This window comes from Phocoena phocoena, chromosome 20 (assembly GCF_963924675.1).
Source record: "Phocoena phocoena chromosome 20, mPhoPho1.1, whole genome shotgun sequence".
NCBI lineage: Eukaryota > Metazoa > Chordata > Mammalia > Artiodactyla > Phocoenidae > Phocoena > Phocoena phocoena.
The window spans coordinates 32,093,284-32,158,574 of record NC_089238.1 but is presented as its reverse complement, the minus strand read 5'-3'; the positions used below and the strand labels follow the sequence as shown (position 1 = coordinate 32,158,574).

General features: G+C 50.3%; 4 protein-coding genes across 6 annotated transcripts; 2 read left to right on the top strand and 2 right to left on the bottom strand.

Annotated features, from left to right (window-relative positions):
* The first annotated feature begins 19,978 nt into the window (after positions 1 to 19,978).
* On the top strand, positions 19,979 to 26,983 carry DOK4 (docking protein 4). The gene is made up of 8 exons (XM_065898847.1): positions 19,979 to 20,044; positions 23,617 to 23,724; positions 23,883 to 23,997; positions 24,261 to 24,380; positions 24,474 to 24,663; positions 25,358 to 25,496; positions 25,658 to 25,781; positions 25,898 to 26,983. The coding sequence occupies exons 1-8, from the start codon at positions 19,979 to 19,981 to the stop codon at positions 26,014 to 26,016; spliced, it is 981 nt and encodes a 326-aa protein (XP_065754919.1). The 3' UTR covers positions 26,017 to 26,983.
* A 356-nt stretch (positions 26,984 to 27,339) lies between these two features.
* On the bottom strand, positions 27,340 to 35,233 carry POLR2C (RNA polymerase II subunit C). Its single transcript, XM_065898835.1, has 9 exons — positions 35,129 to 35,233; positions 34,909 to 34,958; positions 32,716 to 32,784; positions 32,521 to 32,573; positions 29,954 to 30,082; positions 29,459 to 29,510; positions 29,163 to 29,331; positions 28,945 to 29,019; positions 27,340 to 28,350 (listed from the first exon to the last, which is right to left on the bottom strand). The coding sequence occupies exons 1-9, from the start codon at positions 35,212 to 35,214 to the stop codon at positions 28,206 to 28,208; spliced, it is 828 nt and encodes a 275-aa protein (XP_065754907.1). The 5' UTR covers positions 35,215 to 35,233; the 3' UTR covers positions 27,340 to 28,205.
* A 2,224-nt stretch (positions 35,234 to 37,457) lies between these two features.
* Positions 37,458 to 51,241, bottom strand: COQ9 (coenzyme Q9). Its single transcript, XM_065898945.1, has 9 exons — positions 51,148 to 51,241; positions 48,714 to 48,882; positions 47,420 to 47,555; positions 41,747 to 41,889; positions 41,402 to 41,486; positions 40,261 to 40,365; positions 38,826 to 38,981; positions 38,472 to 38,525; positions 37,458 to 38,163 (listed from the first exon to the last, which is right to left on the bottom strand). The coding sequence occupies exons 1-9, from the start codon at positions 51,215 to 51,217 to the stop codon at positions 38,128 to 38,130; spliced, it is 954 nt and encodes a 317-aa protein (XP_065755017.1). The 5' UTR covers positions 51,218 to 51,241; the 3' UTR covers positions 37,458 to 38,127.
* Positions 51,242 to 51,318: 77 nt separating this feature from the next.
* On the top strand, positions 51,319 to 64,496 carry CIAPIN1 (cytokine induced apoptosis inhibitor 1). 3 transcript variants are annotated; one of them, XM_065898920.1, is made up of 9 exons: positions 51,319 to 51,382; positions 56,039 to 56,220; positions 57,034 to 57,186; positions 59,101 to 59,177; positions 60,615 to 60,777; positions 62,205 to 62,278; positions 63,163 to 63,278; positions 63,782 to 63,863; positions 64,386 to 64,496. In XM_065898920.1, the coding sequence occupies exons 2-9, from the start codon at positions 56,064 to 56,066 to the stop codon at positions 64,494 to 64,496; spliced, it is 933 nt and encodes a 310-aa protein (XP_065754992.1). In that variant the 5' UTR covers positions 51,319 to 51,382; positions 56,039 to 56,063. The 3 variants fall into 3 exon arrangements, with proteins under 3 accessions (XP_065754992.1, XP_065754993.1, XP_065754994.1); XM_065898921.1 differs by lacking the exon at positions 51,319 to 51,382 and having other exon boundaries at positions 56,064 to 56,224; positions 57,053 to 57,186; XM_065898922.1 differs by lacking the exons at positions 51,319 to 51,382; positions 63,163 to 63,278 and having other exon boundaries at positions 56,064 to 56,220; positions 64,386 to 64,399.
* Positions 64,497 to 65,291: the final 795 nt, after the last annotated feature.

The window sequence follows — 65,291 nt, the reverse complement described above, 5'->3', positions numbered from 1 at the left end:
GCATCCTGGGTCCCCCTCCCCCGCTCAAGAACTAGCCATGGCTCCCCACTGCTGGACCAATAAAGTCTCGCTCCACATGCTGGCCCATGGTGAGTTTCAGACTTGCCCTTAAGCACGTTCCCCAGTGGCCTTGGTCTCAGGTCCCTGTTGCTCTAGGATGAAGTCCAGACAGGCCCCTCTCTCCCACCCCCACTGGCTACCCCAGCATCCTCTCCATGCCTGCCCCACGGCTGGAGTACCAGTGGCGTGGTCAGACAGGATGGCAGCGCCACAGTGACTGGGGCGTTCCTCATCTGCTTGCACCGGGACCTCAAGCTCTGAAGGCAGGGGCCCCGCCTATGGGATCCTGAATCCCCTCCCCAGCCCCACCACCAGGAAAGGAGGGGAAGTAGCATTCAAAGCACATGCACTGCCACCGGAGGTGGACCATGGCAGGATGAGGAAACCGAGGCCCAGAGAGGGAAGGAACCAGCCAGTAAATCACAGAACCAGGGTTCGAATTCGGGCAACTCCTAAGACCAGGTGTTCTCAGCTACAGCCCTCAGCCCAGGTCTGAGCCTGGTTCAAAGCAGATGCTCTGTGACTGTTCAGGGAAAGGAGAGGGGGAGGGGAGAGTAAGGAAATAATGGTGTGAACCGCTGTCACCAAGCCCTCTTCTCTTGAGATCACTCAGGTTTCTTTCTCACCCAGCACCTGACTTGAGGCTGTAACTTAGGCAGGTCTGAGATGGGACGCTCATTACCTAGATGAGTTAAACTGAGGTACAGAGAGCCAAGTGGCTTATGCAGGGGCACCCAGCAACTATGTGTGAGGAATCTCCAGCTTATTTTTATAGGGTCATAATCGTTCACTCCTTTGATCTCCATTCTAATAAGTGGAGAGCAGTCAGAGAGCTGTGGATTCTGACCCCTAACTAAGCATCACCTACCTGGGCCTCAGTTTCCACGTATGTAACACGGGGCGCTGTGGGGATTAGAAAGGACATTTGCCAAGCCCCTAGCATGGGCTTCAGCTCCCAGCGCTACTGTTGTTTGTCCACCTTTGTCCAAGGACACCCATCATATCTGTGTGGAAGACCAGCTGTCCAGGTGGGAAACGTGCCCTTGTCCACACTGGGGTGGGGTTCTCTGTCCGGGATCTGCTGCTGCCTGTCTGCCCTGCCACACTCAGCTGTCCCTGCTCTCCGTCCCATCTCAGAAACCACCTGATCACCTTCCCAGTCGTCCAGGTATCTTAATTCCAGGACAGAATGGGGTTTAGGCGGTAACACTGGGAGAACAAAGGCATCTTTGTCTGTTCTTGGACCACCACCCCCTTCCGACCAACCCGCCCCATTGGCTGATAAACTGGAGTTAGGTGTGTAACAAAATCTCTTGGGAATTTGTCTGGTGGGAGTCCCTTACCAGATAAAATTTATCTGATTGCCCAGTCCCCAAAGGGTAAACTGAGGAAGCCGCCAAACTAAGGGGGAAGGGGTAGGGTCAGAAAAAAGAGGAGCCCCGCCAGGCAGTCCGCCTCTGTTATCTCTCTGGATGCTCATGACACCCCAGTGAGGTGATCCCAGGTATCATCCCACCTTATAAGTGAGAAAACCAAAGTTGAGACCCTCAGGAGCTCCGTGAATCCGGGCCGTTGTTCTCTAGCAAGGATGCTGGTAACCACAGCCCAGCAGCTCCTGGTGTACTTGACCTGTAACTCACGCCCCTGCTCTGGCCTCCAGGGCCCTTGCGGGTCTGGATGGTGTCTGTGCACAGCTTCATCTACCACTCTCTCCCCGTCGCTTACCATCCAGACCACTGGCCTGCTTTCTACTCTAAAACCCCAAGTCCGTTTCTGCCTCTGGGCCTCCAGGCACGCTCTTTCTTCTGCCTGCGTATCCTCCCCTAGCTTCACGAGCTACATAGATGTTCCCTCTCCTGTGTCCATTAACCTCCTTCTCAGTCCCTGGACGTCGATTTTTCCTGATGGTGTCTCCTGTAATTACCGATTTACTCACCTGGCTGGTGCTGACTTGCTAGCCCGTGAGTTCCCTAAGGCCTAGGATTTGGTTCTTATTAGTCACATTCGTACCCCCGACACCAATGCCTGCCACATAGCAGGAGCTCACTAAACTTCGATGAATGAATGAATGAGTGAATGGGTGAATAAATGAATGAATGACTGCCCATGCTCCCTCCCAGGCCCCTGCTCTGGGCTCCCCAAGGCCAGTCCCAGAGGCTCAGGTCAGTCAAAGACAGTAAAGAGATGAAGTTATAAACCAGGGCGGGCAAATGGACCGTGCAAAGTTTTTTGAGAGGAAACTCAAAGATACAGTGCTATTAAAAATTGATATTTCAATGAGATAATCCCTCTCCTAGGCTTTTAATTGATTGTCTAAAAAGCCTTCCTCTGTTGTTGTGCTTCTTTGTTTGCAGGGACCATTAATTTTTTTATGGACGATCAAACCCGGATAGACTGGAAGGGCCACCACACAGCTGATTCAAAAACAGTCACCAAGGCGCCAGGGACACGAATCTGGGGGTCAACCAGGAGAGGTGATGTGGCCATGGAGTTGGCTCTGGATTTGGGGAAGAGGAGAAGCCCCTGCGCGTCCCGGGCATGCACGCGCGCGCGCGCGCACACACACACACACACACACACACACACACACACACACACACACGCCCCTGCCCCCAGACCCAATAGACAGGCTCAGTGAAGGGAGGAGAAACAGGAGATGAGGGCCCCAAGGGTGGGGGCAATGGCTGTGGGGGGAAGCCCTGCTCTGCGAGTTGGGACCCCTGGGTTCCCTCCCCCACCCCCGTGCCACTAGTGGCCGGTTCCCCACCATTCCAGGCCTCTGTTCCCCCATCTGTTCCTTGCAGGGTGGGGCTAGAAGCAGACAGGGAAGAGAGGGTGGGTGAATAGTTGGGACCTCCAGCTTCTGCTGTCTCACCTCTCTGAGCCTCTGTTTCCTCGTCTGTCCAGTGGAGTGTCACTGGCACCAGGTTCAAGGTGGGGACTCTGAGGGCCGTACAGAGAGCCAGGAAGGGCTGCCGGTGCTCACACTGTTGTTAATCTCAGCATTCTTCTCCTGGCCCTCAGGTCCGCGCCCCTCTCCCCTGAGGGTGACTTTGACCACCTCCTTCCTTCTCCCTCCGGGATGGCTCTGAATCAGCCTCCATGCTCTGCTGCAAGGATTGTGGCTGTAGAGGTGTTCTGTGAGCACCTGTCTGCCTGGCCTCTGGCCAGATCTGCTTCTCTCCCGACCCCAGCCATCCACTCCATCAGCCTGACAGGCAGCCTCAGTGAGACCCCAGAGGGTCCCCCCAGCTGTAGAGCACCAAGCTGAGGCCGGGCTGGGCTGGCCGGGGCCCTGGCCCTTTCTTAAGTGCCTTGCCCATGAGCCGGCCTCCCTCACTCCCTCTCTGCTGCTCCATGCTCCTGACACCTCTTTTCTGGAAGGGAGAGACTGGCCAAGTAGGGCCATGTTCCTGGGTGCGTGGCTTGTGCAGTCACACAGGGCCTCGTACTTTGAGGGACCTTGTGTTTGGTTTAATGCTCTGTTGTCAGTGTCTTGAAATTACTAATAATTTTACAAGGAGTCCCACATTTTCATTTTGCACCAGGCCCGGTAAATTTTGTAGCTGGTGTTGCTGTCAAGGGACAGACCCGCTTCAGGAAATGGCCAGAGGGTGGGTCCCCAGAGCAGAGCCCCTGCCTTTAGCCATCACTCGTCCCATCCAGAGGACTGGACTTATCCCTCATTTTCCCTTCCTCACGTTCCCCAGATCCCCCAGCTCAGAAGCCCTGTGGCTCCCATCTCCTCCCTATGGGGGCTCTGAGCGGGGAATGACTTCTCCAGGCATCTCTGCGGGAGGGGATTCTAGGGAGGGTGTCTTTTCTATGGGGAAAGCAAAGGGGTTCTCAAATCCATATGTTCCCTCCAGACTGGTACCACTTTCGTCAAGTGGGAGCATGGAAGCCACAGAACAGATGAGACATGAATTCATTTAAACGATCTGTAGAATTCATAATAGCCCTCAGTCACCATGTTTTTGTTTTTTTTTTCTCCAGGCAACAGATATTAAAGGTACAACGGCTTTGACCTTTTATAGGTGTTGGAACATTTTCCTCCATCAATGTGCATCCTTAGATGGTAAAAGGGTAGAAATCCCTGCAGAGCAAACTGGCAAAATGCAGCTAAAACAAAGACGGGTCACTTTTAGAAACCTGTCCTAAGGAAGGCTGTAAGCCTGTGTAATATAGAAGCGTGGGTACAAGTATTTAGCCACACAGCGCTCATTGTGGCATTGTTTACAAAAGCAAAAATAGAGACAGCTAAACAGCCGGTGGTCAGGGCTGGTGAAATACATGACAGCACATTTCTCCAGGGGATGCCGGACAGTCAGCAAGATGAAGCTTGTTAAAGAAAAGGGAGTGAGTAAAAAATCAGATTTGAATATAGCATACAATGCCGGGTTGGTTTTCTCTCTGTGTGGAAGAATCGACACCACAATGTTTGTGTCGGGGTCGTTATTTTTCTTCCTTTTTATCCCTGACTCTCCTGGCGGCCAATCACCAAGGAGTCAGGGACACTTGACTTTCTGAGGATCTCTTTTATCTGTCCCTTGCCATCACCCCTTCTCACTACCTAAGTCAGACCACCTCTCTCCTGTAAGACTTGCCTTCGCTTCCTGTCTTGCTCCCCACAATTCCATTGAGACCCCTCCATGTATTCTCTAAGGGCAGCCAGAAGGATTTTTGCAAAATGCAAATTGGATCCTATCCCCTTCCCCGTTTAAAACCCTTGACTAGCTCCCTATTACTCTTAAGATGGAGACCAAACCCTTGAACTGGCCGTCAAGACTCTGCATAGCCAGCCTCACTGAGCACCGTGCGTCCCCATCTCCCTCTGCATTCTAGCCACTCGGGCCTCCTCCCATGCTCTTATACAGGGCAGGCTCTCTTCGGCCACAGGACCTTTGCACATGGCAGTTCCCCCAACTCAGAACACTCTGCCATCCCTCTCCACCACATTAACACACCCTTTTGCTTTCACCTGAAGAATCACTTCCTCAGTAAAAGCCTTCCCAGGCAGGTCAGGTGCTCCCCATACCTCTTCCAGCACCCTGTAGCCCCTTTCCCTCTCTGCCCTCATGAGTTGCACCTGCAACTGTGGAGTTCTTAGATCCACGCCTATCGCTTTTACTAGACTAAGAACTCCTGAGAGGCAGGCTGTTCTTGTCGACCACCGTGTCCCCAGTGCCCAGCACCTGGCACAGAGTTAAGTGCTCAGATGTTTGTTGAATGAATCAGCGAATCAGTGAGGGAGGGAAGGCTGGCCTGACCATGCGGCCTCCCTTTACTGCTGGCTGCCATGCCTGTCCAGGGAACAGCTTGTCAGTCCTGCTAGTAGCATATGACACATGTGCTCAGGACGGCAGCCCAGAGAGAACTGCCTAGAGAGAGCCATGTGCTGGGAGATGGGGCTGGAATGTCACCTCCTTCCTGAGAGCTGCTCTCTGCATCCATCGGAAATTGCCCCTTGCCCAGCCTCCTTGGAAGGAAGCAGAGGGAGCGAGGGGGCCCCATCTCCTTCTTCTCTACCCCCCTCCTAGATAGTCCCCTTTGATGTGAAGGTTCCTGGGGAGGCTGGTTTGTGTCACTGTCCAGCTGGGGGAGGGAGACAGATCAGGGCCTCATCTTGACTGGCGAACTGGCCCAGATCTCAGTGCTCCTGTACAGCAAGTGGAGGGGCGCCAGCCTGTCACCGACAACATTTGAAAAGAACTCACCAATCTGACGGCTACGGTAAGGTTGCCTGGGATTCTGGGGATTCCTCCCAGCTCCAGATTTCATCTCCTCTGGCTGTGGCTCTGTCAAACCTGCCCTTTTCCCAAGAGCAGACCTGGGGGTATGGGAGGAGTGAGGACTTTGCTGGAGGCCCCCCTGGGAGACCAGCATGGACAAGGATCCCCATCCTTCTAGGTTATGTCAAGGCCCCAAAAAACAGAGACTTCATGGTCTCCAGTTCAAGTCCGGGCATGGCTACATCATCCTGGACAAATTCTTTTTTTTTTTTGCGGTACGCGGGCCTCTCACCGTTGTGGCCTCTCCCGTTGCGGAGCACAGGCTCCGGATGTGCAGGCTCAGCGGCCATGGCTCACGGGCCCAGCCGCTCCGCGGCTTGTGGGATCTTCCCGGACTGGGGCACAAACCCGTGTCCCCTGCATCGTCAGGTGGACTCTCAACCACTGCGCCACCAGGGAAGCCCCTGGACAAATTCTTCTACTTACTGGGCTTCAGTTTTTCTACCTGTGCAATGAGGATTGTGACAGCTACTCGAGGTTGCTGCAATGAGGTTCAGTAAGCACGGATGGCATTTCCCCAGGTGTGGACTCACCACCATGGCAAGTAGAATGATGGGAGTCACACTCCACACACTCCACCATGGGATCGTGCTACGCATAAACGATTCTGTGTTCATTTTTCTTTTCATCCTCTGACAGTTTCAGGAAGGTCTCAGACAGGTGGAAGTGTAGGTTCAGCATTTCTCTAACACTTGCTAAACTCCTTTTTAACAAAAGCCTTGGAGCTAGCTTTCTAGGCAGCAGTGTTAGCCAGCACACACTTAATGCATTTGTTTTATTTTTCAAGGTATTTTATTTATGTAGTTTGCTCTTGAAGCAAATAGAAAAATGTGAGGTGATTTAAAGAAAGGCACTGAGCAAATAATAGCACAGGAGACGCTTGAATCTGGGAAAAATCACAAAGTGGCTGGAGTGGCTAGGGCTTGGGAAATATTGTTCCAGCACAGGCGAAAGTACTTTGGGTGAAAATACTTTGAAAACTGTCAAGTGATGTACAAACAGGAGTATGGGCGAGGGACCAGAAGGGTCAACACCAGAGAAGGGCTTTGGGTTTCCTGGGGGTAAATCTTGGGCCTGAGTATATTATTAATGATTCAAAACCCAGTAACATGTGATAATAGCTCTCTCTCCATTCTATACACCAGGCACTGGGGAGATGCTTCCACCAATGCTATTTTATCTAACTCTCATTGTTCCCATTTTAGAGGGAGGAAATTGAGGCTCCAAATGGTGAGGGGTCTTGCAGACAGCCAGGGATCGACCCCCACGTGCTTTCCTGCCTCTGTCCTGAGTGAGGATTTTCAAGTACCCCCTCCCAGCAGGACGCCTGGGACAGGCCCTGAGGCCTGGGCTGTGCTCAGCATGGGAGGGGTAATATATCGGGGTGTAACTCCTCACAGAGCACTGTCCCCACACCCTCCCCGCCGAAAGAGTCCCATTGGAGGGTGGAAGTTATGGGAGGAGTAATCACTTGCTTTAACTTAAAGTAACAGATTTACTTTAACAGATTGTTTTAATTGAAAAATTTACAGGTGGCCGTTGTAGAAAATTTAGGGAACAGGCAGAAAGAAGGAAATACTGTGTGGATAACTAACCCGTTTTGGGTACAGCCCACATGCAGGGTCCTGTTCCACGGGGTCTGAATGTATTTCCTCACAACTCATCACCCCTACTTTACAGATGTCAAAACTGAGGCACAGAGAGGCTAGATAAATTGTCCAACTGGTGGAACCAGGGCTTGAACCAGGTGGTTTGATTCCAGAGCCTACGTACTTAAGCGACTGCCCTTGTCTGCCTGGAGCCCCCCCCTCTTCTTAGGAGAACAGCCTCTCAGGTGGGCCAGAGGGAAATAGAGGCTCAGAGCTGAATTCATACAGCCGACTCCTCGTCCCTTATTCATTGCCTCAGTTTCCCCAGGCAGCACATCCTGACTAGAGGTACCGACCACCAGGGAGGGCTTCATTGTTCCCTCTCAGCTGAGGAGGGCCAGGGGAACCAGAGCAGGAGGAAAGGCAACAGGAATGCTGCACGTGCAGTGTTGGTGCCCGTCCTTGGGTCCTGCGCTGCATAGGTGCTGCCATCACAATTCCTAGGCTTAACCATTTGTTGCCCAGACAATGCCCAGCGTCTACTCCATCACTCTCCATTGCGGCTGCTCAGTCATGCCCCCTACACCCAACAAATCAGCCATGAGCCAAGGCCCAGAGCGCCCAAAAGCCCGGAGCGTGCTCAGGTGAGAAGCAAAGCCAGTCTCCCGACCTAGAAAGTGTGTTGGCTACCGAAAGAAGATGTAAGAAAATGAAATCAGCCTGCCTAGTAGGGCTGAGCGGCCCCACTGCTCAACAGACTTGAGCCTCAAGGACCTGATAGAGCAAATGCAGCCGCAGACCAGGAAACTACCCCAACCTCGTCCCGAGCCTCAGGCCCAGCATCAATGCTGGACTAAAACTGGGGCTGGGAACCCCGGCCATGAGCTGGAGAGCCAAGCCCAGTTGGCACCATCCTCATTTAACCTCCCCTAATCTATGCTGGAAGATGGATGGGCCATTCACCTGTAAATTTGGGGACATCCCTCGTCCCACCCGAGATTTTAAAAGGAGGGCGCTGAGGTTCTGGGAGGGAAAGTGGTTTGCCAATGGCCTCACAGCCAGAGGTCGCCAGTCTCCACTGAAGGCTTTCCTGGTAACCCACAGCACCCCAACCTTCCCTACCCCCAACTACACCCAGGGGTTGAATGAGCACCTACTGTGTGCAACTTGAGTTCAGATTTGGAAACTGGATCTTAGGAAGATTTTTCAGAGTAGTATTTTGCACATACTTGATTTTAGGTAGCACATGAATGAAACAGTTCCATACTTCAAGACGCGATGTATATGTACGTATAAAATATGTTATATTGTGTGTGTGTGTGTGTGTGTGTATGGAATCACACAATATGTCAATGTGTACTCTTTTTTTTTTTCTGATTTCATTCACTGTCAGTATAATTATCTTGAGATTCATCCACGTTGTTGCATGTATAATATTTCTTTGCTTTAATTGCTGTCGTATTTTACTGTAGGTACATATCTGTACAATTAGCAAAAAATGCAAACTAATAGTATATAGTGAGAGAAATCAAAGCAACAATTGCCTGGGGACTGATGAGGGTGGGGGAGGGGTAGAGGAGGAATAAGAGGGAGGGGAGAAACTGGAATGATGGATATGTTTACTATCTGAGTTGTGCTGTATCTGTCAAAACTCATCACACATTTTAAATATGTGCAGTTCATTGTATGTCAATCACACTTCAATAAAGCTTTACTATATACATTATATATATATAAGTCAACTACATTCCATAAAGCTTTTATATATACTGTATTATACTTAGTGCACATAGTAATATACATAATACATGATATATATTATATATATACTGGCACAATCCAGCCTGTGATTTGAACAATACTATTGTTTAGTTCAAGGGCGGAGCAGGGAAGGTGTTTATGTTTATTTTAATTGAGTTGGCTCTTCTGCTTCTGGTAAGATGGAGTAGTCCTACTTTTCTCTGTACCTCCCACTAAGTGCAACTGAAAACTCTGGAATTTATATGTAAAACAAATACAAGAACACTCTGAAACACTAGACCCCCTCTGACAGCACCCCAGAGGGGAGGGAGAGGGGCACCTTATTACTCCCAGGTCAAGTGCAAGTCCAGGTTCCCCATGACACTGCAGCAGGAGAGCCTCCCTACTGGCTGGGGAGGTGGGTGTCATTATAGCCTAGGCTCCCCATTCAGCCTTTGCTGGTGTCAGGGAGGGTGGGATCACAGTTTTCTTCTGTGGTTTTTGGCTGGAGTAGATAGTTATTTTCTAAAAGTTTTCTGTCTTGCCAGATTACCACTTTCCTGGTCCTGTGGCTAGAGAGAGCAGGCTTTTTGGGGGGCTTTTCTGTCTGTGCCCATTGGTATTTCCAGGTTGCTGGTGTTCTTCAGCTCCGGGTGTGCAATATATGAGGCAAAATGAAAACCCAGGGAACTCATCACCGTGTTTATGCACCAAACAACAGAACTACAAAATATGTGAAACAAAAACTGATAGAACTAAAAAGAGAAAAGGAAAAATCCACAATAATCGTTGAAGACATCAACACCCCTCTCTCCACGATTGATAGAACAACTAGATAAAAAATCAGGAAAGATATAGAACTCAACAACACCATCAGTCAACAGGATCTGATATTTCTAGAACACCCCACTGAAGAAATTGAATGCTTTCCTCCTAAGATCAAGAACAAGGCAAGGATGTCAGCTTTCACTACTCTTATTCAACATAGTACTGAAGGTTCTAGCCAGTGCAATAAGGCAAGAAAAGCAAATAAAAGACATACAGATGGGAAAGGAAGAAATAAAATTGTCTCTATATGCAAACGACATGATCATTTATGTAGAAAATTTCAAGGAATCAACCCCAAAAGCCTCAAACTCCTAGAATTAATAATTGAATGCAGCAAGATTACAAAATACAAGATAAACGTACAAAAATTTTATTTCTATATACTAGCAATGAACACATGGGTAGAAAAATTTTAAATACGATACCGTTTAAAATCACCAAAAATAATTAAATAAAATGCTTAGGTGTAAATCTAACAAAATGTGTATAGGACTTGTATACTGAAAACAAAATAATGCTGATGAAATAAATCAAAGACCTAAATAAATGGAGAGACATACTGTGTTCTTGGATTGGAAGACTTAACATATTAAAAATGTCAGTTCTCCCCAAACTGATAAACAAGTTGAATGCCATTTCTATCAGAATCCTAGCAAGATTTTCTGTAGCTATAGATAAGATTAGTCTAAAATTTATATGTAAAGGCAAAGGAGATAAAATAGATAAAACAATTTTGGAAAAGAATAAAATGAGAGGACTCAGTTTACCTGATTTCAAAACTTATTACATAGCTACAGTAATCAAGCCTATGTGCTATTAGCCGAGGAATAGACACATAGATCAATGGAACAGAACAGAAAACCCACAATGGATCCAGCTAATTTTTGATAAAGTTGCAAAAGCAATTCAATGGAAGAAAGAGAGGAAGACTTTTCAAAACACGGTGCTGGAACAATTGGACATCCATAGGCCAAAGTGTGGGGGAAAACACCACATCAACCGAAGTCTCATACATTCTACAAAATTTAACTCAAAATGGTCCACAGACTTAAATGTAAAACATAAAATGATCTAACTTTTAGAGTAAAACATAGGAAAGAGTCTTTATGATCAAGGTCTAAGCAAAGAGTTCTTAGACTTGGCACTGAAAGCACAATCCATAAAAAGAAAAATAATAATTTGGACTTCATTGAACTTAAATTTTACTTTGTGAAAGACCCTGTTAAGTGGATGAAAAGACAAGCTACAGACTGGGAGAAAATATTTGTAAACCACATATCCACAAAAGGACTAGTAACCAGAATATATAAAGAACTCTCAAAACTCAACAATAAAATGGCAAATTATCAATTATCAAATTAGAACATGGGCAAAAGACATGAGCAGACATTTCACTGAAGAAGATACACAGATGGCAAATAAGCACATGAAAAGATGTTCAACATTAGCCAGCAGGGAAATGCGAATTAAAGCCACAATGAGATATCCCTACACACTTATCAGAATGGCTTGAAAAGAAAAAAAGGAAAGTGATAACAACAGCAAATGCTGGCAAGGATGTGAAGAAATGAGGTCATCATACATTGCTGGTGGGAATGTAAAACGATACAGCCACTCTGGAAAACAGAGTGGCAGTTTTTAAACTAAACATACAATTACCATATGACCCAGTAGTTGCACTCCTAGGCATTTATCCCAGAGCACTAAAGATTTATGTTCACACAAAAACCTATACGTGAATGATTATAGCAGCTTTATTCATCACAGTCAAAAACTGGAAACAACCCAGACATCCTTCAGTGAGTGTGCAAAATAAACTGTGGCACATACATTCCATGGAATACTATTTGGCAGTGAAAAGGACAAAGTATTGATACTTGCAACAGCTTGGATGGATCTCCAAAGAATTATGCTGAGTAAGAAAAAAAGCCAGTCCCCAAAGATTATGTACTTATGATTCTAATTTTAAAACGTTCTGGAAATGACCAAACTATAGAAATAGAGAACAGATTAGTGGTTGCCAGGGGTTAAGGAGGGGTGAGAGGGGGAGGGAAGTGAGTTTGGCTATAAAAGGGCAACAGGAGGGATCTTATGTGATGGAAATGTTCTATATCTTGACCGTTTCAATGTCAATGTGCTCGTTGTGATATTGTACTCAGTTTTGCAAGATGTCACATTGGGGAAACTGGGTAAAGGCTCATGGATTCTCTCCGTATTATAACTTACAACTGCATGTGAATCTTCAAATATCTCAAAATAAAAAGTTTAATTTAAAAAAATCTGGGTGACAATACTGCAGACAGAGAGTGGATTGGGCAAAAATTAGGAGAATGAGAGAATGAAGAAGTTTCAGAAACCCCACTCTAGACAAGATGATTTTTTATTATGAACACTCTTTTGGTGCTTGCTGTTGGCCAAAACTCCTCCAAAGGTTACTGGTGGTGAAAAGACTTTGCTGCGATGGATCAAGTGCTGGGGGCTTTATGAGCTGTGGTTTGAAGCAAAGCAGGTGGGCTCAAATTTGGAAGATGCATGGGGGAGGTCAGGAGGTCAAGACCCAGGCCAGCTTGGCTGGCAGGGACAGGTCGAGCACGGCCACCTCCTCCCCTGGCCGCGTAAGACTGGTTAGCTCAGGCCCACGGCAGAGGCTGCTGGGAGTCCCTGGGGCTCCCTTGGTGGCCACCGGCATGACAGTGACCTCTCTGGGAAATATTCAGGGGAAGAGAAACAGCTGCCTAAGAAGTTCCGTGGGCAAGACTAGGCCAGGCTGAGGCCCAGCGTCTAGGAGGCAGGGGCATGGACTCCACGGGTGAGTGCTGTGGTCCTTGGGCCCTAGATAGCTTGGAGGAAGCTTCTCTAGAGTGGGGTTTCCTTTGAGGAAACCTGGACAAGGGTTGGACTGGGAGGCATTTTCATTTTTTAGGATTTCAGTTGTTTAGGTGTGACCTTTTGTTTAGTTTTGTATATTTGGTGTAAAGGAGTGGTTAGGGTGCATTAGAATCACGTAGGGGCTTGTTAAAACGCAGATTTCTGGGCACCACTAGAGATTCTGATTTTGCAGGTCTGGGCTGGGGCAGGGAATTTGCATTTCTAACAAGTTTCAAAGTGATGCTGATGCTGACCCTTCACTTTGCAAACCACTGATGTAGAAGGGTGCAGACAAGAAAACCAGTAGGGTGACACAGTCCCTCCTGTGGGGAGGCCCTAGGCAAAGTCCTCATCCCTGCCTGGCACAGCTGGGGAGGCCTGTGGTTTGTGATTCCAGCAGGGCCATGACAGGACACCTGCGCAGGACTGAGGGGCAGTGAGGAGAGTGTGTGTGCTGGGAGGTGATGGAGGGCAACGGGGCTGGCACTTGAGGGCAAAGTCTCGGGGGCGGGGAGGGGGGGCAGGTAGGATGGGAGTACTGGGTGTTTTGAGGGCGGTGAGGAGGCCGGGGAGGAAGGAGAGGCTGGCAGACTGCTAGGGGAGCTGACAGGCTAGGAGAGAGGCGCGCACGAAGCTTCAGGATTGTGCGGGGGTGGGTGGGGCGATAAGGAGGTCACTGCGGGTCCTGGCTAGGCTGTGGACGGCCCCGGAAGTCCTGTAGGGGATAGGGGGGCAGTGGATGAGTGTATGATTCCTGTAGAAGTTGTCGGGGTGGTGGTTGAGATCTGGAGGCTGGGAGCTGATGTCGTGTTCAGCTTTCAGGGGCTGAGAGGCGAAGTGAGATTGGAATCTGGGGCCCAGGCAGGGGCGGTGAGGCTGAGCCGGGGTACCGAGGGCTACCTGAAGGGGCCGCGGAGGCGAGCTGGGGTGGGGACGGGGGTTGGTTGGGGGACGGGGAGGGAAAGGAAGCCGGGACGGAAGTGATTGTCCCTCGGCTCGGAGGAATACGGCGGGGGCGGGCCGCCCGGGGTGGGAGTGCCGCGCCGTAGGGGCGGGGCGGGGCGGGGCGGAGTGGCTGTAGCCGGGCTGCTGGGCAGCGCCGCCGAGTCCCAGCCCGAACCGAGCTGGGCGGCTGCACCTCCCTCGCAGTCCCCACCCGGCGCCGGGCGCCGGGTTCCGCCGCCGCCGCCGCCGCCGCCCCGCCGCCCCGCCGCCCCCGCCGGCCCCGCCGTGACGCGGGCATGAGTCTGGCCCGCCGCCCGCCGAGCCAGCGCCCCCAGCAGGGGCCGCGGCGCCCAGGTAACTAGGGGGGCGCGAGGCGGGGAGGGGACCTTAGGCCCCGCCGGAACTCTCGAGACCCTCGGCTACTCCAGCCTGAGAACTCTCCAAGCCCGTGGGACCTTCCTACCCTGTGGGGGGCCACAGGGGTCCACCTCCAAAAGCCAGCCCCGGCCCCTGAAAACTAACCCCTGAGCTCCACCTATCCCCAGCTCTCCTCTCCAGGGGAGCCCAGGTCGGGGCCTGACCTCACGCCTACCCCACACTCACTCATCGGAGGAGCCCAGGTCCCTGTACTCCCCGGCCCTGGGCCTGCCATCCCGAAGGGGCATAACCCAGCGCATCACAGCCCCCATCCTCCTCCCACCCTTCCTGCTCCCATGGCCTCTTGCTCTCTCAAACCCCACCCCCAAATTCCAACACTTTCTCCATCTGTCCCCCTACTGCCCACCTTATCTGCAAATGGTTCCTACCCTACAACTTAAAGGAGGAGCCAGCTGCCTCCTTTCTTTGATTCTTCTTCCCTGGTCCTGGGGTCCTGTCCACTTTCTCTCCCAGGACACCCAAAGCCCTGCTTCCAGTTAAATGCTTTCTGTCACTGCAGAGGGGCACGAGCGGAGCCTGGGCACCTGGGTGATGTGGGCAGAGCAGGGCCTCTGTGCAGTCTCCCTGTCCCCAGCCGTGGGTGCGTGGCAGTTGCCAGGAGACTTGGATGGAGCGTTTCAGGTGTAGGGGGCTGAGAGTCAAGGGCAGTGACAAGCCTGGCAGGATTCACAGCAGCAGTTCGAGGCCGGGCTTATTTATTTAGTGCAGATTCCTTTCTTGCCCCTTTTAGGGGATGTGGCTCCCGTGCAGGCCATTCCTGTCCCCCACCTGGGATGGGTCTCAGGAGCTGTGCCCCCTCCCGCCCAATTGCCTGCCCCTCTGAGCCTGGGCACTGGCTACTTCTAGCTCTTCCCTCTCAGGCAGGGCAGCAGAGCTGGGCATGACCTCATCCAACAACCGAGGCCAAGGTGGGGCCACCTGGCCGGGCCTGGACACAGTGTCAGCAGTGCTGTCTCCTCCCCGGATCAGCTTTGAACGAAACTGCGGGTCTGGGGCCCAGGGAGATGGGAGCCCACTGCCGCTCACACATCTCTGGAAGTTGAGCTGGGTCTGACCAGGTGGATATTGATGGTGGTGGGAGAAAGGATGAGGAGAGCAAGTCCTGGAAATAATTATGGTTTCAGTCCCCGAATACCAAGCACCTACGCCACACTAGGCACCATTCTAGGTGCTGGGATGGAGCCATTAACTAGACAGACACGGCCTAGCCATCAGGAAGCTGACATTCTAGGGCGGTGTAGGAGACAGGGAGTGGCCGAGTAGCAAATCAGCAGATGAAGAGGCAAACCCTATAGTGATATAGGGGGACAGTGAAACTGGGTGTTGCGATAGAGGCTAATTGGGGAGCTCCTTTGGCCAGCATGGTCTGTGAAGACCTCTCTGAAGTGACGGTCTTTGACCTGAATGATGCAGTAGAATGAACCTTGGACCATCTGAGGGAATAGAGTTTTAGGCAGGGAACAGCAAGTGCAGTGATCCTGCGTGGGTAGGAGTTAGGCATGTTGAAGAACAGAAAGAAGGCCAACCCCGGGGGAGATGAGGCTGGACGGGTGGGCAGGCAACCTGGAGAGAGCGGAGTGGCAGTGGTGTGGAGACACAGCACCACTTTCCTAACTGGAGGGCTGTTCAGATGTCCTCTCCTCCCGCCAGTCTTCTCTGCCCAGTTCGTTTTTTTTTAAATAATTAATTCTTTATTTATTTTTGGGTGCATTGGGTCTTCGTTGCCGTGTGCGGCTTTCTCTAGTTGCGGTGAGCGGGGGCTACTCTTCGTTGCGGTGCGCGGGCTTCTCATTGCGGTGGCTTCTCTTGTTGTGGAGCACGGGCTCTAGGCGCGTGGGCTTCAGCAGTTGTGGCTCGTGGGCTCTAGAGCGCAGGCTCAGTAATTGTGGCTCATGGGCTTATTTGCTCCACAGCATGTGTGATCTTCCTGGACCAGGGCTTGAACCCGTGTCCCCAGCATTGGCAGGTGGATTCTTAACCACTGCGCCACCAGTGAACCCCCACCCCGACCCCGCTGGTTTTTGATCTGTCTTTGCCACCCATCTTGGGACCTGCAGTGTTTCAGGTGGTGGTTGCTTGTGGGGATTTGCATAGGTGGAGGTCAGGGGTGGGGCCGTCTGGGGAGGGGATGACCTCCTCCTGGCCCCGATAATAATCACACAGGGGTAGAGAGGACCAGGCAGGTGATGGGAAATGACCCTCACGCCAGAGAGAATCCCGCCAATGGGATCTTTGCGGGGGGTGGAGACAGCGAGCCGTCAGTGAGACGGTGTCCAAGTGTCCAGGTAGGGCTGTCCCTGAAGCCCTGATAAGATCTGATCTGTCATGGGGTGGGGAGACCCAGCCAGGCAGGCAGCCGCTCCCGCTCAGTCATCGGTTGCCAACAGCAGTGGGTAGCGTTTGTTCTGGAGCCAAAGCCTCCAGGCAGAATCGAGGTGCAGGGAGGGGTGCTTAGACGGCTGCCACATGGGGCAGGTGAGCAGGGGGCCGCTCCCCACCCCTCTGCTGGGCACCAGGGAGTCTCATGCCCCCTCCGCACAGGACACCTGACCTTCCTGGGAGAGGGGGGCTCCTCCTCTTTCTGGAGGAGCCAGCGGTGGCCTGGTCCAGGGCGGGGACGATCTCTGGTTGAGCAGCTGCTTCGATGCCAGGTTGGGAGGAGGAACGGGGGTCCCTGCTCCCTATTGCAGTGCTGAGGGGGCTGCTGGGCGTCCTGCGTAGCCCCTCTGGGTGCTCAGAGCTAACCTTGCACACCTGAGACCACAGGCCCTCTCCAGTTAGCGGGGCCTTTTCCCCTGCTCTAGGCTCCTGAGAAGCAGAGCTGGTGGTTGTTCAGGAGTGATGGCGAAAGTGGCCCCAGGTGCAGCAGGGCGGGGGCTGCCTTCCCAGTTCCTGGCCTGCTGAGCTCAGCTGCTCTCCATCCCTTGATGCCTCTTTGGGTCCGCACAGGCTCAGCCCCGGGCCATTGCTGTTGCTTAACACACTGCAGTCCCTTTGGGGCATGGGTTGGCTCTGGGTGCCCCCCTCACCTTGTCCCCATTGCCCATCAAATTTGTGAGTCTACCTATTGGCCCTTCCCCCTCTCTCCCTCCTCCCCAACTCCCCTTTGCTCTACCACTTTGGGCCCCAGCGTGGGTCTTGCTCTTGCATATTCATTAGGGACTGAGTAAGGTCAGCACCACCTGTGACTCCAGGCCAGTGTGGGCTGCCAGGCCCTTTGACACCCAGGCTTCCCCTGGAAGGTTGCTCTTCCCAGTGGTTTGTCTCTGTGGATTTATTTCTAGGGCATGGGGTGTGGGACTGTGGACAGACATGGCACAGGTGCTCCTGAGAGCTTGGTGATGGCAGTCACTCAAGGGGTGCTGCTGAGAAGGTAACTGGTGGAGCCAGGAAGGAGCAGGCCTGCACTGGGCAGGTGGAAGGCTGAGTTAGGGTGCTTTCACAGCCCTCGGCTGGGCAGCAGCTCTCTCATTAAAAACAGCCCTTGAGGTTTTCAAGGCAGAAGCTCTGGGTCCAACGTGGGCAGGCAGGTGCCTCATAGATTCATTTCCTTATTTAAAATAGGTGGATTTATCCTCATTTTTTTTTTTAACTGATGGGGAAATTGAGGCGCTGAGGAGTTAAGTGGCTTAAGCAGGACCACCTGCCAGTTCGATTCATGTTCCTGGCTGGGCCACATCTATGGCTGCCTTGGATGAACCCAGGGGCCTTGCTGTAGGTGTGTTCTGAAAGGGGCCTTCCACGCTGTGGACCCTCAGCCAGTAGCCAGCCAGCTGGCATCTTGGAGGGGGCTTTTACGGAGCTGGTCCTCGCTGTGGGGACAAGGCAGCCCCAGGTGGTGGAGGCAGAGCTGGGAAAACTTACTCTTCTTTGAGTGCCAGCACCCAGGTATGGCAAGGATGTTGGGGGTCAGTACTAGGGAGGGTACCCCATGCTAGACCTTATAGGAGGAAAGCAGACCACTTGGGTGTGGAAGGGTCTTGGCCCCCAGGGAGCTGGGAGAGAGCAAGTGGATGGGCAGGGAGGCCACTGAGGGGTGCTGAAGAGGCTCTTGGGGTACAAGGGGCATAGGGAGCACTACCGTCTGTCCCTCTGCCTGTTTTCGTGTGCTCACTGGGGTAGTCACATCTATTCCTTGTTAGGGACTCGACAGGCCTCCAGAAGATTAATTAATGCCAAGCTGCTGGCAGCTCCAGCAGGATGCTTGCCCCAGGGCCCTGTCCTGGCAGCACAGATGCCCAGCTGACCCCAGAAATACTGCTCCGTTCCCACCCAGCAATCCTGGAGACACGGGGGGCCATGTTGCTGGCACAGCCCTGCCCTGCCTCTGAGCCTGGATGGCAGAGAAGGCTTAGGTGATGGCAGGCCGCCAGAGCCATGTGGCAGGGCATTTCACCCGCAGGCCTGCCTCCATCACCCGCTCTGGAACTTATTTGTCCCTGGCTGAACCATGGGCTTGCTGTGTGACCTTGGCTGTGCTGCTTATCCCCTCTGGGCAGCTTTCTTTTCCCCAACTGTAAAATGATGTAGAATGGATGTTGGACTGGGTCATCACTGAGACACCTCCCCCCTAAGTCTGAGTCTTCGTTATCTGGTAATCTGCCTGATTCTGAGAGCGCCTGACGGCACCCCTTTTCCTGATGCGTATTGGCTGCCCCTTGGTGCCCCTCGGTGTGGTCCAGCTTTGTCCTCGGCCCCAAGCCCAGGTGACTGCTAGTTCTCCATGTAATTAACTCCTGCCTGTGCTCAGGATGGGGGGCACCGCAAGTCCTGGCCAGACCCAGTGCCCTAACAGACCAGCCTGACCTTCCCAGCGCCAGGGCGAGGTGACTGCTTCCACAGTGGCCACCTCCAGCCTGCCCAGCACATTCCTCAGGCTTATCTGAGAGCCCGCCCCACTGGACTCTGTCCTCCCACCCAGGAAGCAGCACCCAGACGAGCTGCTGAAGAGTTCCAGGGGCAGAGAGCAGGGCCTGAGTGGGCTTGAGGTGACGATTCTCAGCCTCTTGCCTGGAGCTGAGGACAACCAGGTATAGAACGGGGTGGGGCAGAGGGATTGGGGGGGTCTGCTGAGACTGACAAGGCAAGTTGTCTAACCTCGGGGAGCATGGGTCCCAGAATCTGTGCCATCTCCCAAGAGCCCCACCTCTGGGAAGGCTTTCCCGTGTGGAGCCTCCTGTGCACAGGAGGGGGGCTTGCTCTAAGTCTACCCCTAAGTTGTAGCAGGAGATAGGGCCCGACAGCAGCTCGGGGCCACCTCCTTTCCTCTGCCCGCACCTCCACAGCAGGAGCCGGAGCCGGAGCCAGTCCTCCCAGGAAGGGGTTAACCGCCAGCCCCAGCCGTGAGGGAGGGGACTGGGCTGGACCATTTTCCTCGTAGCTGCCTCCACCTCGGTTTTCCTGAATGGTTCTGTCGTCCTGGGGTGGGGAGGGAAGGGAAGGAAGAAGGGCGGGCTGAGGGAGGAAGGGAGGGAGGAGTGTGGGAAGAGGAAGGAAGAAAGAGCGAGACAGCCAGGGGAAGAGAAAGATGTCACTGTGTAATCTCCCTGTCAGTTTTACTTCCAGCAGGCTCCGGGCGAAAGAGCTGCTAGAACAATGCTGAGGCAGCCCCGACGGAGTATCTCGAACAGGTGATCAGAGGAGCCGGGAAACCGAGGCCACCTGGGCATCCCTCCCCTCGCCTGGGCCGGCCAGAGCCTCAAAGACGGTGGAGAAACCATGGCGACCAATTTCAACGACATCGTCAAGCAGGGCTACGTGAAGATGAAGAGCAGGAAGCTCGGGGTGAGCCACCTCCAGGGGGCCCTGCCAAGGAACTTGGTCTGGCGCCTGGTGGCGTGTCCGGGGTGTGCGGCTGCCCGCCTGTGGCCCGGCATCGTGCATTGCTGGTCTCGAGGCTTCTGGCCAGCGGGCTGCCCAGCATGTGCCTGGGCCCGGCTCTGCCTGCTGCAGCTCCCGCCCCAGCCGGGCTGGCTGGCTGGCATCCCAGCGGCTGGGCCAGCGGTGGCAGCCGATGGGCAGGCGGCTCCCCTGCTATTGTTGAAGTTGTCGCCAGGGCAGCGGCTGGAAATGCCAGGCTGTGTCCGAGCTGAGACGGGCTTCTCACTTCCCCTTGCCATCACCTCCTCGTTTCCTTCCTCCCCTCTCCTGGCCTCTTTGCTTTTAAGTACTTCATCTCCCCTGCTTCCCATTGCTTTCTGTGTACAGGCGTTTATTTATTTATCTTTGGTGGTTGCTTTTCCAGTTAAAAAAAGCATTTGAGAAGGAGAGTGGTTGGTTGCTGGGGGGAGGGCAGTGGTGGGAGGGGTGCAGAAGCCGGTGTTTATGTGGTTTATGAGAGAGAACCTGGCTGGGCTGGGTGGCCCGTGGCACTGGGACAGGCTGCTTTCCTCCCAGGTGTTGGAGGTGGCTGGGGGCTTGGAGGGCCTGTGGAGATGAGGCCTCAGACACACCTCTGCTGGGTGTGCACCCTCTCCCATCCCGTACTGCTGGAAACCGCCCAAAAGGCATGAGCAGGGGCCCCGGGGACCAATTTAATAATCTTGGTGAGATTGTCCCGAGAGCGGTCTTTATTCCCGGACCCTCCTCCCTCCTCCAGTGAGGGGTCTCCCTGGTAGAAAGGAACCCTGACGACTGAGGTGGGCCCAAGTCTTGTGTTTTACCTGGGTCCCCTGCCCTTCCGTTCCCCCCTCCCCCATGGCCTTGATGGGGTGGGGGGATCCTACCGCTCAAGGCTTCCTGGCTCAGCTGAGTAGGGTGGGGGAGGAGCAGGGCTCTGATACTCAGCTTCCCTGCCTGCGAACCAGACAGAGCAGGACTGGCCTTGGAGCAGGGCGGTTCCTGCACCTCCTTCCCCTCCTGTGCCCTCAACCCCCAGGGCCCCTGCGGGAGGCTCTTCTGTCCCGGCAGGAGGCGGCTGCTTAGCTGGTGGGCATGTTTGGGGTCTTAACTGGATTTGGACTGTATCCCAACCTGGGCCGTGGTGGCCATCGGCCACCTTGTTCTTGCCCTGAGAGAAGGATGGAGCCCACTTTGTGCACAGAACAAGGAGAAGAACTAAGGCTGAGGTGGGGAGGCAAGGGGGTGGGGGCCCAGGTTCTAGTGTGGTGACTCGTTCCTGAGGGCCCAGACCTGTCAGGTCCCCAGGGGCCAGCTGGGCTGCGACCCTGTCCAGAGCAGAGCTTCCCAGGAAGGCAAGCCACTTGGGGTGGCCGCTTGGGCTCAGAACCAGGCCTGTTCCAGGGGCAGGCCTGGGAACCCATGGTGGGCACAGTCAGGAGGAGGGTTTAGGGGCTGGGGCGTGGCCAGGCCCAGTCTGGAATCGCCCGCACTCAGGGAACCCGGCTTCCCCCTGCAGACCTGCTGTGAGGGGCTGCGGCCACCCAGCTGCTCTTGTCCCGGGGCAGCCATTCTTGCCTCAGCCCACAGAGGCGAGGCGGTAAGGGCTGGAAGAGATCAGGAGCAGATCGTCCTACCTGCCAGGGCTTTCCTCCCAAGGCAGAGCTCTGGCAGAGTGTTTCCGAAGCGCTGATCAAAGACCTATGAGAAGTGGGGAAGGAGGGCTCTTGAGCACAGTGGCTCCCTGGGGCTCTGTGTGTGCGTGCTGCGTGTGCGTGCTGCGTGTGCGTGTGTGTGTGTGTGTGTGTGTGTGTGTCCTGTAACCAGGCAACCGGAGTGCTCAGGCCCCCAGGACTTCTGCCCCTGCCTCTGCAGACGGCACGGAGCCCATCCTGGCAGGGCATATCTGGGTCGGCAGCATTCGTGCATTCATCCATCAATCCATCCATTCATTCACGGTCCCTTCATATTATCATTCACTTGTTCAGCAGAGGTCTGTTAACGAAGCGACTGGGATGTGAGGATTCTGAGAATAAAATATAGTCTCTGCCCTAAAGGAGCTCCCCAGCTGAGAGCTGAGGCCTGCTGGGGTTTAGGTGGATAGACCAGGGGCTGAGCCAGGGTCATGGGGGCAGCGACAGACATGTCTCCTAGCCTCAGGGGCCAGAAATAGCCTGGTTGTGTGTAGCTTCTTGGGATGGGGACTGCCTGAGCCCACTGCACCCCGGGATCCTGCCTGCCGAGGACCTGGTACCCACACAGCAGGGCAGAGAAGGGGAGGGGGCTTGAGCCTGTGGCCCAGAGGCCCCTTCGCCTCCTCTGCTCTGGGCCCCTCAGTCTCCCCACTGTTTGCCAGTGAGAGGAGCACTGGAGATTCCCGGGGAATGGCTCTGCCAGGCTTCTGGAGTGCTTGCTGAAAGAGGAGGTACATCCCAGCCAGACTTTGGGCTGGAAGAGAGCCTAAGGTGGGAGGGAGGGGGCCATGGGAGGAAGAGTCAGCAGCCCAGGCAGGTGGCTAGGGCCACCCCTTTGTGGGGGGTTGTCTGACAAGCCAGCTTGCCCCTTAGCCCCGGAGAGTGGTTGGCTTCCTGCTCCCTGGCTCTTGCCTCTTGGATGGAGTCCGTGAAGCTACAGAGAATTGGGGTGGATTTAGGTACGGGCAGTGGTTGGGACAAGGAGGGAACCTTGCCCGGGAAGGCACCGTGCTCTGGGGTAACCCCAGTTTCTTGGCTCTGCCCCTTGACCTCTGAGAGCCTCTGGTTTCCCAGCTGGAACAGGGAACTAACCCTGATTCCTTACACTCCAGGGTTGGTCAGAGAATGAAAAGAGAGGGTTAGTGAAAGGTCCTAGAGACAAGAGGGGGTGTTACCCACATCAAGAGCCCTCCCCCGGCTCTAAGAACAAGGGCCACGGTGCTATGCAGGCTGGGACCGGGCAAGGGCCTAATCCCTGTCCCCGCGGCACTGCCTCTGTCGTGGCGGGTGCTCCTGGGGCCCTGGGCAGAACCTTAGCGCAGCGGGCTCCCAGGACAGCCCTAGTTCTAGGCAGCCTGTTTTAAATACCAGCTCTACCATTCATTAGCTGTTACTCAATTTTGGGGTGCCTCATTCCCTGTCTAATAAAGTGGAGATGATAATAGAAGTGACCTCAAGAGTGACCCTGAGATTAAATGTGAAGAGTGCTAATAACAAAAAGTACAAATAGGAAGCACTCCACAAATGTTGGCTACTTACGTTAAACCCAGAGCTGAGCTCATAGTAAACAGTAACTCAGGAGCACCCTTTATGGAACAGCCTTTCAGAGCCAGCCAAGCAATGACTGACTTTTCAATTCGGGGAGGGTCCTCTTCCCCAGGGCAGGGTGTCATGCTGGTGTCAGCTGTCCCCAGATCTCTTGGGCCTGAGCTCCCTGGAAGGCTGTGCGGCACTGCCCGCTGTGGTAGGCAGGGGTAACTCCAGGGTCACCGGCTGCTTTGGGAGTGGTCCAGGGTCTGATCCTCCTGCCATCTTGTCCCACAGATCTACCGGAGGTGCTGGCTGGTGTTCCGGAAATCCTCCAGCAAGGGGCCCCAGCGGCTGGAGAAGTATCCAGATGAGAAGTCAGTGTGCCTCCGAGGCTGCCCCAAGGTTAGGGGGCCCGGGCCCTAGCTCTCCCAACCTGTAAGCAGTGAGGATTTGTTTAGAGTCCTGAGGGCCAAGAGGACCCTCCTGGGGGTGGCAGAGCCATGGGGGATGCAGAGGGAGGTGCTTCAACCTGGCCGAGTACCTTGTGGATGCTGTTCCAGGTGACAGAGATCAGCAACGTCAAGTGTGTCACACGGCTCCCCAAGGAGACCAAGAGACAGGCAGTGGCCATCATATTCACTGACGACTCGGCACGTACCTTCACCTGCGACTCAGGTGAGGGGATGCGGCTGCAGGCTGTGGGCTGGTCAAGGTCCAGTTGGTAGGAGGCAGAGCAAAGGCTTGCCCTGCCTGGGTATGATGTGTGCGTGGAGGGCACCTTTGAGGGAGCAGCCCCAGGATGAGGTGGGGCAGGCACGCAGAACCCACTGGCCTTGCCCTCTCTGCCTGGCGGGGTGGGATAACTCCGGCTGAAGCAGATGGGGTGGGTTGCTGCGGGCCCCTGAGCTGGCAGCACGAAGAGGGACTATCTTCTCCAGAGCTGGAGGCAGAGGAGTGGTACAAGACTCTCTCTGTGGAGTGCCTGGGGTCGAGGCTCAACGACATCAGTCTGGGAGAGCCGGACCTCCTGGCCCCAGGAGTGCAGTGCGAGCAGACAGGTGAGGCCTGGCGCTGGCACGGGGTGGGGGTGAGAGGGAGACCCCCCCAGGCCCCTCACAAAGCTCCAGGCCCACTTGTCCACTCCCATCCAGATCGCTTCAACGTCTTCCTGCTGCCCTGCCCCAACCTGGATGTGTATGGCGAGTGCAAGCTGCAGATCACCCACGAGAACATCTACCTCTGGGACATACACAACCCCCGCGTGAAGCTCGTCTCGTGGCCCCTCTGCTCACTGCGCCGCTATGGCCGGGATGCCACACGCTTTACCTTCGAGGCTGGCCGGTAGGACCCACTCGCCTCCCCGCCGTCCAACCGTGGTCATGATGGCAGCTGCCATTCACTTGTGTCGGGCACTGTGCTGGAAGCTTAAGTTATTTATCAGCATAGCATGCTGAAGGGGAACCCATTTTACAGATGAAGAAATTGAGACTCACAGCAGGTAGGTCAAGTGAAGCTGTTTACCAAGTCAGACTGCTCAGGCTCTGATCAGATGCTGGCACTGGCATTGACTAGCTCTGTGATTGTGGACCCGAGTCTCAGTTTCCTCCTCTGTCAAATAGGGGATAATAAAAGTACCTAACCTCATAGATTGGGTCATGGTAAGGACTGGGTATAGCTTGAACCCTGGAGCAGCTTGCCTAGACTCAAATTCTGTATAATCCACTGTGTAACTTTCGTCGTTACCTTCTGAATGCCTCAGTTTCCTCATCTGTAAAATGGCTTGAGAAAAATTATAATGACGAGGAAACTGTAGTAGCACACAGACCAGAGTGGGGTGGTGGGGAAAATGGAATGGATTAATCCTTGTAAAGCATTTAGACCCCCACCTGGCACATAGAAAATGTTCAGCATGTTTGAGCTGGGGGGTCAGACCCTCAGATGACAGCAGCCCTGCCTGTTCCCAGACGAGAGCCTGTGTACGTGCACACACGGGGCATACCCACCACGTGGCTCTCGGTGCTACTTGTGTCCCCAGGATGTGTGACGCTGGGGAAGGGCTCTACACCTTCCAGACGCAGGAGGGGGAACAGATTTACCAGCGGGTCCACAGTGCCACCCTAGCCATCGCCGAGCAGCACAAGAGGGTCCTGCTGGAAATGGAGAAGAACGTGAGGGTGAGGCAGTGCGTGTCTCGGTCCAGGGTAGGGGGAGGCTGGCGGGCGGGCCGGGGGCCGGGAGAGTGGCAGCCGTCTCCAGCTGGTGTGTCCGGGAGAGGCAGGCAGGGTCTTGGGCTGGCTGCTCTGGGCTTAGCCACTGACCCTTCTCTGCCCCACAGCTGCTGAACAAGGGCACGGAACATTACTCATACCCCTGCACGCCCACTACCATGCTGCCCCGCAGTGCCTACTGGCACCACATCACAGGTTCCCAGAACATTGCTGAGGCCTCCAGCTATGTCGGTGAGTCACTGCTGGGCCCCACCGCACCGGCCAGGAGGCTCTGTGGAGGACAAGGCATGTTGGGCATGGGCCTTCTGTCCCGGGCCCAAGGCCTCAGCCTGCCTCTGTGTCCACAGGTGAGGGGTATGGGACGGCCCAGGCCAGCTCAGAAACGGACCTCCTCAACAGATTCATCCTGCTAAAGCCAAAGCCCAGCCAGGGGAGCAGCAGTGAGGCCAAGGCCCCTTCCCAGTGACAGCAGAGCTGGCACACAGATGACCACTGGGGCTGCCTGCAGCGCGTCGTGGATGGCATGGAGGGGCTGTGGGCCAAGAGCCTGGGGAAAGGGAGCAAGCGGTCCCTTCTTTGCCCCCGAGGGTGAGACTGGACCAAGGCAAAGGGCTGGCCATGCCACCTGAGCATGTGTGAGGGGCTGGAGCTACCATGGGACTATATACTGTTGATGATTTTAATATATATGGCTTATTATGTATTCTGTATTAATAAGATTCCCCCTCGGACCCTCCCTGCCACCACATACACAGTTTTTAATCCCATGACCAGGCCACAGTCAAGGCTGCTTTGAATGTGAGGGCAGCGGTTTCCCTGTCCCCCATGGTACCAGCCCTCCTGCTGCCAGGACCTGAGCTGCCAGGGCCAGAGGAGGGAGACACTCCACACTCCAGGCTGCTGCGCTGGCTGCTGGCTTTTCCCAAGCAGCCCAGGGGCGGAGACAGCAGGTGGCTCCTCAGTCCCTCTGGGCCTAGAGTGGCACAGGAAGGATCCGAACTTACACTGTGCCACTTGGTAGCCTTGCACTTGGAGTTTTCAGCAGAGGTGACGTCTGGTTGACACCTCAGGTGGAAAATCTGGCTTGAAAATGGTTTCTGCCCAGACTCCTTCGTGCTTAGCAGGCTGAGGAGACGCCCTGGGGGTGGGGGGTGCTGGTTACCTCGCCCGGGGAGGACAGCCAGTCCCAGGCTCTTTCCATTGGGCCAGGCCGGCCGCACAGGAGGACTGCGGTGAGGGGGAGTGGGGAAGCGCCCTGCTGCCCGCTCTCAGTGACCGGCGTGGGCAGTGCTCCCACAGAGGGAGCCCCTCTGGCCTGTCTGGCCTCCCTCCGGCAGCCAAAGTACTCAGAAGCCGGTCAGAGACCTCCCCATTTCCTCCTCCACATGGTGCTGAGGCTCCCTGCTGAAATGCAATTAAAGCAACTGATTTTCTAGTGCTGGTATTTACTGACGACCGTGCAGAAGGGCTATCTTTTTACTCACATCAAACCTTTGGTTGCGTGTGTGTTGGGTTGTTTTTAATATTTTAGGGTTCTGATTTGAGGGAACAGACCTTCTTGTAAATAACCATTATTCAAGTTGTGGCAGGAGGATGATAAAGGAAGAGGCCCCTCCGACAGAGCACTGGAGCGGGAGGTGGCCACAGCCAGCTCAGCTCTGACCCTGACCCAGGGAACGACCCCTAGAGGAATAAGCTGGCCTGAAGAAGGAAGCCCAAAGGCCACGGAGGGGAGGCAGAGCTGGCTGGCTTGGTTAGTGGCACGATGACGCATGAAGGCGATTACGTACGTTTTGCTCTTTATTGCCAAAAATAAAAACTTTAAAAGACAACTACTGTTAATAAATAACCCTTCCTTTTTGTACTAGATCTCTGGTTTTCTCCAGGCTCCTCCTGCCTGCCTGCCTAATGAACTGCTTTGGGTATGTTCCTACCTATAGGGCTAAGTGGTCAAGGCCAGACCTCCATGAAGGCCCTTGCCCTCCCCCACAAATTAAATAGCCTGGCCATTGTTGGTGACGTTCAAAACTCATGGGTAGAGAACAAAATACAAGGCTTACTGGCAGGAAGAGGGGGATAGCCTGGGCCTAACACTACTCTCACAGGATTCTCAAATTAGGGACACTTGGGAATTTGAGTGAAGAACCAATAGACTGGCTGGGGCAGGGACTGGAAGGGCTGGCAGGAGCCTGAGTAGGGTCCTAGATTCAGCGCTAACACAGAAGCCTAAGGTGCAACAGTGAACAGTCCAACTTGTGAACAGAAAGGATTTGAAGTAAAGAACTGAAATACCCAGAAGTTGAGAGTTCACCTCAGTGGTTCTCAACAGGGGAATGCCGTGGCCCCCTGAGGCACACTGAGATACAGGGCAGAAGGGATGTTCCGGGCAGCACTACTGCCCATCAGGCAGGGCCGGGGACGCTAAATGTCTGGGAAGGGACCGTCCTGCCTCCAACAGCAGTGCTGGCCCTGGTAATCTGTGACTGCGCAAGGCTGGGATGGACCTACCCTTCCCCGCTGCTACCTTTCTAATTGGTACTGAAGGCTTGCCAGGAAGCTTGAGCAACAGCTGTCCAGTCCCCAGGAGCCAAGATCTGGAGTCTCAGGAGAGACCTAAAATTCAACTGCTGTTCTGCTGAAACAGGTGAGCTGCAGCTAGTTTATGGTCAGGACGTCACTCTGGATCTCGTGGCTTAACTGGGTCTGTAAATCACTCAGCTTCTTCTTTAATCCAGACAGGGCTGACAGGACAATGGTTTCAGGGCGCAGAGAGCCACAGGACTCCACGTTGTAGTAAAACCTGAGAGGCAAGAGTCTGGTGAGAGCCCTCCATGAGGCTCTCATGAGCTATGGCCACAGGCCTGCCTCCCTCCTGGGTCCTGACTCCTTTCTCCCCATGAACTCGACCTTGCCCCAGGGTTGACCTCCACCCAACCTCTTACAAACAGTGGTCCCAGGGCACTTTGCAGGACCTCGAGGAGGCCACGGCTACCTCAGAACAATATCTGAAAACACCTGTGTATGGATGTATTCTACACTGGGGGAAAGAGAACGGTAAGTAAGCACGTCACCTGCTCCAGCATTTTCATGTTCGTCACTAGAAGGCTCTGGTCACTTTGGGGCCCTAGGTTTGATCCTAGGTTGATCTTTCTTTGGGAGCTGAAAAATCAGACTAGGAACCGTCTGGATAACTGGAGGGCCCCCCTTCCCCCCAGCGACCAAAGGGGGATGATAATCTGCCTGGATGTGCACATACGGTGGTTCAGCAGTTACCAGCCCCTCCTCAGCTGAGGGGAACTGGGATGGGCGGGAAAGGGCCTCCCTAACTCAGAGGCTGCATCAGAACTGTGCGTCCTTACACACGTTACCTTCAAGTGCCAGACCGGGCTCTTACCTCTCCGGCTTGCCGTTGGGGTCGTAGGGCGCCTGCGGCTCATCCTCGTCCAGCTCTGAGTACTCACTCTTCGGCCTGAGGTCAAACAGATCAGCACAGGTTGCTACTGCCGCTTTGAGGGCACCTGTGTCTCATAGTGAGGCTGCCCCATCTCGGTCACCAGAAGCCATTTCCACACCCGCCCACCCTGCCTGCCTTCACTCCCAGCAGGAACATACCACTCCTCCGGCTTGGGGTACACCGTGTGCCTCAGGGCATTGTCGGGATCGTATTCAAAAGCCACGCCTGCAGTCGGGTTCCACTTGGCGTGTTCTTTGCCAAAGCCCTTTTTGGCGTAGGCTCGAAGCCTCAGCTCCTGGCCCTTTCTCAGCTTGACGATGAGAATGTCTGTGGGGAGATGTGAGTCAGTTGAGGGCCAGCAGAGGCACGGCTCTCCGCGGTCCGACCTGCAGCGCCACTGAAGGGCTGGGCAGCGCAAGAGCCTGGGTCTGGTGTCCGCCCCTCGGGCCCTTACCATCCTGCTCCACGTAGTCGTTGGGGTCATTATCTCGGCTCCGGGATGTCACCTGTAGGGGCCCAGACAGAGGCACTTATTAGCTGCTGCGCATCTCCCCACGCACCCCTTCTGGCACCCACCTTCCGGCACCTCCAGACCGCAACCTGCCGAGCCGAGGAAAGGATACCTGAGGAGGAGGTGGTAGAAGTGCCTACTAGGACCCAGCCTGTGCTGGTTACTGTCCTCTAAGCCCTACCTCATGGCTTTGTGACAACCTCCCCAGTCAAAACAGTACCATGGCCTTTAAAAGGGTCCTTAGTGGACAGGGCCCACAGCGCCAATGCTTCTGCCCACACTGGCAAGAGTCCAGAATTATTAGCACTTCTAGGCATCAAGCTTAGGTTAAGGCAGAAGGTAACACAGGGAAAGTCGGTGTCTTATAAGAATCCACCCCAATCTGGCCCACTTGGAGCCAGGAGAGCAAAGGTCCTGGGTAGGGAGGGCGTTCCTGACCGGAATGACCCGGGGGCTGTTGGAGATGAGGTCTCGAGACGTGACGTGACGCGTCTGGTCTTCGTTGCACCGCACGTCGAGGGTGAACTCCACCGAGCACTCGGGACAGAATTCTTCACACGTACAGTCCTGAGGCAGGAAGAGAGGCAGGAGTGAGTCTGCGGAGAGACGGCGAATCCTGGCTTGGCTCCCCGCTTCTAATACCCTGTTCCTTAAGGTTCTTCATCTGGGAGAGGGTGGATCACAGCCTCCCGGCTCTCGTGGGCTGTGTCCATCTGCACACCACTCAGGCTGCTCAAGGGCAGGGGCGTCCCAGCTCAGAGACCGCCTATACGCTGGCGTCCACGTGTCCTTCCCACCCCTCGCTGCCAGGCCACCGCTGGGAGACACACTAACATCTCACCCTGGCCTCGGAGCGCTCTTCCTCAGAGAACCAAGGCGGTAAGGAGGAAGAGGCTTTCACACTGCATAGTTCAGCGTCCCCTGAGCTAAGTGGACTAGCCTGGGAATGCAATTACCATTTAAAATAAAACAATCCAGGGAACAATAGAAAAAAGTACATTTTAAATTCCAGACTACTGACCTTTTCTTTAAAAATTTCATACGGAAATTTTTTCACAAAAGCAGAGAAGAGTGTAAGAGACTGCCACAATGTAAGCATCACTTGGCTTCAATAATTCTCACGTTTGCCATTCTTTAAACTGATTCTTGAAACACTCCCGTATTAGAGATTAGCTGCTACCGTTTAACTTCAGGCAAGACGAGAGTTAACTAGAATGTAATCAAGCAAACTGTTCTCCCCCTCACGCCAGTGAGGAAAATCCAACCCATTTTCGATGTTTTCAAGACGATGAGGAAGATCTAGGGGCCATACCTGGATAGTCTGCAATCATAGACAGGTGAGACAGGAAGGCAACCTAGACCCTTGAGACTGAATCACTCACAAATATGAAATTAAAGAAGCAAATGTAATGGAAGACAAAAATATGAAAAGGTACTTAACCTCAAAAAAAAAAATAATGAAAAGAGAGGAGTCTGTTCAAGAGATCAAGAGACTAAAGAGGTGTAACAACTGAATGCAATGCATGAATGACAGACCCACAAACAAAAAACAATTAAGGAGAATTCCCTGGCGGTCCAGTGCTTAGGACTCCTCACTTTCACTGCCAAGGGCGTGAGTTCAATCCCTGGTCAGGGAACTGAGATCCCGCAAGCCGCATGGTGCAGCCAAACAAAACAGTTAAGGACATTTTGAGGATAACTAGGAAAATCTGAATTTAGACTGTAGATAGATAGTACAAATCACGGCTAATTTTCCTAGGCATGATAAGTGTGGCTATGTAGGAAAATATCCTTATTTTTAGGACATGCATGCTGATGTAGCTCGGGGGAGAAATGTCATGATTTCTGCAACGTTCTTTCAGATGGTTCAGCAAAAATCACATCTATATGAAACACAAAGCAAATATAGCAAAATAGCAACAACTGGAAATTACAGGTGAAAAGACAATGAGTATTTATTCTACTTTTCACTTTCCTGAAGATTTTCAGAAAAAAACAACCAAAAAAATGCATACCATCTTTGTTCAGTAAATGCAATACTAGAAACAAATTTAATGGAAGGAACTGTTAGGTCATGGGGGATCTATATCTTTATATAAGATACTGACTGATCTTCAATTGGTTGTACAACCATCTTCACCAATATATGTGATGTTTTATTTCTTAAAAACAGACTCTGGAGACGTGAAGCAAAATGGTGAAATGTTAAACTGTGACAACCGGTTTGGTGGGAGCATGCCTATTTGTTATATTAGCTCCACACTTTGCTGTGTGCTTGAACAGTTCTTTTAAAAGACACATATAAATTTACAAAATATATCAAATTAGCCACCATAAAAATGACATGCCCTCGGGAATATTAGAAAATGGGCTGATTCAGGATCACCTACAGCCATCAAGAAGGAATAGTCTCAAGCTGTTACCTAATGCAGCTCTGCTGAAAGGATGCAGGTAACCTAATCCTGTCCTACACTCTCCCTAGTTCTAAGTCTGTTAACGTGTCATGGAAGTGCAAACCCGGCCCTAGAGGCAGGGAGCCGTGTTGAACTAGCAGAACTTACGGGGTGAGCCACAGACCTGCAGACACCAGTACCCCAGCCACTCAGCTGCTGCTCGGTGGGACAGCTCTCACTCCCTCTGCTCCTTCTCCTCACCCCCTAACCTCTGTCGACTTCCTTTAGCCTCCTAGGCCCCTGTCCCTGAGAAGAGATGCTCTGGAAAGCAGAGTCTGAAGAGGAACAGCCCCACCCGTTCCGTACAGATGGGCATCCAGGAGTATGCCCCCTCTTATGTGGCTGGCTGATGAGACTCCCCAATGCCCCTTGAGACTAATCAATCTGAGGTCCCATCAGAACCAAAGACCAATCAATGCCTGCTTTGGGCTCTAGACATCTCCACATTGTCTTTCTAAAAGCTGAAAGCAAGATGTCGGGAAAAATCCCTGTAAGAACTAAGGTTCCCTGCCTCCCCCCACTCCCGACCTTCCACCCAAGCACACAGCATACCCGGGAGTACTGCAGCTTGTCCACAATGTCGTCACTCGTGAGGGGAATTAATCCTGGAAGACAGAAAAGCACATTAAAGAAGGCCAAGGGGCCAAGCCGAAAGAAGAACCCAGAAGTCCCCCTGGGAGTGAGGGGGCTTCCTCCTCTGACACCGGCACAGCCCCCTCCCTTTAACTCTCCAAACCCAGCACTCACCAAGCCTGTGAGCAATGAACTCATCGTGAAGGACTGAGGAATTGGCATCAATCTGAACCCAGTCAATTGCTAAAGAATGAAGGAAGCAGAAAAGGAGACATGCAGTTTAGCCACCATATTCATCTAAAGACTTAAGAGCAACGGTTCTCCAGATTTAAAAATCATCTAATGCTTATGAAATTGCAGAGGCCTGGCCAGGCTGCCAGAGACTCTGATTCCACAGCTCTGGAGTGGGGACCAGGAAGCTGCATTTTAACAAGAACCACACACACCACACCCTGCTCCCCTGCTCAGGTGGATCTGATGCAGAGAGTTCCCTGTACCACCGAAAAAACACTGACTTATTAGAGAATACCACGGGAGTGGGAACGTGTTTCTTTGAGCTGATTATTTCTATGGGAAGCACTTAAATCTGCTATTCATGCCAACACCAAATCCAAGAGCACTTGAAAGTCAGACAAACCTCACAGAAGTAACACAGACTTATGGTCCACATCTCATTTTATGATATAGTGACCAGATTACTCAAGTTAGTACTTTATTATCACTCAACCAACTAATGCTTACAGAATCCTTTAATGAGCGAGGCATACTAAGTATACAACCCAATCCCTACCAGCAATGAGCTAGTAGGACGGTAAGAACTGTACCTGTCACACACGCCTGACTTAAACACACATTCACTCACTCATTCACAAATAAACATCTGCACATAAACAATTAAATTCATTAATCAAATGGCACTGCAGCCCAACTGCCCAATGAGGGGCATGGACACTAGGTACGGAGGTCAGAAGAGGACCAGACATGACCTAGCCCCAACCTGCTTTGTCCTATGCTTCCTATTGCTTCCTCAACCCAAGCCAAATAAGGACCATGAGCCATGCTTTTCTGCCTCTGTGTCTTTCCTCCCACCAGCATGCCCTTAACCTCTCCTGAGCCTCCTATAAACCAAGCCTTGCCTGCCCTCCATGATACAGAGACGAACACTCTGTCCCTGTAAGCTCCTCCCTCCCAGAACTCTGTCCATACTTCTCTTAAGACACCTGTCATATTTTGCCTTGTGTTATATTTGCGTGTCTTGTCTCTACCTCATGCTTCAAAAATCCCTTGGGGCAGGGTCTTCAGATGTCTTAACTTCTGTATTCCTAGCTGGGGCCTGGAATGCAGCAGGTGCTCAATATTATTTGTGGGAAAAGTAGCACTTAGAATGTCAGGGCTGCATCCTAAAGCACAAGTCCCTCATTTTACTCGTGATAGAACTAAGGCCCCGGGACATGGAGTGATCAGGCAGAGAAGGAGGACCAGCCCTCCAAGCTCTTGAGTTGAAAAAGTCTCTGGGGGTGGTAATGGTGGAAAAACTAAAACGTTCTCTTCTTTACCAAGCATTTGGCCTGCTTATTTCCTTAGGAGTTTGCACGCTTGATGCAGCAACTATAACCCAAACTCTCTGAGCTGACACTCAGAAAATATTTGTAGTGTATCTGTAAACGTGTAGAACGCCTAGTGCGGAATGGCTGGAACCAAAGCAGAAACAGATTCTCCCTCTTCTAGGCACCAAGGGCCCTGTAGCTATGCTTCTCCTTAATTGATCCAAATGTCTGTCTTGCATTTGGGTTGTCTGTGAATTCATCTTTCCCCTGAAACTTCACTGTGAGCCTTTGGAGGGCAAGAACCCTGTACTTTACAGCTCTGCGTTCCCAGTGCCTAGCACCACTGCCTGGTGCTTATATGCTCCCTAAATACAGTTGACGGAACTGATTCACATCTACCGGTAGTAGACACTCAATGAACACAATGCACAGAGATTACCTCCTTAATACTTGACATCACCCTGATAACTACCATTAGTGTCTGAACATTAGAGAGGAAACTGCAGCACACAGTTTAATAACTTGCCCAAATTTCACAGAGACAGTAAGTGAAAACAGTATTCAAACCCAAGTCCACAGACTCCTGAACCCGTGCTCTCCACCAACGCACGTGGAAGAGTGGAACTAAATAGCCCGTGGGAGCCAGGGAGGGAGGTGACCAGAGTGGCCCAGGGCCAAGGGCACAGGGACCAATCAAGTCTGCAGCATCTCAGCGCCCCCATCCCCGGCCCAAACCAAGGCTGGAGGCAGGAACGCCAAGGTATGGGGAGGGTTGGGGGGGAGACCAGGTGGCCCTGGCAACAAGGTGGGGGTCGCTTACCTATTATGGGCACCTCAGCGATGAAGACCCTCCGGATAGAATTTGCCACCCTGAGGAATGAAAACCAAGCAGCGTGTGGGCACCGCAGCCTCGACAGGCCGGCCCCGCGACCCACGGTTCCCAAAGCGAAAGCCCTGGTCTGGAAAGATGACCCCCGCCCCACCTAGGCTGGGGCCCGCGGCTCTCCAGAGCCGCCAGCCTCTTCCCTCAGCAGCCTTACGCCAGGTCCGTATTCTCGATGATGAACTTGACATTCTCGTCGGTGAGCTCCGTGATCCGCACGGTAGGCTGGTTGGCATACGGCATCGCGCCCCACCACTCTCTCGGCCTCCAGCGTCGGCTGTACTGCGCCTGCGCCAACGCCGCCACCGGAAGTCGGTCGGCGCGGCCTTACCGCTTCGGCGGAGAGGCGCTCAGAGCGCCACCTGCTGCTCGGAGGCCCAAAGTTTTTTCCACCCCGCCCCCTTCTCTAAAGGGCACCAGGTTCAACCATTTGGAGGGCGATTTGGCAAAACATGCACACGCGCTTGACTCAACCATAACACTTCTAGGAATTCATACTGCAGAAGTACTTGCAGTTGTAAGCAAAGATACATCTACAGGGACGTTCACTGCAGCAGTCTGTAGCAGAAGATAAAACTACTTGCCCATTGACAGAGACCTGATTAAATATACAAACATAGGAATACAGTAACGTTTTTTAAAAGAATGAAGTCTGTACATTTATGGAAGAATAAAAGTACAGTCGGTCTTCCGTATCCAAGGGTTTTGAATCCGTGTATTCAACCAACTGAAGATCAAAAAAAAAAAAATTCCATAAAGTTCCAAAAAAGCAAATTTGCTGTATGCCCAGCAGCTATTTATATAGCATTTACATTGTATTTACAACTATTTACATAGCATTAAACATTGTATCAGGTATTATAAGTAATATAGAAATAATTTAAATTATATGGGAGGACATGTGTAGGTCATATGCAAATACTACACCATTTCACATAAGGGACTTGGGCATTCACAGGTTTTGGTGGGGAGCAGGTATCCCATAGATACCGAGGGATGAACGTACGCTTTAGCAAAGTATACTTGAACAATAGGCTTATACCCTTTCCCTTCCACACCCCAAGTCTGGATCATGCACTTCTGAAACTGCAAGAAGATACAATGCCCTTTAATGTATTGATATCATCTACAGTTCTGTGTAGCTGCAGTGAGTAGGTATGAGTTCTTCATCTCTGCATCTCCAGTGCCTGGCAGTGTGCATCTCATAGGTTGAACATTCAATAAAGAATTACCAAAGTCCCCTAAACAGCCTAGAGAGAGGTTAGAGTGGGCTTCAAAAAGGTGGCAGCAGCTTTTTTTTTTTGGCCGAGCCGTGTGGCTTGTGGGATCTTAGTTCCCCAACCAGGGATCCAACCCATGCCCCCTGCAGTGGAAGCACAGAGTCCTAACCACTGGACCGCCAGGGAATTCCCAGGTGGCAGCAGCTTATACAGAGAAGCCCTAAAATAGAACTTGGCAGGGGACAACATTTAGGGGGCAGAAGAAGAGTAATCAGAGGAGATGAGGAGGAGTCTGCCATAGCAAGGAGTGACACCTCCTCCTGAGACAGAGGGGAAGAGCATTGAGTGGGCCCTTGCTACACAGCCTGTGTCATCTCAGTAAATTAAGAATTAAAGTAGTCTTCTGAGTATAAAACAGATCCTATAAAGGAGAGAATGGAATGAAATTTGGAATAGCTACTGCAAGGAACTTGACAGGATATCGAGGTAAAAGAATTAGACAGGTGCAGAAAGGGCCCAGAGGAAGGTACACAAGAAGAGACTGGAAATTCCTACTAGCTTGTTACTCCCCCCATCATTCAGTCTACTTGGGTAGGAGACAGCAAAGCAGAAGACAGATGCTGTGGGATGCTGTATGTACCAAAATGTTGAAGCTCTAACCCCTAATGTGAGGATGTTTGGAAATGGGGCTCTTTGTGAGGTCATGAGGGTAGGACTCTCATGATGAGATTAGTGCCCTTATAAGAACAGGGAGAGACATCAGAGCTTGTTCTCTCTCTGTCATGTGAGAATATAGGGAGAAGGCGGTCATCTGCAAGTCAGGAAGAAAGTTCTAAGAACCAAGTTGGCTGGCACCTTGATATTGGGCTTCCAGCTTCTAGAACTGTGCCATATTTCATCACAGCAGCCTGGGAAGACTAATAAAACAGAGTTAACCAGACTGAAAAAGGAAGCCCAGACAGTGTAGAGGCTGAGAGAACTAGTAAAGCTGAAGACTGTGTCACTCAAATAGTTAGTGACAGACAGGAGTCAAAGGAGCTAATGGTGAGGGGGAAAAGGCCGCTGCCATCCACATTTTACTGATGGGAAGCCTGGGCCCACAGATGCAGAGCTGTCCTAACTGCTCAGTAGCATTAGGCAGCACCAGGACCAGAACTCAGGTCTCCTGGCTGCTAGTTTCAAGCCTTTTCCACAACACTGTTGTCTCACTCTGGCGTCTTGGATACCTGCCAGGGTCTATATGGAAACTACCTACACAACAGGAAATTGCTTCAAACATATTTATTATAATTTTTACAGACTCTAAGTTCATGAATAGTCCTGCAACGCATGCTGGTGTAACTCGACACAGGGCCTGGAATCACACCTCTGGCCAGGCTGGGCAGTACCATCCAGCACGCACCTGTCTCCGGTGAGGCAGCTTGCGAGGGGGTTTCCAGTGCAGCATCTCAGGACACCAGAGAAGGAAAGGGCAGCATGGTTCCCTCTGGGTGCACAGGCCTGTGCTGTGCGGTGGATGAGCTGCCACCTGGGGTGGCTTCAGACCCTGACTCTGACCTGGGAGCCCGAGAGAGCATTTCTAGGCAGGTTAAGACATGATCAAGGTGCCTGAGAGACCAGGACAGGGGCGTGCTGGGTTTGTGTGGCTTGAATGCTTGACTGAGTGCTGCATTTTTTAATCACACAGCTGCAATGCAGAAAGGCATCAGGAGGCCTGGCCCGGTATTAGGAACTGAAAAAGTGGCCCAACCCTGGGCTACAACTCTATCTGTCCTCCAGTGCCCTGTGGTTTCCAGGTGGTTGTGGTAGTGTGTAGAGTCCTTCGGTGTTCTCTCGTTAACACCCTGTTTCATGGATGGCACCTCATACGTTTCAAAGCCCTTTAAATATATCCTCGGGTTTTCTTCTGGGCACTCTATCTTACACCCTTTCTTGCTCACCGGCGCTGGTTTAGACCTGTCAAATTCTTGAGCTGACAAAAGGATGGAAACAGAGAGTGATGAGACCTTGCCCTGACCCTAGGACTCCAATGGGAAAGACTGAGATTTCCAAGGCAGCATGTGTGGCTATGATGCAGAGATCTGACATACCAGGGTCCCGGGAGTAAGCACTGTCTCCTGATGCCAGTAATAAATAGAAGTGGGGTACTTGGGATCTAGAGATTGGGACTGAACCACTGTCAGTCTTATTATTAGCTTTCCAGTTTAAGGCTACAAAACTACTTGGGGTCAGTGACACATGTGAGAATGGATGGGCAGGGATGAGCTGGGTAGTACTCACTGTCACCGCTGCGCCCATGAGTCCTTGCACCAGTGCCTCTCCGGTGGACTTTACCTAGAAGGAGTCAGAGTCAGGTTCTCTCAGGCCCCCACCACTAGCTCAAAGGTGAGACAGGTAGGACAAATCAGTAGGCCTATTAGCCCCGACAGGTAGAGTCAAGAGGGCTCTGTGTACTGGAGGAAGAGCCTATGGACAACACAATCACAAATGGGCCAAGTGTGGCTTTCAGCGTAGGCCCTGGGGACTGTCAGCTGAAGTCAAAGAGGAGCAAGAGAACAGACAAGTGACCAGTTTGGCCCAAGGAAGACAGTGTGCCCAGTGAGGAGGCTTCCCAAATGCCTAGCCCCCAGCTACCTGCTTGGCAGTGTGGCCCACATTCATTGCGTCGTTAATTCGGTTTTCCAGGAAGTGCCAAGTGTCCTCAAAGTCTGGGGAGGAGTCCTGCATCATCACCAGCTCTGTCGTGTTGTAGATGCCAGCCAACACTGCTCGGCGGGTGTACCAGTTAAACTGCAAAGAAACCCATCAGAGAGGTGGGTCACCACTATTGCTGCAGGTTGGGGCAAGTCTGGGTAGTTCCTACCCAAAGCCACTGGCACTCCTGGGCTTCCTCCTGATTTCTTCTTTTCCTCACAGATACACATGGCCCTCTAGACAAGACTGCTGTTCCCAAACTAGGCTGGGTGTCAGAATCACCTGGGAGATTAAACATGCAAGCTACTGGGCCCAACCTCTTAGAGTTTAGAGTCAGGAGGTCTGAAATAAGTGCCAGGGTCTGGATGTTTCATAAGCGCCCCATGTGATTTTGCTACATCCACTCGGCTTTGGAAACGCCAGTGAAAAGCCTAAGTCTCAGGACATCTAAGTTCCAGGGAGGCTCTGTGGTCAGGCAGTAATGACCAAACCTTCGCGTGTTCATCAGTGAAGTGAGGGCTGAGACAGCATCATGGACAGACTGGAATACCTAGGAAGAGCTGAGGGTTCAAGTCCTTCAGCAACTTCTGACCATCCTGGAGAACCACTCTTTAGAGCCCTAGCTCGGCTGCTTTGTGTTTTATCCCTCTGATTTCTTAGCTTTCTAATTTCATTTTCCTACCATCTCTGTCGGTGGTATATTCCCACACGATGGAAGTTTATTAAAGCACTTTGTTATAACTGTGGTGGGAGCATCTTTTTTGCCTCCCATCCTGGATTCCACAAAGTACCATCACACATTAATTTCCTTTACGAAGGTATATATATATATATATTTTTTTAATTTCCTACCAGAAATATGATAGCACTAACAAGTCAGATTCTTTCCTGGTGCCTGTTTAGAGGCTTACTGATCTCTTAGCGAAGCAGGCCAACATGGACTACAGGGAGAGAGTTTCTTTTTAAAGCAACGAGTGTCTCCATGGCATTCTTTTTTTTTTTTTTTTAATCAGTCTCATAAAAGACACACACTGAGAAAGTCTGCTACAGAATCTAAATCATAGAATACTGAGGGGGAAATGATTATAAAATGGCAATCCAATCACAAGGCCCTCTGATGCCTTGTCACCAGTCTAGTGGGGGAAGGAATACCAATGGCTCATGGCTACGGCACTGGTCCCTGAATGAAGATGACCTAGATCCCACCGTGGCTTGTGGAGGGACCCTCCTCATACCTTAGCCTCCCCTTTCCAAGACGGGAATGACACTGTAGTCCCGTGAAGGGATTTGTTATCAAAGAAGTTTCACAAACTTCCTGAGGAAATGCTTAATCCAGGCGTTGCCAGTAGCCTGTGGGCTTGCAGAGAGCACTCACGTCAGTGGACTGGTCCCCAGCGTAATGCCACATGTCATCCACCATGCTGGTGAGCAGGCCCAGGCTGGCCGGGATGTTGTGAGGGAGCAGAAGGATGCTGAGCGCCTGAGGAGAGACGGCAGAGGAGTGGGACTGCACACCGGCAGCGGCGCGCTCAGGTGCCTAGTGCCTCACCTCCCCCTGGAGGTACGGAAGGGGGCTGCCCGGCCCTCCTTCTGAGACTCACCATCTCCACCCACTCGTGTGAGCTCCTGGCGTCTAATGCTCCCGACTACAGCTAATGGGAGCCGGGGTAGATCCGACCCTCAGCTGACCCAGTCAGATTCTCAATCCCTAGCATGTGGACTCGGGAATGCAGATAGACAGCTCTAGACTGGTGGCTTTGAGTACTGAGAGCACCCCATTCTGTAACATGGAGGAAGAAGCAGGGATAGCTGGGGAGTCTGGGGGTGGAATTCGAGGTGGACTGGGTCAAGCTGGAGATCTGAAACCAAGCGTGGTGAGCATGGGCAGGGGACGGGACTTGACTCTGGACTGTACTCCCTCACTCCCACCCACAACTGAAATTACATGCTCAACCGTCTCCCAGCTGGGCAGAGGACACTAGATGATCCGTGGGCCCTCTCAGTGCTGATGTGCTTTGAGTTTCTTAACTGAGAGAATGGCCTGCACTGTGACACACTTTGAAACAGGAAAAAAGGACCTTTAGAAGAGGGGAGTGGGAAGCCCTTGGAATGAATACTCCAATTCTCTAAGCATCACACTGACATACTGAAAAGAAGTCCCAGTTCCCTGAGATCTAGAACGCGACAGGCCTGTTCATGATGATGGCCAGTAAAATCTTCTGACTTTTCTAATCCCCTTCATGGATTCCTCCTCACTGAAGACCTGGTGGCACACGCGGGCCACTAAGACCCCACCCAGGACGTGATCTAGGACCCACGCCACCCACGTTTCCAGGAACTGAGACACAGATGGCTCAGAGGTCCTCTCTTTGGCTCTCGCAAATCGGAAACCTAGCTCCACCAATTGCACTGCGAATCCCTAGTTTTGTGGAGATTAATGAGCTAACTTCTGAACAGTGCGCCAGACCCTCCAAGTGAATACTTTATGCCCTGGGGCCTGGATATGAACTCTGTACCCGAGGCCAATGCTCAATGTACGGGATCAGCATTCTCAGTCTGGTTTCCACAGCGTCCCTCAGGAACTCGTCTGTTTTCCTCTTCCTGGAAGACGGAAAAGAAAACAGTGTGTCTCTGGGTCAAAGGCATGGGCTCGGTGCTACACTGTTTACTCAGCCCTAGTGGGGAGGGCCCCACAAGCTCCTGATGAGACAGGCAGCTGCGTGTCAGTCCCATCAGAGCAGCAGGGCTGCTCAGTGCCACCCTCTTGGCTCTGCTTGGATTGACCTCCTGGGGACAGCTAGTGGCGACTAAGCTCCTTGAACCTTAGCTGCCACCCCGAGCAATGATGCCACGGGACTTACTCTGCCTGGCCCAGCTGTACCAGCTTCTGCTCCTCTTCCAGCACACGGGTGAGCCGAGAGTTGCACTGGGTCACAAAATGCAGTATCAGTTCACTGCCATCATTCCCAAACATGTTGGCAGCCGCACTGGAGAGACCCAGAGACTACAAAGGGGGAGAGGGAAAACAGGAAAGTGGCGGGTAGGTGGAGTGGACATTTGCCGCCTGTTCATCACTAGTGCCTCCTCTTCTAGTAACAGCAGCTTGGTTCCAGTGGGACACCCCACTCTTCATTCTTGTCCGTGTGATCTGGGAGAAGCTGACCACCAGTCCCTCCACACTCCGTCAAGCCCCTGGGTGTGATGCAAAGCAGGGGATCCAGACCTAGATAAGTGGAGTTCACAGCAACTAGTTCAGGAATGTGCACCGTTGACCAAATCCAGCCCTACGAGGCCGCCTCCACACTTTTGCTAGTACCGATGGGAAAGAAGTACCCTCTTTCCCCTGGGGCTGCTGAGCCATTTTTAGTCCTGCATGGGAAGCCCCTGCTGAGAATGAAGCTCACAGAGAGGAAAGCAAAGCAGATATGCTGTAGAGACAGTTCCCAGCAGCAACAATCTAAGAACACCGAGCCAGAGCTACTTCCAGATTTTTCTGTTATTAAATGAGACAAACACTCCCTTTCTTGCTTGAGCCAGTTGAGTTCAAGTTCTGACTCTTTTTTTTTTTTTTTGCTGTACGCGGGCCTCTCACTGTTGTGGCCTCTCCCATTGCGGAGCACAGGCTCCGGACGCGCAGGCTCAGCGGCCATGGCTCACGGGCCCAGCCGCTCCGCGGCATGTGGGATCTTCCCAGATCGGGGCACGAACCTGTGTCCCCTGCATCAGCAGGCGGACTCTCAACCACTGCGCCACCAGGGAAGCCCAAGTTCTGACTCTTGTAACCTAGAGTTGTAACTATTATAAAAAGGGGCTTGGGAAGAGCGCTCATAACTCTCTTCCTCACCAACTCACTTAACCTAAGCCTCTTGGAAAGTAGGTCTCTCAGTTGTTTAAAAAAAAAGGTCTCACAAACTTTTTTTTTTTTTTTTTTTTTTTTTGCCACACCGCAGCATGTGGGATCTTAGTTCCCTGACCAGGGATCCAACCCGCATCCCCTGCATTGGAGACGCGGAGTCTTAACCACTGGACTGCCAGGAAAGTCCCTCACAAACTTTTCCTAATGAGTTGTCAAAGAGTTAACAAAGCCACAGAGATCCTTTACTATTCCTCACATACAGGACTCACTGAGCAGTTACTGGAGGGAGAACCCTGACGGCAGCAGGGACAGAGGGCAGAAAAGGAACCAAAAAAACCATTAACTCTAAATTCCCACCTTTGGGAAAGTGCCTCTCTTTTGGTGGGAGTGCACGGCCGTTCTGGAGGGCAGCTTGGCAATATTCACCTCAACACCAGAGCCGCAGAAGCATCAGTACTAAGGGTGACTGCGTGCTCCCTGTGTGCCTGGTGCCTGGCTGAGCACATTATATACACGACCCTGCTGCAGCCCCACAGCAATGCCAGCAGGTGGGTATTACCATCATCCACATTTTACAGAAACCGAGGCTTAAAGCTCTTAACCACCAGGCTATACTGCCTCTAACATGTATGTAACAGGAACCTCGAAAATATACACACTCCCTGGGCCAGTTGTTGAGCTACTGTCTCTCAGCTCCAAACCTGCCCTTCCTCTGCAAGCCATACTTCTGGCTCCATGTTAGGTCCGCGGATAGGGTCTCTAGAGGGAGACTGCAAGGCTGGAGGAGGAGGAAGGGCCTGGCTCCTCGCGGTCTACTTCCCGTCCGCTAGCGGTCTGTGTGAGCAGCGCCCTCCTTCACCACCGCAGTTCTGTCCAGTGGCAGCAGCTGAACCCAGTCTGCAGTATTCTCGACAGGTGCAGACCCAGTTTCATGGAGCCACCATTCTCTCCATGCCCTCCCAGGCACTCCGCCATTTCACCAACTCCAGAGGTCAAGTGCCAGCCCCAAGGGACCCTTCCTCCAAGGTCAGCGACACCAGCACCCGCTGAGGAGCACGTCCTCGGGAGAGGTGGGGGTTTCACCTCCACAGGGACTCTCCTTCAAGCTCCTAGCTGTAATCATTCCAGCTCTTCCCTTTGTTCCCTTAGCCCTGGGGATGAGAGCTCCTCCCTGCAGGTGCTACCTCTACCATACCTTAGTGTTCTTTTATCCTTTCAGTTACCTGGTTACCAATTTCACATCTAGTTAACAATTCTTTGTGTTAAATTCTCTCTATTCGAGTAACTGGTGTGATTTCTTCTGATTGATGCACTCCCTGAAAGACCAACTCCACTTCTCAGAATTTGTCCTAAAGAAACCAACCAGAAATGTACTTAAATCTGTCGTACAAATAGGCTTATAATATTAAAAAAATTGGAAACAACCCAAATGTTTATCAATTGAGTTCAAGTAAATGCAATAGGTATTATGCAGCCGTATGAATGGAAATATGCAGAGTGAAAAAAGCATATGAAAAAGAGTGAAAAATTTAACCATAGAATATTCAGTAGAATCAGATTTTTCCAAACAATCCTGTTACATTTCTGTCCTCCCCTGGTTCCACACCTTTCTGTAATATTCTCTCAAACCTTCTCTGCTACCTCCGAACCTCTGTCTCCTCCCACTGTTTCCTAACTTCACGATCAGGAGACAACAACACCTACGTTACAGAGAAAACAGAAGCCATTCCCTGGGAACTCCTTAAAGGTTCTTCTAGAAACTAAGCCTGTAGCTGTCTTCTCCAACTTTGCCCCTAATACATCGAAGGCTAGTCTTTCTACCTGTCTTCCGGATTTCATAATCCTTGCCTTCAAGGAACCTCACGTTTTTTATTTTGCCACTTTCTCTTGTATCTTCACCGTCACCGGTGTTTCTGTGCCCTCCTGCCAGTATTCAAACATGCTCATCAAACTTCCATCCCACTTCCCCTGCTTAGTATACTAGCTCTCTTCTCCCCCTCGCAGCCAAACGTCTCTGCACTTCCTGACCTCTACTCACTCCTCAACCCACCAGTTATTTCGGACTTGTACTCCCTTCAAACGGCTGCCGCTGCAGTCACCAATGTCTAGTCGCCTCATCCACATTCTCCTGCTTTGCCTCCAGCGCAGGTTCCTCCACCGCAGACTTCTTTGCCACCCCACCCTGTTCCACCCCACCCTTAAATGTCAGTGGTCCCTGAGGACCTAGACTCCTCCCTCTTTTCACATGACACTCTAGGCACATTCATGCCACCCTAGGCAATCTCACTCACTTCCATGGTTTAATGACCACATACACATGTGGATTATGCCCCAACATATACTCTAGTGCAGGCAGCTCCTCCAGTTTCAGGCCTGTATGCTTGAGGTCCCCCGTTGGCCGACCCAAAGACCCCTCATATTCAACAAAGCTCAAGACTGTACCCATGGGGCTTCCCTGGTGGCGCAGTGGTTGAGAGTCCGCCTGCTGATGCAGGGGACACTTGTTTGTGCCCCGGTCCAGAAAGATCCCACATGCCGCGGAGCGGCTGGGCCCGTGAGCCATGGCCGCTGAGTCTGTGTGTCCGGAGCCTGTGCTCCACAACGGGCGGGGCCGCAGCGGTGAGAGGCCCACGTACAGCAAAAAAAAAAAAAAAAAAGAAAGAAATAGAGACTGTACCCATGGGCCTTCCTCAAACCTGGCTCTTCAGTGGCCTTAATCTAAGAAAACGGCGCCACCATGTACCCACGCATGCAAACCGGCAGGCAGCTCTGGTGGCATTTTGTCACTCCCTCCTATGTCATTCTCTCACCAAATCTACCCACTTGTCTCCACGTTCACTGCCACTGCTCTAGGTCAGAAAGCCCTCATCTCTCCTGGATGACGAGCAGCCGCTCCCAGTAACTCTCTGACTCCAATACTTTTTCATCCAGCAGCCAAAGTGATGGTTTTGAAATGTCAAATTGAATTATATACCTCCAATTATTCTTAGAATAAAAGAAGGCCTAACTCTTCAACATGACCTTTGGACCTTGCCTGATGTGGCCTCAACTGACCCTTCCCCAGCCTCACTCAGCTCAGATCTCTTCCTGATTCTCGGCATGATGGTTTTCTTCGGTTCCGCTAATGTGCAGGCTTCTTTCCACTCTGCACATGCTGTGTCTCTGTCTGGACTTGTCCATCCCCCACGCCACCAAATCAGGTAAAGCCTCCTCATTCCTCAGCTCTCAGTTCCAAAGCCTTTCCTCACCACGTTCTCACCCCACCCCGAGTTAGATTCAGTCCCTCCACTGCATGTCACAATAGTACCTTTTCCTGATAGCCCTTACCACATTTTATAAATATGTATTTGTATATATGTGATTAATGTCACCAGACTGGAAGCTCAACAAGGGCAGAACTTTGCCCATCCTGACTACTATGATGCCCCTAGGACCTAGCACACTCTCTGTTCAATAAATATTTAAAGAGTGAATGATTAATAAATGAAAGGGTTTTTTTTTCTAATTTGAAAGATCAAAATGTTGATCTTTGTTATCACAGACAATTTTAAGTTCTTTTTTGTATCTGTCTGTATTGTTCAAAGCTTTCACAGTGAGCACACAGTGGAATCATATAGTACACACATTCCACTTATGTGACTTCTGTTACCGTACGTGCTCTCCGGAGAGTGAGAGAAGACAAGAGAAATAACAGTTAAATTTTCAAAAAGCAGCAAAGTTGCCCACTCTCCCATTTCAGGAGCAGATATCTCACGTGCTTGCGGTGGGAGATGTGACTCTGCAATTCCATCAGTCTCCATCCTCACAGAACTTTCATAGGATGGTATGTGGCTATGCTCGACGATTCTGCACAATGAGGCCTAAACGTGAGCCTGTGGCTTAATCTAAAGGAGCAGGCTGCTCCACTGCAGGAGGAAACACCGATTATTAGACTTACATAGAAAAATGAGGTGTGCTGGTCTCCAAGGTGGTGCCTTCTTGGGAGTTTTCAAACACCACATTTTGTCAATTCTAGGATCTCCATTTGTTTTTCATTTTAAACAATCAGTGGGAATCATAAGTTGGTGATGCGTCACAGTTTAACAGACAGCATTTTTCTTTTTTAGTGATACATAAAATAATGGTGCTTCTTACAACCAATGGCATCTTAGAGTCAATGAAATACGGCAGGTTTTTTTTTTTTTTTTTTTTTGCGGTACACGGGTTTCTCACTGTTGTGGCCTCTCCCGCTGCGGAGCACAGGCTCCGGACGTGCAGGCTCAGCGGCCATGGCTCACGGGCGCAGCCGCTCCACGGCATGTGGGATCCTCCCGGACCGGGGCACGAACCCGTGTCCCCTACATCGGCAGGCGGACTCTCAACCACTGCGCCACCAGGGAAGCCCGGGAAGCCCCTGGCAGTTTTGATCATAGGCAATTCTTGCCTAATGAGCTGCCTTTAGAACCTAACTGCCAAGAACCAACTCCACGGTATATTCTTTTTATATTAAAAAATAATTAAAAAACAAAGCCATTTCTACCCTATTGGGGAAAAACAAACAACACAGAACCAGAAAATCGTATAGCAGTGAGGAGCTCTGGGGCTCTGAGCTGGGCTGGAAGAAAGCCCTCTGCTCTGGCTGCTGTGATTCCCTCCTGGCTGATCTTGGTCAGGCTGCCCCGCCCGCACACATACACACCTTGGCTCCTTCTGCAATTGCCTCTGCTGTCCACCCGTGGGCGGGCACACACTCCAGGGCCGCCGTCAGGATGCGCTGCTGCAGCTGCTCCTCACTCTCGTAGTCCTCCTCCTCCTCACCGCCCTGGTCTGTGTACCTGAGACCCAAATGCAAGAGAGACATGGGGACGGAGCCCGGCACACCTCACCTCACCTCACCGCCTGCTGCCTGGCGTGCAACAGGTGCCTGGCCAGAAACCACAGGCTCTGTGCCTCCTCGCAGCACGTGCTGAGAGGACATTTACTTATGTGTCGGTATCAGCGTTTGAATGCCAACAGAGCAAAAATCATATCATCCTTCGCCTCCCATAGAGTCACTGAGAGAAAGGAACCATGAGCGAGGAGGTCAGGTGATAGGAAGGTGCATGCTGTCACAGCAGCCTGGATTTCCCAGTTTATAGCCTTACCACATTGTTTCTTTATCTGGATTTGTACCAAACTGTAACTCCATTGAGGACAGGGACAACGGTTACGTTATTCACAGGGCCTGGCACAAAGTAGATCCTCAAACAATATTTGTTGAATTGAAATGAAAACTACTTTCATTGGGAGACCAGAAAAATGACTGGGAACACTCCAATTTCAGAGCCAGAGGAACTTCTCAGCGGCAGGATTAAGTAAAGACGAAACATCTAACGGAGATGTAAATTATTATTTCCTTTCTGGAGGGCAATTTGGCCTCACATGTGTAACGAAATGTAAAATGTGCATATCCTTTGACTCAGTGCTCCCACTGCTGAGAGAATCATCTACTTTATCACATTATTTTTCATACCAGTGAAGGAAATCTAAATATCCATCAATAAAAGACAGGTCAAATAAATTTTGGTACTGCCATTTGCTGGAATACTATCAACCATTAAAATAATACAGATTGTGAAATGACATTATAAACGTACTATTCAGTGAACAAACAGGTTCTGGAACAGCATGTATAGTGTACAGTGTAATTAATCATTTATAATATATACAGGGTTATAAATGAAATACATTAGAGAAAAGGATATTCACAAAGTTATCTCTGGGTTTGCGATTTCTGATATTATTTTTGTGAACTTCTTTGTATTATTTAGAATGGTTTCGAATGTACAGGCACCGTTTTCATAAAACAAACAAACAACAGGTTCCTTTCAAAGATAAGGTTGAAAATGATGAAAGCTGTGAAGGGAACAGAGAGGCTAGGGGAAGGAGAAGCACAGATTCACCCAAGCACGCAAAGTGGTCAGAAATGGGTGGACTGGGGTTCTACTGCCTACCTGGGGGGTGAACGAGAAGACTCCTGACTGGGTTCTTCTGTGCCCTGTGTCTCAGAATGTTGCTGAGAAAAAGAGGGGGGAGGTTGCTGCTTCTGCTGATCTGAAGACCTCAGCTGTGTAGCTGAAGCATGGAAGGCACGTGGCACCAGGGCTGGTCGGCAGCAGGACACTGAAACAAACTGAGCTGGTCAGCCAGGGACACTCATCAGAGAAGACCCTTTGAGACCCAGAGTGGTACGAGGGATGGGGAGGAAGAAAAGCAGAGGAAAACCAGAACCAAGTGTTTGATCCCACACAAAATTCTTGGGTAAACTGGGAACCTTTCGACATGATGTGGTGGCAAAAGCAGGAACCAGGAAACGGAAGACCTGTCTTCTAGGCATGTTTCCATCATTTGTTAGCTGTGTGTTAATGGGCAAACCATTTCACCCCAATGAGCATGACTTTAAAATACGCAAATTAAGAGAAATAATCTCTACTTACTCAACGGAGTGTTGTGAGGCCCAAACAAAAAAATGAAAGTGACTTGAAAACATTATATATTTATATATCATGGCAAGAGCCCTGGACTATAAATTAGAAGGTCTGAGTATTGACTCCCTAGTGGTTATGTGGCGTCTCTCTTTTCTCATCTGCAATATTGCAACACCCATTTACTTTAGGAAAGGGCTTTTGAAAAGTACAATACTGTATTTCCTAAGCAAAGGCTCATACTACTTTTTTCTTTCCCAGCATTTTACAATAAAAAAAAATTCAAACATACAAGCAAGTGGAAAGAATTGTGGCACAAACACCTGTATATCCATCACGCTCTTCATACGTCAAGCCATCTTATTTATTTATTTTGGCCACGCCACACGGCTTGTGGGATCTTAGTTCCCCAACCATGGATTGAACCTGGGCCTCAGCAGTGAAAGCACCGAGTCCTAACCACTGGACAGCCAGGGAATTCCCCAATCCATCTTATTTTTTGATGCATTTGTTGCAGACTTCAGAATTCTTTATCTTTAAACATTTCAACATGCACATCATTAACTAGAGTTCAATATTTATTGAATATTTACTGTTCTTTTATTGAGGTGATATTTACATTCAATGAAATGCACAAATCTTAAACGGGCCAATTCTGAGTTTTGACAAATGTATACACCTGCCTAACTTCAACCCCTATCTAGAGATTAACATCACCCCAGAAAGTTCCCTCTTATTCCTTCCCAGTTATTCCCCACCCACACTATGCTGAATTTTTCATTCTAGTCTTGCCTGTCCTAGAATTTCATCTAAATAGAATCATACTGTGTATCCTGTGTATGTATAAGACTTCTTTTGCTTAGAATACTTCTCAGATTGATTCGTATTTCTGTGAAAATCAGGAGGTTGTTACTTTTTACTGCTGAGTAGCATTCCACTAAGAAACACTATTCTATTGAACACCTGGGCTGTTGGCTATTATAAAGGTGCTATGAATATACTTGTTCAAACCTTTTGGTGGACATTTTGCTTTCATTTCTGTTGAGTAAATACCTCGAAGTAGATTTTCCGGGTCATAGGCATTACTTTTACTGAACATATTTAGTTTGGAGCTTTGTATAGAAACAACAAAACAGCACTCATTTTAAAGAAAATCTGTGGACCAAATCAAGAAAAAATGATTTTTAAAAGAAACAGCACCTATGTGTGAAAATATCAATTATTTTAGCATATGTACGGAAAAAAACGGACCAAATATTCATAAAACTTCGAAAAGGGCCTGGGAGGTCCCAAAGCAATATTGCAGAACCACTGCAGTCCACGAGAAGATCTTAGGTGAAATACAGGAGAATATTATTTCATTAGTTATATATTTATGTTAATACGTTAATTCATACGTCTATTTGTGGAAGATGACATTGGTTTTCCATTTATGGTAGTGATATAAAGCTTCCTCTTTTAAGTAAACGTCTATAGTTTTACGAAATCAGACGTATAAACAAAAATACTGACTATATGGTGGCAAAGGTGGTACGAGGATACTGAAGAATTACTGAAGAGGTGGGGAAATGACTGACTTGGGAAAAAGTAGACTAGGCGCTCTCTGTGTCTGTTTCCCGGGATCAGGGCCCAGGGACTTGACAATGGAGTTAAGAGACTGGGTACAAGTGTGCCAGTCTGCAACCGACCGAGCTGTGTGACCTTGGGCACCCACAGCCCTCTCTCCATGAAATGGGAGTGACAGGCCCTTCCCTGATGCTCTCGCTCCTCACAGATCGAGAATGGGGTCAGAAGCCAGCCAGGCGGCCACTTCAAGCCCGAGGCGCCGGCGCGAGCCGCTATGTCCTTCACCTCACCTTGCTCTCGAGCCGCCACGAGGCTTCTTCCGCCCCTCACCCAGCCCAGATCGGCTTCGCGCCCCCTCCCCTTCCCTCCCCGTTCCCGGGATCGGCCGCCCTCTCACCGGGGAGGCACCGCAGCTGCAGGAGCCTCCACCCAGCCCGGCCGAGCGCGCCAGACACCCTCGCTGCCATCTTGGAAGCGGGCACGCTGCCTACAGCGACGCGCCGTATAGCACCGAGTCAGCTGTATGGCCACTTCCGCCCTCCCCGCGCAGCGGGAGCTTCGTCCTCTCGCGAGAGGCGCGAAGTGCGGAGCCGGCCGATGCTGAGAAGCCGGGAGCGAGACCCGGGCGGCAGGTGAGCGATCACCAGGTGGTCCGAGAGCCCGACCTTCCCCAACGCCCCCGTTCCGGCCCACCCTCTGCCCCATGTCCTCTCATTTCCCATCCCCAGCCTCGTCCTTCGGCGGAAACGTGGCTATGGCCACCTCCCTGAGGACCACAGCGGGCTTTCGCCCGGGGGAAGCCGGTGTGCGGGGTCGGGCCCGCCGTGCCTCGTCCCGGTCTCCTGGCGTGGTGGCTTCTGCCCTTCCCGAGCTACCTTATCTCTCGCGCTGCCGGACCTGGCCTGAGGCCCCGGGGGACAGCGCTGAGCTGGGGTCCGGGAGACCGGAGTCTGAGACCCGGTTCTGCTAGTAGCCAGCTGTTGTGACCTTGAGTCTCAGTCCCTCTTCGCAAACATCAGGGAAGCTTAAGTTTCCGTCTTTGGGGGTACCTGGACCCCCCAGGTTGTAATTTTGAAACTTTGACTTCCCTGAACCTCCAAAGTGTTGAGTTGATATAATTGAGTATTCCCAAACTTGCCGGATTGGAAAAACCATCAGGACACTTGTTAATAAATCGGATACCGAGGTCTTTCTCCTGGAGAGTTGATTCAGTACATCTGGAATCTTATTTAGCCCTGGAATCTTATTTTAACAAATGCCCCCGGGTGATTTGGACGATCTGCAAGTTTGGGAAAGGCTGGTGGCCTTTATTCTGACATTGAGTGCCAAGCTCTGCGAGATTCAGGGAGGTCATGGACTAGTCACTGAGCAGATATGTAAATGCGGAGCGCCTCACTGGGAAACCTATCACCAGGGAAGGCTTCATAATAGTCGGAAGTAAATGGTTTGGGGATGAGGGATAACCAACAGCTGGAGCTAAGCATGCCGTTCTGTAAGTTTTGTGCAGTTAGACCCTTGTCTTTGTATTTTTGCACACTCCTTATCAACCTTTCAGAACCTCTTACTCTCCCCTGTGTGAGTGTGGGGGAAGCCTCCCCCTAAGCCAAAACTACTCCCCAAATGTTAAAATTTCAGATCCATATTTCTGGATTTCGGTAAAGCACTACTGATCTCTCCATGAGGTTTTGTTTTCTGAGTTCTGTCCACTTATCTTCGAATGAATCTTTCCTGTGGAAAATCTAGCACTTGGATATCCTTCCTGAAACCCTTAAGTTTGACACACACCTAATTGCCTGGAGACAAAGTCTTCTATTTCTTTTCCTTTGAGTTTACTGTTTCCTTGCAGATTGTCACCTTTTTTCGTGTGTGTGTGTGTGTGTGTGTGTGTTTGTGTGTGTGTGCGCGCGCGCGCAAGTACACACGCTTCGGTCAGTTCATTTTAATTAAATTTTTCTTTCTGTTAACTGTCAGTATTCTTAGAATTTTTTATGCATTTGACTTAAAAGGATTTGATCCTTAGTTTGAACTGATACCCAAACTTCAATCTTATTTTTTTTTCTTTTGGCCCTCTTCATCCTTAAAAGGAGCCTAATGCCTCAGGATTTGATGTTTACTGGGTGCCTTAAAAATAAACAAGTGCATCTCCAGAAGTTGTTCTCAGACATCTGCTTTCACTACCTGCCCACAACATTTTAGAAGGGCTGTGGGTATGTGTGTGCAGCAGTCAGAGTTGGAGAGACGCTTAACAAGTCCAGTGACGTGACAATGACTTCTATTCCACCTCTTTTTATTTATGAAACTGGGCTCTGAGTCACACTTCTAAGTATGTTGACTTAGGTGCCAGACATTTTTTCCTTGTTTTTTTAGAAAAGACATTGACAACAACATAAAACTCTGATGATGAATAGTATCACACTTTGGCTTTTAGATATTTAAAAGAACATTGTGTCCCATTTTATTTGGAAAATGCTAACTGAAAGTGGTGGCTGTGTCTTTTTGAGAGTTAATGTTTAATAAATGTATTTTATGAGTTCCCTGTTGCCATAGAAGATTAGTTTGGGGGGATATGGAAAACAAAGCACTTTCCATTCTTCTAATTTACAGACACAATCCCACTGGAGTACTGTATAAGATGTCATGAAGTGCAGCTCTTATGTTGTATAACTTTAACAATAAAAAAGGAGCTTCACATTTCTTCCTGGGGTGTCCTCCCAGCAGGTTTGGCTGAGGAGGAAGAACAAGATTTTATAGGACTGTTTGAAGCAAAGGCAAATAAACTGGCCACAGAGAAGTGGAGGCTCAGAGTTCTCTTAGAACATTATTTTATTGAGCTCTGTGTGCCAGGTCCTGCCGAGTACATTGCATATTTTTATCTTCTCATTTACTTCTTGCAGCAGCCTTGCAAAATATAAGATTATTCTCCCTACTTTATTAATGAGAAAAGAGGCTAATCACTGATCCACTGTCATGTAGCTAACAAATAGAAGATCTAGTGATAGGTAGAACCCCAGTTCATCCGTATTCGAAACCTGTGCTCTCTAAAACTCTGCCTGATGAATCGGGAGATTGGGATGGACATACATACACTAATATGTATAAAATGGATAACTAATAAGAACCTGCTGTATAAAAAAATAAAATTCAAAAAAATAAAAATGAAAAACTAAAACCCTGCCTCCATTAAGGTTGCTGAAAAGGCCTCAACTTGTGGCGTTTTGTGTTTCTCTAGTTAATGAGTAGCCTTTGGCCCCTCGGTTCTTCCACGAGGATTTTTCTGTGAGTACAGTGCAAGGCTGTAGTAGTGGGAAGGGAACTTCTCATCGCTTCCTGTTGTCCCAAGGGAGAGCCTGTTCCAACATCATTCTGGAAGGAGATCACTTATCTCTTATAACTTCATACCCAGCAATCCGTATTCCTGTCTTCCCCAGCTGGTTCTTAAATGTGAGATTGATCCGAAGTTGTTCACTTGAAAGACTTGTAAGGGTTCTTCCTCAACATCATGTTACAGTTGAAAGCTTAAAGTTTCAGTTCCTGATTGTGTGCTTTTTAGGGATTTAAAAACCACAGTTCAATGACTAAGGAATCCTGTTTATCTGATAACACTTGGCATCCTTTTACCACGACGGCGTCCAGTCAGGTCAGGATAATAAAGAGGGCATTCCACAGGGAAGGAACCAGATAAAAAGCATGATGGAGTGAAAATGCCAAGATTTTTCATACAACAAGGGAGGATTCACTTTGGGGAGGTGGGAGATACAGGTGGAGCCAGATGACGGAGCACCTGAATCCAGAAGACTGAAGAGTTTTGACTTTGCTCTAGAAAATAAAAGCCTTAGGAAACGAGCAGCAAAATCAAAGTACTACAGTATTTAAGGATGACTGGCTGACCTAGGCATGTTTTGTAGGCTGAGGAGCAAATCATTTGAAGGGAACTTTTTTTTTTTTTTAAAGATTCTGCACTCAGACTGCTTCACATGTCTTTTTTTTCTTTAAGATTTATTTATTTATTTGGCTGCGCTGGGTTTAGTTGCAGCACGTGGGATCTTCATGGCAGCATGCGGGATCTTTAGTTGTGGCATACGGAGACTTTAGTTGTGGCATGCAGGATCTAGTTCCCTGACCAGGGATCGGACCAGGCCCCCTGCGTTGGGAGCACGGAGTCTTAACTGCTGGACCACCAGGGAAGTCCCTGAAGGGAACATTTTTAAAGAAGGAAGAGTGTGTAGGCCTGACTTAAACTTGGTCCCGGAGTGTCTGTGGTGGCATAATTGTCACTGGGTTAGCCACCTCTGCAGAATACAGAAGTATTCGGCTTAAGACCCATCTATGTGTGATCCCTCTCCCACAGCTTTGGTCTCATGTCATTTGGTAGAGCTGTCTGAAGCCAGGGACTTGGAGTCATTAATGTTTAAGAAAGAAATGGGGAACTGAGTAGACTGCTATCTCCTGACCTGATTGCATCGTGAGGACATTCTATACTCATCTGAGTATCAAGTCAAAGAGAAAGTTGACCCCGGCAGGAGGAAATTTCCGTAGGTTAAAAGCATGGGTTTTACAGTCATATAGACTTGGATTCAGATCCCAGCTTTTACTTTTTCCACACAACTCTTACTAGTTGTGTGACCTGGGCAAAGTCAACAGCCTGTATCCTGACTGTAAAATGGGAGTAATATCTAGTTTAAGGTTGTACTGAGGTTCAATTGAGATAATGTAGGTAAAATGCTTTGAAGAGTCTGGCTAATGTTAATTGTTAGAGATAGAGGTAGTAAATACTATTGATCAGTGCAGAGTCAGTGGAATTGAATTTTCATATCTTGATGAATGGGAAAATATCATTATTCAGTTTGCTAAATTAACATATGTTGTCTCTTTTTAAAAAATACACTAAGCTTGCGGTTGGGTTATATCAGCCAATTTATTTGCCTCCCTTGCTGAGTCATACTTCTGCCTAATTAATGTCCTGTGTGTTTTACATTCTGTTCAAGCTGAGTTGTCTCATACCAAAGAGAAAAGAATATTTGTGCCTTCAACCTCCTTACTTGACTGCCCAGTCAGGATTCTCACCAAGGAAGCCACCTGCCATATTTGGGAATGTTGGGGTTATGAAACCTTGGGATAATGGGTTTATTTATTCACACTCTGGTACCTACAGTGAGTTTTTCTAATGTGGTCAGCATTCCCTGGTGGGAGGTCAGAATTCGGTTGCAGTTCTAATCACATTTGGTGGTACCCCATGGATTGAATTGCGTTTTGTCTCTGCTCACTCTTGACTCTCCTTTGGCCCATAGCTTTTAGGTCCACAGCACTGCAGGAATGGCAGATTTTGGGATCTCAGCTGGCCAGTTTGTGGCAGTGGTCTGGGATCAGTCGTCTCCGACGGAGGCTCTAAAAGATCTGGTGGATAAGCTTCAAACCTTAACGGGCGATGAGGGCCGAGTGTCTGTGGAAAACATTAACCAGCTGTTGCAGTGTAAGTACCTACCCAGGTTGTCTTACAGGGAGGGCAGTTTTGATGGTGGTGCTGCATTTCTTGTCGTTCCTTGATAGCTGGGTTTTTTAAATAAATTTATTTATTTATTTTTGGCTGTGCTAGGTCTTTGTTGCTGCGTGCGGGCTTTCTCTAGTTGCTGTGAGCGGGGGCTACTCTTCATTGCGGTGCACGGGCTTCTCATTGTGGTGGCTTCTCTTATCGCGGAGCACGGGCTCTAGGCACACGGGCTTCAGTAGTTGTGGCTTGCGGGCTCCAGAGCGCAGGCTCAGTAATTATGGCGCACAGGCTTAGTTGCTCCGCGGCATGTGGGATCTTCCTGGACCAGGGCTCGATCCCATGTCCCCTGCATCGGCAGGCGGAGTCTCAACCACCGCGCCACCAGGGAAGCCCAATAGCTGAGGTTTTTTCTGGGGGGGTGGCACATGATAGTAGTTTTTTCAGTTGAGATACATAGTTGATGAGCAACTAGGAGCATAGTTGATGATTTGTATAAGTAAGTTCTTATTTCTTATTAGATGTTCCACATTTTTTAAAACAGCTTGGTTTTCGTCCACCCTCCTTTTTTACTTTTTCCCCTGAGCATACAAAAGGAGATGAAGTTAGTAAGACTGAGGGAGAGCAGGGCAGCAGTGTCCTTGCCCCTCTTGCTAGTAATGGTGGTATAATAGCATTTGCTGAACAGGTAGGTGTTTATTCTACAAGGCCACGCATGTAACCTTTGTGGGGACTTGGGAGGGATTGGGAGATTCTGGGGCCAAGGTGATTGTTGATTAGAGTCTTCCTTCTTTTCAGCTGCCCACAAAGAATCTAGCTTTGACATTATTTTGTCGGGTATAATTCCTGGAAGCACCACTCTGCACAGTGCTGAGATTTTGGCTGAGATGGCCCGGATCCTTCGGCCTAGTGGATGTCTTTTTCTGAACGAGCCGGTAGAGACAGCTGTAGGTAAGGAAATTTTCACCTGGAAGACTAGAGTTTAACAGGGTTGAATCTTTAGGTATGTTTACCGCATCTCTCTGAGAAGGAGGTATAATTTGGAGATCAACAGTCCTGTACTGAACCTTATCCTTAGGGATAAGGGATGAATTATTGTAAAACTCTGAACCAGCACATCTGAATAAATTGTGATATTTGACCCATTAGGTAGTAAAATAGAAGGAAACTGCTCATCTGAAAATGGCTGGATCCTTCAACAGGTGAATGCTTAAACTGGTACATCCACACCATGGAAAACTATGCAGCACTAAAAAAAGAACAAACTATTGCCACATGCAACAACTTGGATGAATCTCAGAGGACTCATGCCGAGTGAAAGAAATCCAATCTCAAAAGCTTAGAGGCTGTATGATTCTGTTCATATAACATTCTTGAAATAACAACGTTATAGTGACAGAGAACAGGTTGGCCATCGTCGGGGTTAGGAGTGGGAGGAAGGGGGTACGTGAGGCTGTAAAGGGGGTGGTGTGAGGGTTCCTTGTGGTGACGAAGACTATGCACACACACACACAAGTGTACGTAAAACTGGTGAAATCTGGATAAGCTCTGTGGACTATCAGTGACAACTTCCTGGTCTTCATATTATATGATAGTTGTGTAAGATATTATTGTGGAGAGAAGAGATGAAGGGTCCTTGAGACCTCCCTGAACATTTTTTTTTTAACTTCCTATGCATCTATAGTTATTTCAAACTAAAAAGTTAAAAAAATAGTGACTAGAAGTCTGAGAGTGATGAGCTAAGTATTGATTCATGTGAAAGTCAAGATAGAATCCAAGAAATAAAAACCTCTTTTTTGCTCAGTGGTAAAGCTGTCAGAATCATTCTAGATTTTTAGCCTTTTTTAAAAAAATTTTTATTTATTTCTTTATGGCTGTGTTGGGTCTTCGTTTCTGTGCGAGGGCTTTCTCTAGTTGTGGCAAGCGGGGGCCACTCTTCAACACGGTGTGCGGGCCTCTCACTATCGTGGCCTGTCCCGTTGCGGAGCACAAGCTCCAGACGCGCAGGCTCAGTACTTGTGGCTCACGGGCCCAGTTGCTCCGTGGCATGTGGGATCCTCCCAGACCAGGGCTCGAACCCGTGTCGCCTGCATTGGCAGGCAGATTCTCAACCACTGCGCCACCAGGGAAGCCCGATTTTTAGCATTTTTAACTATCTTTCAAAATGTGATGACTTATTTCATCAAATAATAGGAATAAAAGTATTTTGAGGGCTTCCCTGGTGGCGCAGTGGTTGAGAGTCCGCCTGCCGATGCAGGGGACACGGGTTCGTGCCCCGGTCCAGGAAGATCCCACGTGCCACGGAGCGGCTGTGCCCGTGAGCCACGGCCGCTGAGCCTGCGTGTCCGGAGCCTGTGCTCCGCAATGGGAGAGGCCACAACAGTGAGAGGCCCACGTACCACAAAAAAAAAAAAAAAAAAAGTATTTTGAAATGTGTAAAGGCATTTATGTGGAAATATAAGCTTGTGATGTTAATAGCAGCTATAGCCTTCTTTGGGATGTAAACCTTGGGTGACTAAACACAGTGTCTGTCGGAACTATACAGAGATACTTGTATACTTTACAGTTTCTCAGCCTCTTGGTCATTATCCAACAGCCCCTGGAAGGTTAGGTTTTTCAAAGAAACAGAGAGTGATATGAAGCAATAATAATGGAATTATTATATGACACTTAAGAGCATCAGTAAGAGCACTTTGAACAACCAAAAGGAGTTGTCCAATTAAAATATTATCACTAAAATATATATATATTGAACAGAATAGGTTATTATTGTTTTAGTGCCTGCTGACCTGAATAGCAGAGAGCCTTTATTATTTTTCCTGCTTTGACCTATAAAGCTATTAACTGGGGTTTTCCTCTTAGCAGTTAACAATAGCAAAGTGAAGACGGCATCTAAGCTGTGTTCAGCCCTGACTCTTTCTGGTCTTGTGGAAGTAAAAGAGGTATGTTTGTAGATGACCTTCTTTGCTGGGAATTTAAGCCTTGGGTGACTAAACCCAGTATCTCTTTTGTCAGACGATACAGAGAGAATCTGGGAGAAATAACAACCCTGAAGGTGAGGTGATCAGTGTCACTCAACTAGGAAACAAGTTGAGAAGGGCTCTGCATGGGAGAAACCAGATGCCTTGAAGGACGAAACCTCTGAAATTAATCTCCTCTGAAGAGACTCAGCTTGGGCCCATGTGGGTTGGGACATATTTTGGTCTCAGTACTAGTGGTGACCACTGAGGCAGGGAGAGAGCGACACATCTCTTAGTGGACACGAATCCTAGGCCTAAGTGAAGGGCAGTTGCCTGTATCTTCCTCAGCTTTTGGGTGGGAGGCTAGAATAGGTTGGAGGGGGAAATCCTTTTCTGACAATTCATTAGAAATATTAACATTAAATAGAGGTATTTATGGTTCTACATTCTTCTCCAATGCTGAAATTTCCTTGTGTGAGAGGTGTTATACCCCGATAGCTGTTATACCATTGATCTGTACATGACCTAGGGCCTCAGTTTCTTCACGCCTACCCTTTCTTATTTTTCTTTTTAGTTAAAGTTCTTCCATTTTTTATTCCAAAATATGGGATGTTCATAAAAATTCAGTTAAGACTGAAGAATATAAAGTGACATCTCAGGCCTTGCTTACACTTTCCTCCCCAGAGGGAGCCACCAATACATTTTTTGGTGTGGCTGTTCGGACTTCTTTTTATGTATTTACAAGTGTGTTTTGTGTGTGTGTATACACATTTTTTAATGTAAACAAGGTCGTATGTATACAGTGTTCAGTCACTAGCTCTTTTCCCCACCTTTAGCTGTCTTCGACATTATCCACCTCAGTGTATTGACCCACTTTCTTACTAATGATGGAACGGCGTTCAGTGCTCTAGATGGACTGTGGTTTATGTAGCAGTTCCATAATTGTCGGACATAGAGGTGGCACCCCCAGCTTCTTCCCAAGGAACGTAGAAAGCAGTTCCCTCCCCCTGAGGTTCTCTTTCTCTACTGCGTATTTCATTTCTAGCATCTTTACTGTGGGCATACTCCCCCGCCACGGGCTTTGATTCCCTTCAACAGCCTCTTCAACATGTCCGATTCATCTTGATAATCATAATCGTTACAATCTCCACAATGCCTCGCACAGTGCCTTGTACCTAATAGACAGATATTTGATAAAACTCTCCAAGGGGCAGGCTCAGCATAAACATGTAGACAGAAGTTACACTCCAGCGTCCTGATCAGTGAGAAACTGAACGTGAGGCACGAGGCAATGTCTGTGATCTCCTGCTGTCGTGTGCTTACTACAGATGTGAGCATTTGACACCTGTGAGGGGGACATAGTACACCATCGTACTGTAGAAGGAGTGTGGCTTAATCCTCTGATATCTTGAATTTCAGCTGCAGCGCAAGTTCTTGAGCCCTGAGGAGATTCAGTCTGTCCAAGAACACCTGGGTTACCACAGTGACAGCCTGCTCTCTGTGCAGATCACAGGAAAAAAGCCCAATTTTGAAGTGGGTTCTTCTAGTCAACTTAAGCTTTCTACTACCAAGAAGTCTTCCGGTGAGACTGGCCTAGGGACATTGTTCTGTCTGAGTGGGCCTGAAAAGCCCTATTACAAACTGAGCCAGAGCTCTGAATGAGGTGGTGATATCTTCAGAGGATCATTCCCTTCCTTAATTTCCCTCATTTCCAAATGGAAGAATGCTTAATGTACTGTTGTTCTGGGCATATTCGGATCCCAAACTGAAATGATGCATAGATATTACCTAGTTCAGCCCCTTCTTCTGCACCAGAGGACACTGAGGTCTCCAGATTCTAGAGGTCAGACTCCCGTAGCTTCATTAGTTGATGAAGCCTTTCCAGACCCCAGAATTATGACATTTACCCTCAGAAGACCTCACAGTGACGGTCATGGCGGATAAGAGTGTGCTGTTCCTCTTCCCATGTGTCCTTTTCTCTGTGCCACTGAATTCAGCTTTTCTTTGAGGATCTTAAGACACTTATAAAAATATCTCCTCTCAGAAGATTGCACTCCACCCTTTGTCACCATTCTTACCCTTCCTATCACTATTTTTTAATGCCTGAGTTGAGAAAAATTGTCCTAGCTGTGAGGTATGCAAAAATTTACAGGTACATTCACACTGCTCTGTTTTGACTGTCCAGCCTAAATCTTCAAGAAATCCTTTAACGTCCTAACCTTTGGAGTCACAGTTCCAGAATGGGTAGGAGCAGCTTAGATGACCTGCCCTGTGGGAGATCTGAGCATCCAGTGTGACAGTGATCTCTGGGGGGTGCACTTCCCCCCAAGGCCCATTCGTGGACTGGCCCACACTGAACCCGCAGCTCTTTTGGGCCCAGAGAGAGAATCAGGAGGTGTGATTTGCTACTGATTTGTTGTTACGCCGCCGCCACCAGCTCTCGAGCCCATTTTCTTGTCTGTAACAGGTCTACATGTGACTGGAGCTTTGCTACTTATAATGCTTTTTGGCACAGTTTCTTGTTTAATATTCAAATCTCCTGCAGTGGGTATAGGGAATCCTATTAGCCCCATGTTCTAGGGATGGGAACTAAGAGAAGGAGGAGGAAGCAATATGGAGTGAAAGTTAAAAGCGTTAGGTAGACTCTGTCTGTACTTGTGTATTTGTGGCTGTGTGTAACTGGCCTAAGTATCTAAACCTCATTCATAAAATTAGGATGACAAGAACTTTCCTCATAAGGTGGTGAGCAGGACTAAATTAGATCATGTATGTAAAATGTTTAATGTAGTATCTGGCACAAAGCTTAACAAATGATGGCTTTTATTGCCATAAAGTGATGGGTCCCTCTCATGCCCTTCTAAGTGGTAGAGCTGGGCCTTGAACCCAGGTCTTTTGACCGCCGGCCCAGTGTGTTCCCTGCACAGCCTCAGTAGAAAGCACTTACATGTGCCTGGAGTTTGTTCCCAGCTGTTTTTCTGGAGCTTGTTTTCTTCCATTGGTTGGATTCAGGGAAGCCTGCTGTGGACCCTGCAGCTGCCAAGCTCTGGACCCTCTCGGCCAATGATATGGAGGATGAGAGCGTGGTGAGTCAGCACTGCGGTCACCTGATTGCTTTCTTTTAGGCCCCACTTTGGGTGGGAATGTTGTTGTTTGGAGTGGCCTCTCTGGGTTTGTAGGTGTGAAAGCATTTAAAGCCCAGCCTTGTGGCTGTGCCTGCCACTAGCATTTTTTGACTCAGAAGGAAACTCCACATTAGTGGCATTTTAAATTTCTTTTTCAGCATCTTTCCCCCCGCACATTTTCTTGTTCTCACTTCATGTGATATATTAAAGACTCTTGTGGGCATGCGTAAACCTGAAAAGAGTTTGTCAGCTAAAATATTTTTTGGCTCCTTCGTCTGGGCAAGTCACCAAATGCTCACTGTCTTAACAGTACTGCTCTTCCCACTCGGATCAATGCTTTCTGTAATAAAGTTCTTCATTCCTACAACTATTGAAGTTAGGGTGGTAAGCAAACTAGGCGACGGTTTGTGCCCTCACAGAGCTTACAGATTAACTGTCCACACGTTTATTGAAGAATTACACAAGTGTATATATCATTATCTGCCTTTTCCTCTGGAATTATATAGAAAATATTCCATTCCCTTTTCTCACACGACAGCCCTTTATATATTCACATAACTATAACGCTTCTCTCTTTGTTCTTCCTGCCCCCTCCCGCCCTGCCCTCCACACACATATTCTCTGCACATCGTAAATGAGTCCCCAGCCCCCTCACAGCCTAACACAGCTTCTGTGCACGTAGCGTACTCACTATGTGGTCAGCTTGGGCGTGACGATCAAGCCCGGGTAGGATGATGGGTGCCTTCTACATAGATGGGCGAACTCCTGCTGTGGACTGTGGCCACTTCACGTGTTCATTAGCAGAAACCATGACTGTGTCATTAATGGCTTCGAACATTCTCCAGGATCTCATTGACTCAGATGAACTGCTGGATCCAGAAGATATGAAGAAGCCAGACCCAGCTTCCTTGCGGGCTGCTTCCTGTGGGGAAGGGAAAAAGAGGAAGGCCTGCAAGAACTGGTAAGCCTTGGGGTGAGAAGAGGCTGCCAGGCTGCTTCCAGCGGCTTCTGATTATCAAGGAATCGCTGTACTTTACAATTACTAAAACATGTTTTATTGTAAAATGTATCAGACGGTTAGAAGAGTATGCTAAATAAGTACATTTTAAAGAACAATAAAATGAACACCCATGTACTGCTCACCCAGCTGAAGAACCAGGAACAGGACTTGTTCCTTAGAAGTCGCCTCTGCGTGCTCCCTCAGCTGCATCTCCCTCCCTCTCCTTACAAGAGGCTACCATTCTCCCAAATTTGTGCTAACCTCTCCTGGCTTTTTCGATAGTTTACTGTCTATGTGTGAATCTCCAAACAATACATCGTTGAATTGTGGAGCCCAAACCTGACTAGGCCAGGAAAGGTCAATACTCCATATCTGTGAAGGCTCCCAGGGAAAAGGTCTGTCCAGGATTTGGAGTTTCTGGGTGGTGGCAGGTCCCGCTCATCAGCTGCTAACTTTCCCCCCAGCACCTGTGGCCTCGCAGAAGAACTGGAAAAAGAGAAGTTGAGGGACCAGATAAGCTCCCAGCCCAAGTCGGCTTGTGGAAACGTGAGTATCTGGTTGATTACTCAGTATTCACAAAGGCCTAAACTAAACACAGACCAGCTCCAGCTCTACAGAGTTCACTGCCCAGGTATTTTAATAATAGGTGAACATGCGAGAACGTGTCTCTAGGTAGTAACGGGAAGAGGGGTTATCTCCTGAGAGTGGGTAGCACACTCGTGCCCGTAGGGGAGGCACTTGTCATTTCTTATTTTTGGCCCCTTTCTTTCTGCTTCACATTAGGCCTGATGCTACTCAGCCATTTGTTGAGTGTGGCTGTGATTTGAACTGCTGAGAATATAGAAGTATGTCCACGTAAGGAACTTCTCTAGACTTTTGTCTTTCATGAAATCAGAGATCTTAAAGACTCTTAGTATTTGGATCCCAGTTGGACCTACAAATGTACGCAGTCGTTCTCTTCAGGCCGCTGTGGCCATACTATGAAATTTGGGATCCCTTTCTCCTGGGCTGTATCTCTGGGAGAGCTGACACTTGGCTTCCCTGTATGATGGTCTCTTCTTTCAACAGTGTTACCTGGGTGATGCTTTCCGCTGCGCCAGCTGCCCCTACCTTGGGATGCCGGCCTTCAGACCTGGGGAGAAGGTGCTCCTGAGCGACAGCAGCCTCAATGATGCCTAGGGGAGGGCCCGGCCTGAGACACGCCTGCTCCTCCGCCAGCTCCTGCCCCTTCCATCCCACCACGTGGTTCCTCCCGTCTCCTCTCGATTGGCTCACTCTGGCTTAGGTCCATTGCGGAGAGGGTGCTCAGTGGACAGAGTGGAGCTGGCTGGGAGCGGTGGTGTGGAGTGCTGCTGCAGATCAAGACCACGGTATCCCGGGGCCCTGTTACCCTGAGTGGGGACCTCCTTCACCCAGTGTTAGGTAAACGGGGCACATCCCAAATAGGCCCCTCTCGCCAGGTCAAAATGCCGACATTTCGTAACACTCTCCGAGCCCGCCATCCTTGAGTATTAACACTGTGACAGAGAGGGCCCCACCCCATTCTAAGCTCCGCAGTAGTGCCACGGCTTATCTTCCAGAGTTGGTGGTTTACTCCCCATGCAGTTTTCTTGGTGACAAGAGGCAAGTGTCTCATGACCTCAGAGCACCAAGGGAATCACTCCTTGGTTGCTGTGATCATATCCAGTGTCCCTCTGCCCCCTCCAGTCCTACCCCCCATCCCTCCATCCCTGCTTTATTGTGTTGCATCTGTGCCCTGCTGTCATTTCTGTTAATCTCCAGGTATTAAACTTACGTACTAATGTATATTCGCTGTGAAGAGGGGGTGTGTCTGTGTGATGTCTGAAGAGGGGGTGTGGCTGCGTGATGTCTGACACAGCCATCCAAGCTCACCTGGGACCACAAAACTCTTTTCTGGAGAGGCTGAGTCACACCACATGGGGCCAGTCCTGCACTTAGAGATCAGGGCCTCTC

Coding starts and splice junctions, on each gene's coding strand:
- DOK4 (XM_065898847.1), top strand. CDS start 19,979: ATGGCGACCAATTTCAACGACATCGTCAAGCAGGGCTACGTGAAGATG. Junction 24,381..24,473: donor AGTGCAGTGCGAGCAGACAG/GTGAGGCCTGGC, acceptor ACTCCCATCCAG/ATCGCTTCAACGTCTTCCTG. Junction 25,782..25,897: donor TGAGGCCTCCAGCTATGTCG/GTGAGTCACTGC, acceptor CTGTGTCCACAG/GTGAGGGGTATGGGACGGCC.
- POLR2C (XM_065898835.1), bottom strand. CDS start 35,214: ATGCCGTATGCCAACCAGCCTACCGTGCGGATCACGGAGCTCACCGAC. Junction 32,785..34,908: donor CGCTGAGGTGCCCATAATAG/GTAAGCGACCCC, acceptor TTCATTCTTTAG/CAATTGACTGGGTTCAGATT. Junction 32,574..32,715: donor GTTCATTGCTCACAGGCTTG/GTGAGTGCTGGG, acceptor TCTGTCTTCCAG/GATTAATTCCCCTCACGAGT.
- COQ9 (XM_065898945.1), bottom strand. CDS start 51,217: ATGGCAGCGAGGGTGTCTGGCGCGCTCGGCCGGGCTGGGTGGAGGCTC. Junction 41,487..41,746: donor GTACAGCTGGGCCAGGCAGA/GTAAGTCCCGTG, acceptor TCCGTCTTCCAG/GAAGAGGAAAACAGACGAGT. Junction 38,982..40,260: donor CTGGGGACCAGTCCACTGAC/GTGAGTGCTCTC, acceptor GTTTCTTTGCAG/TTTAACTGGTACACCCGCCG.
- CIAPIN1 (XM_065898920.1), top strand. CDS start 56,064: ATGGCAGATTTTGGGATCTCAGCTGGCCAGTTTGTGGCAGTGGTCTGG. Junction 59,178..60,614: donor GTCTTGTGGAAGTAAAAGAG/GTATGTTTGTAG, acceptor CTTGAATTTCAG/CTGCAGCGCAAGTTCTTGAG. Junction 63,864..64,385: donor CCAAGTCGGCTTGTGGAAAC/GTGAGTATCTGG, acceptor TTCTTTCAACAG/TGTTACCTGGGTGATGCTTT.